Consider the following 50,745-nt stretch of genomic DNA (forward strand, 5'->3'; position numbering starts at 1 on the left):
CTTATTGTTTGATCTGGCTGTGAGACAGATTAGCAGCCCCAGGTGGAAAGTCATAATCTGCATTTAAATGGGCCGGTTATAAAAGGTAGGGAGCCCAGGAGCCCGCAGCATTATGCTGTGTCTTTAGGACTCCGTAATCTCTCTTTATTTTCTCCGCAGTCTGACCTGGGGGCACAGTTTCTAATTACCAGGTCACCCTGCTAATATTGTCATTTCCAGCCAGTGGGTGTGAAACCATAGCAACGCCACATTTGCTTTCAAGTTTCTAGAGGAATAAAATTTGCCTTTTAATCACAGAAAATGACTGGGTGTCTCCCGCCGCCCCAACTTACTCCTCACTAATGCAATTCACTATTGTTTTGGGTTTTTTTACAAAAAGATATTTCAGATGGGACCTTTTTGAAACTTCACCTTGTGGCTGTGGCCAAAGTCTTGGTCTGTGAGGTTGTAGGCTGTTTTGGGTGCCCAAACTTCCCTAAACATATGTGCTGGTCACCAAAGGAACTCCACGTTTTCTTCATAGTATGCTTTTTATCCTTAAAAAGTTGTGAGTGAGCTGGTAAAAGAGGGAGGAGAGGGTTTTGGACACAACTGAGTTCTAGGGATGTAACTCGTCATCGCGCCATAGGGATGTCCATGTAGACCTGGTTAGCTTGGCTCAGTCGGGAGGTGACCGCTGGGATGGTGGCTCCAACTCATGGATTCCACCTCCCAGCTTGGACGGCTTGGGAAAAGCCCATGGAGAATCAGGACGCAACAGGGCTGGTGTGGTGAGGATGTCCTATGCTCCGTGGCATCCCCTATGCATCTCTGGTAGTTTGGGACTTCAAAATCCACATCTCCCTCTCCCTCACCTGCATTGCAACTGCTGAATCAAAGCTGTGTTGACCCAGGTTTTTTGTCCTTTTGGAGCAGAAGGTAAAAATGTGACTGGGGTGGGTCCAGAGAGCTTCAAAATTTGGGGAGGTTGGTTTCCAGCTCCCAAGGGACAGGCTGGCAGCCCTGCGTGACACCTGGTGACAACCTGTCCCAATGTTGGGAGAAATTCTGGTCAGGTCTGGGCTGAAACTGCCCCTCAGACCTTCCTCCCAGCTCTGCACGATACGTTTACCGGGTTTCAAAAGCAGTTTCTAACTCTCAAAGTGAGTCAGACGTGAACTGGAATCACATTGTAAGGTGATTTTCCAGCTGACAGGAGTAGGTTAATTGTAAACTGTCTACTGAAGCTTTAAAACTCCTGTCCAGCCTTATTATTAGCAGTTTAAAATTTATGGAGTGAGACTTTGCTTGGTGATAGTTGGTTTCTGCCCAGACAACGTGTGCAATTAATCCCCACGCTGGGGGAAGGAAAATCAAATGTAAAGCTTTTGGTTGGTGGTTATTTTTTTCCCTCTCTCTGACACATCTCAGGGCGAGCAGGGGACCGGGGAGGGTGGCTGGGCGGAAGCCCTATCCTGCCCGTGCTGAGCTGGAGGACCACGTCTAAGTCGTCACGTTGAGCGACGAGGGTTTCATCCTTTCCACTAATGAGGCATGTCCCTTTGTATTGAAGGAAACTCCGGTCTGGGGACTGAAACTGTCCCCTAAAATGCTGGGAAAATAGACTGTGGATCTGAACTCCATAGGGTGCAGATCCCGATGGGGTTTTTAAGGAGGATGATGAAGGTGACGCCCAATCCAGGGGTTGGAGCTGACCTGCTGCAGGGCAGGGGACAGGGCCAGGTTGTCACTGTGCTGGTACCTCTGCAGCTCTGACTCCACGTGGGTGTCTTCTGCACGTGGCCATCTCAGGACGGCCACACGTTACTCAGCCTGTGGGTTTCCTCAAATCAGAGCTACGACCTTGTTAAAAATTTACTTGTTTCCAGGCTGAATAGCTGCATCTGTCTGGCTTGGGCAGCCCTTGGACCTGGTTATGCCTCTCTCTGTCGGGCTGAAGAGCTGTTATTGCATCTCCGCTCCCGGAGCGCTGCGGTTACAGCGCTCGTAAGCTGCACAGACTGAGCTCTCAGACTTTCTCCCCGTAAAATGTTTCAGTCACTAAAAACTGAGAGCAGCTCCCAGGCAGGTAATTAATTAGAAATGTGAATTTGGAGGCTTGTTTCCCTTCCCTTCGAATAGTTGCCGTTATTTCTTATTTCAAATGATTTTTATTGAGCCTCTTATAAACATGACTCTGTTTTAATGAAGAAATAACACCCCTCCCCACCCCAGCTCTACAAACAAGGTGTCTCAAAGCTCAAGCTACTCGCCATTGATGGCCTCAGCCTCTGCGTGCACATGTGTGCACGCACACAGAAGCACGCACACACACACATGCAGAATTAAACTGGCATTTCACAGCCGCAGGGTTGGCTGAGCAGCTCTGATCCAGGTCCCCACGCATGGGCCAAGCTCCTGTTGACTTCAATAGAGCTTTGCCTGGTTTATGAGCCTTCGGAGCGCAGCCCTGAGCAGGGGCTGCTTGTATAACGGCTGTTGCATGATTAGTATTTGTATTACAATAGCACTTCAGGACCCCAATTGCGGCTCAGCGCCCCATTAGAGTAGTCCTTGTACAAACATGTAGTAAAGCGGTGGGCTCTGACCCAAGGAGCTAACAATTGAGGTCTTTATGGCCCCTGAGACACCTTAGGATCAGTTATTTATATTGCAGTAGCACTTACGGCATGTCTGTGCCCACGCTGATGTGAGCGGCTGTGGTGTCTGTAGCCTGTTCCTGGGAATTTTGGGATCTGCAGGACAGGTGGGTGACACTGGGCTTTGCTGCTTGACCTGCACTCGGTAACAACCCGTTCCAGCTCTGGAGGGGTTAATTCTGCACTGGAGGTGGCTTTACCTTCCTCCCTGGGGAGGAAGGTTACTGGGGGAGGAGGAGGGGTCCTCTGGAGCCTTCTCCTCCACTCCCTCGCACGTTGTTAGCATGGTCTTGGGTGTGATGGGTGCTGTGTGACCACTTGCTCTGGCCACGTCCAGCCCTCTGCCCTGGCACCACGGGAGCTGGTCCTGCAAAGCCAAGGCACGTGGGTGCAGGAGCGGTCCTTGCTGGTGGGTGCAGCCCCTGGGTGACAGCGAGCAGCCAGGCTGGGGGTGGCAGAGGGGACAGCAGTGGCTTAGTGGCCTGCAGCATTGCACACTGCATCCTTGGCACCTGCTTCCCGAGCGATCCCACCTGCACCCCCAGCCACTGCCATCCTGATGGTGTGAGACAGCCTGAAAGGCAGGAGGCTTGTGCTAGAGATGTTTAAGGCTTTCCAGCTTTCCTTCAGTATCCTTTCCAATTCCTTGGACCCGTTTGTGCCTTGTGTCATTAAGCTCTCTGCTCTCTCCATCTTTTCCAGATGGTTTTATCTTTACGGCATTGAATCCAAGCACCTTAGTCAAATCTTGCTGATATCAGCCAAGAAAGCAGGGCTTGCATTTCGTCCCCCACCTTCCTAAGACATCTCTCCTGTGGAGGCAGCAATTCCCGGCCAGGGGTTGGGGAGTGCCAGCTGCTGAGTGTGGTCCGGGAGGGGCCTGACGCTGAGATGCTGGGGGGAACCCAGCTTGCGCTTTTCACTTTGACATATAAATCTCCACCTCATTTAACCACCTGACTCCTGGAACTGGCCCCTGAAAAAGGAAAAGAGAAACCCTAGCAAATCTCGGCTGACTCGCCGTGAGCCCGGCTCTGCTGTGATATATCGCTGTTCCATGTCCCAAACGCTACAGCTGGGCAGGAGCCGCGGCCGATCCCAGGATCCTGGCGCACAGCTGGCTGTGATCTTGCCTTCTCTCTTGGAGAAAGCTCCGGCTTTAATACGATGTCAACATGAACAGCTGGCTGAGGAAATGCAAATTGAAGCTACATTTCTGAGCAGCTGACACCGCTGCAGGCGGAGCTGTGTGTGGCTGTAGCTGGCCGGGCATAGAGCCCAGCCCAACGGGGCATTACAGGGACCCAGGCAGAGGAGAAGGGGTGTGCTGTGGGGCTCCCCAGGGCTGCTTTGAAACATTCCCCCCGTTCGTTTTGTTTTTTTGTTTGTGGGGTTTTTTTTTTATTTGCTTATTATTTTCTGACCCGATGAACAAAAAGCAAACTCCTTGCTAAGCCCCGGTACGGCACGGCAAAGGGGAAAGCAGCCAGGTGCACGGCTCGGCCTCGCTCTGCCCACCGCCACCCCAACCCTGTGGCTTTCTGCAGGAGCTGGGGGGGCTCCACCGATGCCCCCCCACCCTGCCCTGCCCGCAGCGCTGCCCGACCCGCCGCGCAGCATTGCAGCAGCCCTGGTGCACATCTGTCCCTGCGCCCGCTTTACCTGCTGCGGCTCAAACCTGCCCTGCAGCATTGTCAGAGTTCCCTTGTATTCATTCCCCCCGCCGCCCCTCCTCCTGCTCTGCTTTCCAGCACAAAGTCCCCTGAAGCTCTGCAGCTTTTCCAGCATTTTTCTCTCCCCTTTGGCCCCCTGTGCAGAAAGCAGCCCACCCCTCCACCCCCATCCCCCGTGGTGAGGGGCACAGCCTTGGTGGTGGGTGGGCTGGAAGCTTGGAGCTGCCCGGGACCGTGTCCAGCTTGGCTTTCGCGAACGGAGGCCAAGAGTTTTAAAGCCCACACCATAAGCAAACAGTGCAGAAATTATAGGTCCAGGGTTGGGTCATGAGCTTTGCTCTTTTGGTTTCTTCCAAGGAAGATATCCCTGGGATGCTTCCGGCTGGAAGGTGGAGCTGGCTCATGGAGCGGGAGAGAGAGGGAGGTGAGCATGGCTGTGTTGGGACAGAAATGTCACCACAGACCCCAAGAGCAGCTGGGGCTTGCTGTGGCTCATCACAGCACTGCCTGCTTGCGATCATCCCAGCTCTGCCCTGTGCCCACCCTCCGCTTCTTACTGGTGCCAACCTGGGGGATGTAGACCCTTGGAGTTTGCAGGCAGGCAAAGGCTGTCCCATTTTTGGGATGTTTGCTGTCCTGTCGCTGGGTACTAGCCCACCCCACCCCCATGAGCATCAGAAGGACATTAACTGGTTTATTGAAGTGCCTACAGCTGGCTGCCGCTCTCGGTGCCCTGCCGGTGGTGCCGTGCCGGTGGTGGGCCTGCCAAGCTCTTCCTGGGGCTCCTGGGGCTTCCTCACCATAACTCCGGTAGTTATATTTATTCTTCTTTCCAAAGGAGCAGCAAAGCCCAAACTTGCAGCGGGCAAAGTCTGATCAGGGCAGGGGAAACCTGCCACGTGCTGCAGAAAAATGGCTGGGACCAAAGCGTTCCCACCAGCCGTGGTGGCTGATTGCACAGGTAAATAGTGACACTGACCCTAACTAATGCACAAAGTAAATGAATCTCTTTCAGTTAATTGGCTTAAGTGTTACTTGTAGTGAGAGTAAATATTTTACAACGGTGCAGAGGCTTTGCATTGCAGTCGTGAGCTCCTTGTGCTCTGCGCTGGGGCTGCTGCGAGCAGCATCCCTGCCCCGAGGTGCTGAGCTTGGCTGCTCTGGGGAGCAGGTCTGGCTGCTGGGGTCAGAGATGGGCTTTTTGGCCAGGTAAAGAGTATGGAGAGAGTAAACTTGGTGATGTTTGATCAGATCAGTCTGACGAAGTTTATCAGCGTAGCCCCTGTTCTGTGCTGTGCCCCGTGGGAGCACCCTGAGGTGTCCTGTAGCCTGCTGGGCTCGTGGCGTGGGGCTGCCGCGTGGTACCTGCGTCTTCCACACAGCCTGGGTCAAGTTATGACATCCTGGGGGAAGTTTTCATATGTGCATAACTGTGCCCTTGGAGGGAATGGAGGGGAGGGGACTCACACAGGTTTGTGCCGTCACCAGTGACCTCTGCAAGGATGCCCGCAGCCGGTGCACACTTCTCAGTGTTGCAAACCAGCGGGGCAGAGGACTCAAATGCTTCTCAGTGTGAATGCTTCTCAGTGTTGCAAACCAGTGGGGCAGAGGATTGGCCAAGCTCAGCACAGAGGTGCCCCAGGGCAGGGGTATGGCAAGTGATGCTGCAGGTTAAGGTGGGGCAAGGTGGCAATGGGCTGGATTGCCTGGAGCACAGCGAGCTGCTCCCAAGGAGCAGCAGGGTTGGAAATCAGGCGGTTTTGGAGCAGTGGTTTATCTGGGATGGGATTGATAGGAAAAGTAATGCCAGGAGGTGGGGGTGGGCTGTGTCTTTCCTTGCTGAGGTGCCTGTGCTGCATCTCTGAGACAAACGGTGACATTGGTCTTTGAGGATGATACATGTCCCACTTGGCTGTTTAGGGGATTTCAGCTTTTTTGGCGAGAAATTTTATAAGAATGACCTGAAAGCTCAGACCCCCTTGGCAGCCCCTCTCTGCCCGCTCACCCCAAACCGGGACGGCTCAGAGCAGACAACCCCCCGGCGCCTGCGGCCAGAGCCAGCGTGGCTTGGGGACAGCCAGAGCTCATTTGTCACCTTTGGAGATCACCCCCAGAACAGCCAAGTCTGGTTTTTCCCATCTCCAAATCCCAGCGCTTCCCTACGCCCTGCCAAGGCTTCCCTCGCTCCGCTTACTCTCCGGCTGGCTCTGGGGACCTGCACTAGGGAAAGGGGAGGGACATACCCAGTCCCCCCCAGTGCAGCCAAAACCATCCTGGGGCTTCAGCTCATCCCCAGCTTTGCTCGAAGGCTGTTAATAAATCAGACACAGGTGGTCTGTTTAACTTTTGATACAATGTATATTTATTGCAAACAATAATATACAAAAAAAACCAACCAACAAACAAAAGGTAAGTTTCACAAAGAGAAGGATCTTGCAAACAAAACAAACAAAACAAAAACTTACCTAAAGACAAAATATGATTTAAATGACAGGTCTTTTAAGTTACAGAAATACTTTAAAAAGATCCGCTTTTATACAGAAATAGAAGGATGCCATATTATAAGAGTGCTTTAAGATTTTTCTTTCTTCTACTGAATCCCTAAAAAAAAAATGTTAACAAATATATCATTTTTTTAAATAAAAAAAGTTCGCTGTCTTTTTTAAAAAGCAATCCTTAACTGTTCAGCCACAGCTTCACCAATGTCAGTGTCCCCACGTCATGCCAGTTTGGGGGTGGAAGGCTAAAACGGGGCCGCCCCCGTGGCACAGCCGGGGCGATGGGTCTCGTCCTTGCACGAGCTCATGTGTCCCAGAGAGCTGAGGCAGAAAACAAGGCAAATGATTCAGTGATACGCTACATTTGCAATCTTTAGTTTGTACAAATTATTTTTTTTTCCAGTTTATCCTTAAGACAAAAGAAAAAAAAGGAAGGGCACAAGTTTGTACAAACCCAGGACACAGATTCCAAAAAGAATAATAATAATAATAAAAAAGAATTAAAGAGATAAATAAAGGACTGGTTACAGTTTAGACCATAATTTAACAGGCACGGTTACCTTCCAAATAATGCTCTGACAAATGCAATTGCTTTTGAAAGGACTTAAAATAGAAGGGAGGTTAAAAAAAAAAACAAAACAAAAACAAAATGAAAAAGAAAATTGTGATTTAAAACTGCTCTTCTCACAAAATAAATAATTTAAAGTATCTGTGATGTTCCGCAAGCAGAGAGGAGCCCCTGGATGGGTTTTGCATCAGGCCTGGGGCAGGGGGGGGGGGGCTGCACGGAGGGGGTCGAGCTCAGCCCCCCCCAGCCCAGGGACGGGCAGAGCTGGGGACAAGTGATTATCGCAGGGCTGCTTTAAGGCTTCGGGACAGCACTTTCTGCTGCGTGTGGGGGTTTGTTTGTGTGTGGGTTTATTTATTTTTTTTTGTAAAAAAACCAACAACCACCACCTTTCTCTTTCTTAAGGCTCAAGGTTTTAAAAAATAAAGTTAAAAATCTCCTCCTGGCTGGTTTTGCTATGAGTTAGAAAAATAAAGCCTCTCCCACGCTCATCCCCACACAATCTCAGCTTGCAGAGCTGACCATCGCCAAGCCTGACGCCGGCCACTTCACAGAGCTTTGTTCCCAGTTAAAAGCACGCCGTTTCGCTTTTTTTATTTTTAGAGAAAAAGACACTTATCTATACAAAAATACCTCTGCAAGAAAACCTAGGACTGCTCCACTAAGTGTCATTTTTTAGCTGATGGAAAAATAAGAGCATTTAAAAAAATTCTCTAAAAAATATGTATAAATCCCCTCAAATTGGTAACGAATCATACACAGTACATACTAAAAAATATTTAAAATAGAGAATATTCCTCACAGAGGACTCCGAGTTTTCTCTTTTCTCCCCGCCCCCCCCCCTTTTTTTATTTTTTTTTTTTTTAATTACTGCTAAAAAAAATCATTACAAAAGTCCAGAGAATAAGACAGCTGAGCTGGTTGGTTAGAAATCTCATCTCCACACCGCGCCCGGGAAGCAAAGTTAAAGTCCAGTCCTTGGCAAGTCTGTACCGAGTTCTGCCGGTTCTCTAGAGCGGTCTGGCCGCTTCCTGGAGGATGCTGTAGCTGTAGTGCAGAAGGCTCCAGGCGCTCTCTCCTCCCCGCTAGCTTGAAGTTTAGCGTATTTTTTTAATTATTATTTTAATTTCAAAGAAGGAAAAAGTCTGCAGAAGTTTTCCATTCTTCTTGCTTCTTTTTTTTTTTTTTTTTTTTTTTTTTTTTTAATTACTTCTTTTTCTTCTTTTTTTTCTTACTTTTTGTTTAATGGCTTTAGGGTCTGGTGAGCTGTGTGTAGACGGGCTGTTCCCAGTGCTGTGGGCTGTGGGTCTGGGGAATGGAGGGGACCCCAGAAGTGTCTGCAATGGGGGTGTACATGGGGCGCTGCGTGGGGTTCATGTAGGTGAAGGTGGAGTAGAGGCTGCTGCTCTGGCCGGCGGCGTGGCTGTAGTAGGAGCTGGAGTTCTGGTGGTCGGTGTAGTCGTACTGGGAGCGGGTGATGGTGGGGTAGGAGGAGCTGTAGTGCTGGAGGTTGAAGGAGCTGTAGTTGATCTGCTGCGGGGAGTGCTGCTGCTGCTCGCTGTAGTGGCTGGGGCTGAGCTGCTCCGTCTTGATGTGCGTCCTCTGCTGCGCCTGGCCCTGCTCACCGCTCAGCGCCGGCAGCCCATGCTGTGCCTGCGGCTGGGGCTGCGGCGGGGGCTGTGGCGGCTGTGGCTGCTGCTTCGACATCCAGACGTGGCCAGCCCCAGCGGGCGAGCCCGACGTGCTGCTGATGCCGTAGCTGCCCGTGTAGGTGACCTGGCCAGGCTGCCCGTGGGTGGCCGGGACCCCCGGGTGGCCGTTGGGGGGTAGGTATTGGTCAAACTCATTGACGTCAAAGGTCTCGATGTTGGAGATGACGTCGCTGCTGAGTTCGCCGATGTCCACATCTCGGAAGTCGATGTGGGGCGGCTGCCGGCCACCTTCTTGCAGAGGGCGACCCTCCCGCTTCAGGTCCTGCTTGCCCGGCTGCGCGTCCGTCTTGGGGGTGGTGGGGGGCGTGGGGGGGCCCTGCGATTGCCCTGCGGGAGGAAGGAAAGGGCACGGGCATGAAGGGGGTGTTGTGGCTGGGCACCCCTGTGCCCACAGCTCCCTGAGGTGGGGGGTGCTGCCGGACACGGTAAGGCCATTAATAGTTAACCCACGGTCTGTGGTTAGTTAACCCGGCTGGATAACAGCGCATTTGCTTTGGAAAGCGGTTGTGTAGGGTAACACAAACATCCTCAGGTGCGAGGAGCACAGATACGAGCCCCATCAGCACCGATGTATCGCGTGGGGTTAAATAATCCAACCTTCAGACCTCAGCTGCAAAAGTGGGGCTGTCTTCTGTTCCATTTTTTTTTTCCTGTTAAATACGGGTTTGCATTTCTCATGGACAGAGGGGGTGGAGGTGGCTGTAGGGGCTGGCACACAGGGGTGAGCATTGGTGTGCCCGTGCTGCAGGCAAGGCTTGTGGGCAGCTCTGCCCCTCCCGCGGTGCAGCCATCCCCTTCTCACCATGTTTCTGGGTCTCTCGCCTTCCCCACCGCCTCTTACCTCATCCCAATTTCCCCTGGTTTGGGATGCGACCCTCCTTAGGTAGCCGCGACTTACGCCCCTGCCCCACAGCACCCCCTGAACACCTACCCGAGTGCTCCCCGGGGGAGTGCACCTCGCTGATGCTGGAGGACGACTGCGGGGAGTCCGCCTGCAGCGCCTTGAAGATGGCGTTGGGGGAGATGTGGGTTTGCTCGGAGCCTTCCTCCTGCTCCGACTGCCCATTCTTCACCGACTTTCTCCGCCGCGGCTGATACTTGTAGTCGGGATGGTCCTTCTTGTGCTGCACCCGCAGCCGCTCGGCCTCCTCCACGAAGGGACGTTTCTCACTCTCGTTCAACAGCCTGGGGGGGACACGGATGGGGTGAGAGGTCAGTTGCAGCTTGGGGGGGCATTAGCAGCTCCCCCCCCCCCCATGGCATTAACAGTAGCCCAAACCTTTCCCCTGGATCCCCCCCGAACAGCAATGCAATCCCCCCAAATGTTGAACCCCCAATCTGGGGCACATGCCAGTTGTTGCCCCCCTCTTCCTCTCCCCCTGCCCCCCTAGATTGCATTGGTGGCCAAACAAGAGGTGCAAGAGGCACGGCAGGGTCTGGCCCTTGCCCTCCCCACTCTGTCTGTCCCTGCAAGGGCACCCGTCCGGTCCCCGGGGTGCTTTCGGCGAGGGCCCCGTCGCTGCCTGCCAGGGCAGCTTTGCTTACTGCTTTCTACTCCTGCCGCAAGAGCGGCCGCAAATTTAGGATTTCCAGCCCCCCCCCTCCTCCTCCCTTCTGCAGTCACAGAGTAAGAGGCGGCCAGGTGACTCACTTTCCTTCTGTTTTTCTCCCCTCCCTGCTTATTTTGGAAGTTGGAGGGCACCCAGCCATGCACCACTCATCGCAGCCACCCACCCACCCACCCAGGGCTTGGCACAGCATCCCCGGCGCTTGCCCTGCGCCCGGCTTCTCCCACCCCCTCCCCTCGCCCCGCATCGCCTCTCCTCCCGGGCCAAGCTGATGCAATCCAGAAAAACCATCATTTCCCCTGGACAAGAGCACGCACAAACAAACAATCGCCAAGGCAGGCCCTGCTCGCCCAGCTGTGGAGGCTGGCTGGGTGGCAGTGGGGGGTCCTGCCAGCCCCCTGCCCAGCCCCCTCCTGCCCAACGGGGCCAGCTTCCACCCCGAGCATTGCTCAAGGGAAAGAAACCACTTGCAAGATCAGAAGGCAGCCACAGGGAACCACTTTCCCAACTTTTTCCCTACTATTCTAGCTTCTTCTATGCCAAACAAGTTTGCCAGCACATGCAAAAGTTTTCAGGGAGTTTTCCAGCCTTGCAGCCATCCTCTCCTTCCTCCTCCACCTCCTCTGGCTGCTGGAGTGGACTTTGCAGGCTGCAGCCTGGTCCCCCAGCATCCCCCGTTGCCCCGCCACTGCCCGGTCTCAGCCTCCGCACTCACCTCCAAAGCTTGCCCAGGGTCTTGCTGAGCTCGGCATTGTGCAGATGCGGGTACTGGTCCGCCAGCTTCCTGCGGGCCGCCTGTGCCCACACCATGAAGGCGTTCATGGGTCTCTTCACGTGGGGCTTGTTTTTGCTGGATCCGTTCACCCGGACCGGCATGGGGACCAGGGTCCAGTCGTAGCCCTTGAGCACTTGGCTCACTGCCTCTCGGATGCACACCGGGAACTTGTCCTCGTCACTCTCCTTCTTCAGGTCTGGGTCACCCTTGGGGAAGGTATTTTCTTGGGGTCTGGTGTTCTCCGTGTCCGAGCCGGATCCAGAGGGGCAGGGGGACCCGGCCGAGTCATCCGACATGGTGGGGCTGGGGGCATCGGAGATACATTTGTCTTGTTCTTCTGTCATTTTCATGAAAGGGTCTAGGAGATTCATGCGAGACAGTGGCAGAGGGGGGAACAGGGGATGAAAAAATAATAATAATAAAAAAATCAGGTGGCTAAAGGGCAGGGAATGGTTAAAAATGTAAAACTAGGAGTGACCGGAGTCTCCACCAGTGTGAAGCCCAGCTACAGAGAGGAGGGAGAAAGCTGGAAAAAGTTTGCAAAAGTTTTTTATTATTATTGTTTTCCCCTACTCGTCTAAGTTAAAAAAAAAAAAAAAGACCCAAAACCCAACAAGGGTAGGAGGAGAAACTTTTGAAAGTTGCAGGAGAGAAAAGTCAGGGGGAAAAAAAAAAAAAAAAAAAGTACAAAAAAAATTAATAAAAAACCCAAAACCCCGGGGTGGCGGGAGGCCGGGGCTGGCTGGGCAGCGCGGGGCCGGGTGGTCGTCGGTGGGCAGCGCGGGGCCGGGTGGTCGTCGGTGGGCAGCGCGGGGCCGGGGCGGCCGTCGGTGGCAGCGTGGGGGCGGGCGCGCCCCGCCGGTCTCCAGCGCGGCTCTGCGGCCCGCGCCGCGGCGCGGGAATAAATACTCTGCGCGGCGATTTCGGCTCGGGCGCGCTCCGCCAATGGGCGGCCGGCCCCCGGGGGCTGGCGCGCACGCCATTGGCTGCGCCGCGCCGCGGGGCGGGGCCGGCGGGCGCGCAGTGCCGCTCAGCGCCGCGCAGGGGGCGGCGGCGAGAGGGTGGGAGGTGGCGCGGCGCCGCGCGGCCCTTTGCGCGGGTGCAGGGTCGCAGGCGCGGGACCTCCGCGCCCCTGGGCTGCGTTGCGCCCGCCGCGGTGTTTTCTGGTTTTTCAGCGGTTGTGCGGCCAGCACGGGGGACGACACACGCGCACGCTCTCCGCCGTCTTTCCGTGGGTTTTCCCGTCGGCGCGGAGCGGCGGCGGCGGAGCGCGGCGCCGGCCGGGGACTCCGCGGAGCGGAGCGCGGCGCGGCGGGACCCGCGGGCGGTGCGCGCTGCTGTCCAGAGGGGGCGCCAAAAGCCCAGGAACGGCGCGGCGGGGGCGGGTAGGGGGGTGGTGTCCGCGCCCGCTGCGCCCCCCGCCCCCGCTCAGCGCAGAGTCGGGGGGGGACACGGGGGGCGTGGAACCGAGAACACCCCTAAACCCACGGGGGTTGTGTCGGGGGAGCTGTCGCGCATCCCCCCGCGTCGCCCCCGCCCCGTGTAGCCCCCCCGCCGATATTGCTTCCATAACGTTATTCTAGCCCGGCGGGGCCGCCCCGTTGCTCCCCGGCCGGCCGGACTGCCCTGCTGCGGGGCGAGGGAGCGGGCTCTGCCGGCGGAGCCCGTGCGGGAGCTCCGCAAGGGGAAGGAGGCTGCCCCCGGCCCCCCCCCCAAAAAAAAAAAAAAAAGAAAAAGAAAAAAGAAAAGTTTTCCCGGGGTGACCAACTCTTGTCATCGAAACAAAACAGCGCGGGGGGGTCTCCAGGTTATCTCTAGAAAAATGCAAATATTTCTGTTCCCAGCGAAGCGGGCAGAATGTGCCTTCTTAGCTGCCAATCGCTTCCCCGTGCCCGTCAGAACGCAGCTTCGGGGTGCTGGCAGAGGGGAGCGGGTGCCGGGGTGGCCGGCAGAGCAGATGGCATCTCTCAAGGTTTCCAGGAGCGGGGGTCTCTGGTGAGGATGGGACCTGGGCGCCCCCGACCCGCGTCCCTCCCCCGACGGGGCTCCGCCAGCCCGGGTCTGGGGGCAGAGACCTCCACCGCCTCCCCCGGCACCGAACACGCAGGGCATAATTTTTCATTTCAACTCGAGCGTTAAAGTTGGTGCTTTATCGAAGCCGCTTTAATTTGCTGCTTTAATTTGCAGGCTTTGTCCTGGTGGACAAGCCTGGGGCAGCGGCCGCCTCTGTAGCCGGTCCCTGGTGTGGATCCCTTATCACGATTGTCACCGTGACCTTAATAAGTGGGTTTTAAAGGTATTGGAAATGGCACGTAAAAAAAAAGTTTGGGTTTTTTTTTTTTTTTTTTTTTTTAATAATGCAAAAGGCAGTGGGGGAAGGAGCTCTGAATAAATGCGTTTGAAAGCAATCACCCTGGTAGACCCTGCTTGTCCTTGCTATCTTTCCCTGAGATTTTTTTTTTTTTCCTTGCAAACTTTTGGAAACTAGTTTTCTTTGGGTGAGTTTAAAGGTAAGTGTCTGTCCTGCTTCCAGAGCCTTTGTCTGAAAGAACAGGGGAATGAGAGCAGAGGGTGGTTTTTCTTCAGGAGCATTTGGGGTTTCTCATGCCTGCGACACTGAAGACGGTTTTCACAGCGTTACATGCCTTTCACTTTGCTAAATATGCAGTAGCCCAAGAGAAGATGTGCTGAATTGTGTGTCGTTATTTGCAGTGAAAAAGGTAAAGCTATAGCAATGCTTTAGCTAAATGCTAAAGGACATAATTTTGAAATATTTTCCCTTGGCAATTTTAGCTCTAGGCTAGTGCGTGAGTGGAATTTAGCTCAACAAATCTCTTTTAATATATGTATTTGTTATAGGAACATCAAAGAAAACTCAGGCAGTAGATTGTTCTTATCTCAGCTGGAGCTGCTGTAGCAAAAATCTGAACAAATGTACCTGGAGGAGAAAAATATGGTGACAAAAGATTTTTCCATGGCTTTACTGCTGATTGGCAAAGATAAACAGAAAAACAATTTGGGAGGATAATTGATTTAATGAAAAGTGTAATAATTAGAACGCTTTTCATTCTGAAAGTCCATCTGCTGAAAGGGACTCTGCCTTTTCATTAGAAAAGAATCTGTTTTAAGAAAAGAAAGTGGTTTGACAAGTATGAACAATAAACAAAAGAGAAATGGAAATGAGCTTTCCAGTTATGTTATCACATGTAATTTTATGATTTCTGAATTATTATTTCTAATTCCTGTTCTATGGGCTATGTAGACAATATGGACAAGTTGATTAATCGCAGTTGTTTTGCAAGGCTAGAAGTTTCCTTTCAAGTGATGAGCTGTTGCTGCTTTTACGTCAGGATGGAAGTTTTCTTTTCTTTTTAAAGAATTAACATTGTTTTATCATAAGTGGCAAGCTCGGACCGTGGCAAAGATTTTCAGCAAGAAGCGCGTGGATTGTAGCCCTTGTTTGATGGGGTTTTCTGCCTTGTGCTAAACCAAATCACCGGTTTTTAAGAAACAATCTGTCCCGGGCTCTGAGCAGAGAGGGAAGGAGACAGGAGTCTTGGTAGCGAAGGGAATAGCACCCACCTGGGGTGTTTGGGGAGGTTTTTCTCTTAAACATTTAAAGTATGATATTGGTGCGCATCAGATCTGCGGTGCTGAAATCAGTTATATTTTACTGGTGTCTGGGGGGATGTGTGTGCGTGTGTATTCAGCTACCCCTTTGAGCTGGATTAAGTTTGCTCCTTCCTAAAGTTGTGTGCCTCTCCTCCCCGCTGCAGGGGGTCTTACACCCCCCCACCCCCCAAGGGATGGGTGTTGGATGGGTGCTGGCTTTGCTAGGGAGGCTGTGATGTCACCCCATCCCCTCTGACGTCACACAGGGCCAGCAGCACCTCTGTGCTCAAGTCCATCTCCCCCAGTCAGTGAGAAACCCAAGGAGAAGCTGGGGCTGCTTCCCCCTCCAGAGAAACGCTTTCCCTGCTCACATTTGCCATGGTGTGAAACGGGGGCAAACCTGCAAGGTTTGGCTTGTAGTGGAATTCTCAAAAAAAAAAAAGGCATTCCTGCACCAGATTGCTTAATTTTGATATCAAAACTGTTTTGATGGCATAAAACACGAACACCACATACGATAGTGCCTTTGGATTTTTCTGGGACCGTCTGCTCTAGTGGTTTTGGATGGCGGCTTTCGGCAGGCAGGTCCTGGGGGTGGTGCAGCGCAACTAATTGCAGCGTAATTATCGCTCCCTCCTATAAAAATCACTCCTTCCTCAACAATGACATTTTATTAAAAATGAGAATTAGGCTGCATCCCACCAAGCACCAAATAATTCCAGCAGCCAAACAGCCTTTGCGTGCTCTGGGTTTTTCCTCTCTAAGGAACGAGGGTTGTGAGCTAGGGGGGGGGGGGGCAGTCACCCCCTTGGCTGCGGCTCAATGTTTTTACGTGCAACACAAGATATTCATGTTTTAGTTTTCTTCCATCACCTTTTTCAAGTCGTGGTCAGGTCTCCAGGGCATGTATCTCCCATATTTCCGATCCAGGTGTTCCTGCGTTGAGCGACACGCATTTCTTTCCCATCTCAAAAGCTTTACGGATGCAGGAATGGAGCTTGCACCTGGGTTTCCAGTGTGACCTGCCCAAGGGCCATGGGATCAGCCATGGTCCCCAGGACATGAGGCTGGTGTCGAGCCCCTTCCAAGGGGACCCTTGATGCCACGGAGGAGTTGAGCTGGTCCAGAGGTGACCTCGCGTCGGGGCTGTTGGACACGCCTGCCCCGGCCTCCTGTGCAGGGTTTGCAGCCTCCGCCTTGCGCAAAGCTGTGGTCCTGTGGTCATATCTATTTATTTTTCAAAAGCCCGAGCATTTCTCAGGCACATTCTGACATGTCCTTATCAGAAGGTCATTGTACAGTAAAAAAAAAAAAAAAAAAAAAAAGAGAGGGAGGAAGAGTGGTAGGGGGTAGGGGGTTGGTGATGTACTGGGGGCAGAATTGTTATGCATTTTGTAAATTTAGCTAAGAATTCCTTGACACTGTATACTTACATCATTATTCTACTTAAAAAAAAACCCCACAACTATCTGTTTCTCCAGCTTGTCATGATAATATACCATCCTCAAAAGCTTGAGCTGGAGACAATAGGGTGTGTTGATTCAAGCTTGGCACGTGCTGACCTGGGAATGGGTGAGGAAGCTGAAGGATGGGCATTTCCCGCCCCCCCCCCCCCCCCCTCTTTTTCAGCGTGTAAGGTAACAGAGAGTCTGAAGACTCTGAGGCAAGTGCCTGGAAGATATTTGCTTTTACAGTGTTTTAATTCATGCCTAAAAATACTGTCTCGATGGACTCACTCTATAGAATAAAACGAAGGAAATTCAGAAGTTTCGGAAGAACCTCAGCGCTGCTGTAAAATGATTCTGATTATTTACAAGGGCTGAGCTGGGTGGCAGTGTTAATTTGACCCTGTCTGTCTGTTTTAGCTATTAAATAACTGCACACTCATTGTGGCTGGTGAAATAGCATCACTTTAAATAGCATTAAGATTTACCACTTAAAAAATAATCCTGGGAACATGAAGCGCCTGGGCGCCAGATCCTGCTGAGGTGCTCAGGGTTAGGCTGAGCCTGAGGGACGGCAGTAAAGTCATTGTCGTCTTTTGGATCAGAGAAAAGATTTCCCCCCCCCGGAAAAAAACTTTGAAAATGCTGAAAATATGAGAAGCTGAGAAAAGGAGGGAGAAAGATGGGGATTTTTAACTTTGCTACTAAGAAATACCAGTGCTGATGGGCAGCTCCCCAGTTTGCTGAGCTGCTTCCCCAAAGGAAAATCCAGTGACGGATTTATCCTCGCTCACATTTTGGAGTCCGGATCTCCGAGCTGAGCAGCGCCGGAGGAGTTGGAACACTCCCTGGCTCCGGCGCAGGCTCCACCATAGCAAATAGACATAACCTCGCCGTTCTCTGCTGCTCTTTCTCCCACAGCTGGAAACCACCGCGCATAACCTTGTACTTCACAAATGCTCTTTGCTGGAGATTAAAGCGATACGTTTTTGGGTTATTTATTTATTTATTTATTTGCTTGCAGTGTTTGGCTTGAAGCTCTGCAAACTTGAGTAAATGGAAAATTTATCAGGCTTGGTTAAAGTGGAATGGAAATACCCTCCCCAAAGTGCTGGGTGTTTCTCCTGGGAGAAAAAGAGGAGAATTATTATTATTAATTTATTTTTATTTTTTCGAGGTGCACCTTTAATGCGTGTGAATACTTTTGGCCTGATCAGTGATGTCTGTTGGTCTGCTGCTGGCTGCGGATTTGCCTTGTTTGCCAGCCCCGGCATCCCCCGGCCGTCCCTGCGGAGCGGTTGTCAGCCAGAGCTGGAAGCAGTTCTCCATCAGATGCTAAGATAAATCAATCTGGTTCGAATCACTCAAGGTAAACTGATCAAAGCCAAAAGTAAAGCTCCGGTAATGAGGACAAAAGACGTAGTTTTCATTCATAACAATACCGAGCTCTCCAGAAAAGGAAAAATGCCCTAAAGCAAACGCTGGCAACATGTGGTCAGCAGCATCTTCTACCCATTTTTTCCCGTTTTTTCTTATAAGTGCATGAGTGCCCCGCTGTCAGCATTGCCAGCACCGCACATGTCCCTGTGCCTGTGCAGGGACGTGCATGGCAACGTGAAAGCTCTTAGTGAGTTTAAAGAGAAGTAGGATTGCTTTAGAAGGTATAAAAGCTGCTTATAAATTAAAAAAAATAAAATATTTCTCCACCCAATTATAAACCCTGGTGGATTCTAGTTAATATACATATATATATATTGTTTTGTTTTGAACCATTAGTTCCTTACAACATGCTCCTATAGGCAGCAGTTTGGGTATAGTGTGGAAGCGAACTAACACGCTGTGCAAATCGTACATGATGTTTCATAGTCACATACAGATAAATAAATGGCTGTAATTTTAAACTGGCCCTATTATGTTTTCCAAGCAATAGTTCAAATTACACAGCCCAGCAACAGCTTACAAGAAATCCATCAGAATTGGAAGGGGGAATAAAACTGCCATTCTCTCTACCTGTTTGTGCAGCTCCTTGCTAATGCGGGGAGAGCCTGACTGTTTATTTGGAGAAGTAAAGTTGTGGAAATATACTTGGAGGGTGTAATGTGGACAGCACGTGTTTCTGGGAGCTACCTGAAGTCTGTGTCCTAATGGCTTGCAGATGTCCCTGGGTCACTGATTTCCTATGGGCCAATGAATGCGGCGATGCCCAACCCTCCCACTCTTCAAATTAAAAAAAAAAAGAAATTATATGTAAAAAAGAGGGATGGTGGATATGGTGGTGGTGGTGGGGGGGTGGGTGTGCAGGCATTTGACTTCTGGAACTTGTAAAATTGTTTGTTTGGGTTGTTTCCAGCTCCCATCCCACCGCTGCTCCTGAGTGATTTGGAAATTCTAGCTGCCAGGTCCATGTTCGGGTGGAACGATGATTTATTTGAAAAATAGAGAAATCTGCTATGGGATCACTTTTAGTTTGCTCAGGGTGGGGAGTTTATTTACACTGGGATTATTTATGTAAAAAACCTGCAGTTTTCTCTACTGAGTAATAAACAGGGATTTGTTTTAGTTATATGTATATATCTAAAGACAGACTCACGTATGCATGCACTCACATATACCGAAAATATGTATATCTGTGCCTTGCTGTTCCTCTTTTATGCCAAGTGCGTAGCTGTGTGCCGGAGCGCTATATAAATATTTTACTTTACATAGAACAAAAATCTTAAGACGTGTCTAAGAATTTAGATAAAAACTTGTTTGTGTTTTGTGTTGCATTTCTTCCTTGGGGCTGCTGGAAGCGGGGAGAGCCAAGGGTGTGCTCCGGGCCACCCCGGTCCCTCACCGCTCGGTGCCTGGCTTTGTGCACGTCCCTTCGGGGATGGGCACCCACTGCGGGGCATGCTGAGACAGGGTTTGCTCTGCTTAAATTTAGTCATATTTTTGCCCTGGTCTCTCCGCCATTGGATGTGGCTGTGTGTCTCCATCAGTTAGGGACAGGATGTGGCTGGGAAAGAGTGCTGAGTGTTTTCCTAGCTCCAAGGATGCTGCTGAGCATGGGACATCATTTTCCAGTTCCCCACAGATGCTGAGGGTGCTCCGTCCCAGGGAGAGAGGGACACATCACTGAGCAGCTCCCAGGCTCCTTTTTCCATGGGAAAAGCTTTTCAAGCCATTTTTAAGGTGACTGGTTTTGATGGTGGCGGCTGGACGGCATTGCTGGGCACCCAGGGACTCAGGGCTGGCACCATGCTCCTGGCAGACCAGCACCTCTGAGAGGTTCACGGTTGCTTCACCCATTTCATCCTTTTTTGGCCCGTCCAGGTGATTAAGAGAGTTTCGCGGGGTGGGTGTCCAAAGGGACTGGGGTAAAGACTGTGAGCTTTATTTAAAAGGCACCGAAATTAAAGGCTGATTTTAAATACCTGCCCTGGGGCTGGACCGAGGTCCAGGTCCCCATATGGACCCACCTTGGCTCTGGTGCTGGGCAGCCGAGACAGAGCTGCTGTTTGAATTTCTCTGTAAATCACTATTTGATCTGTAAACAGAACTAACTTTTTTTTTTAAAAAAATATTTATTTAACAATGAAATTTTGCAGCAGTCTACAAGTCTGATGAAGAGCAGCTGGGGGCACTGGGGGGTTCAGCCTGGAGAAAAGGAGGTTTGGAGGGGACCTGATGGCTGTGCAGCTGCCTGACAGGGGCTGGGGTGTGTGTGTCGGTCTCTTCTCCCAGATAACAAGGGACAGGACAAGAGGAAACAGCCCCAAGTTGCACCAGGGGAAGTTTAGTTTGGATTTCAGGAAAAATTTCTTCACCGCAAGGGTTGTCAAGCACTGGAAGAGGCTGCCCAGGGAAGTGGTGGAGTCGCCATCCCTGGAGGTATTTAACAGACGTGTAGCTGTGGCACTGGTGGACGCGGTTTAGTGGTGGGCTTGGCAGTGCTGGGTTAACGGCTGGACTCAATGATCTTAAAGGTCTTTTCCAACCCAAATGATTCTATGATTCTGTGATTTATTCCATTTTGCTTCATTTATGTACCAAAAAAGAAGGAACAGCTGTCGCAGGCATGGTGCGCTTACGGTTAAAAGAAAAACCAGCATCACACTCAGTGCGTTCAAAGCAATACAGCAAGGCGGAGTGTGATAGAAAAACAGAAATCGGAGGGCAGGGAGTACTGGTTTTTCTGCGTCTGCCTGTCTACCTGCCTCTCCTATCTGTGACAGATTAGAAATATGCACTGGCCATTTAGCTTGGCAAAAATCATACTTTTTTTGCATGAACATGAGAAAAAAAATCATCCTGCTGCTAAGTGGGAAAAGTTTATTCTGAGAATAACACCATCCAGCTCCCAGTTTTTTACCTAGAAATGTTTGCTATGTCTTAATAATAACACAGAAAGTCTCAGACTCCATGACAGAATATCATTATATTTTCTGGTTTTAGGAAAAAACCTATTATAAATATGTCTCCAAATGGTGTATATATACCTTGGCTTGCAGTTTAATTTGCTGTCAGTCTGAAACCACTCTTTATCGTAATCCTGGGTTCCTACTCATAACATACGAAATGATTTTTAACTTTGAAGAGAAGGATGAAAACAGGTGCTACCTTCACAAAAGACAGACAAAATGCCGCTTTCCCGTATCCCGTATCCTGGGCGAGGGAGCGGCAGCCTGCAGCTCTTTGGGAAACCCCAGTAAAAAAAAAAAAAAAAAAAAGACATCCCCAATTTTAATTTATTTTTATTTTTTATTTTAACATTTAATTCTGAAGCCTGCACTTGAGAATTTAGGGCTACAAATTCTACTTGCCACACTTATCCAAAATAAACTCTGGCTGAAGAATAATATTTTAGTGGAGTAAGTGAAACGGCCGCAAAAGTAGCATCATGGAAACGTACCTTCGTGTGGAGCATGACTGCCGGCTTAGTCCCGACTCGCTAAGCGCTGTCTTTTACAGCCACTTACGCTGGAGAGACTTTACTGGGAATTCAAGGGGATCCAGGGAGGGAGATGACTTTTAATGTGGTGTTTTTAAACACAGCCCAGGTGCTTGCAACCGACTGTTGTGATCCCCCACCCAGTCTGTCCTCAGGTAGTTAACATTCACCAAAATATTGATGGCAGTTACCTTTCCTGCCAGCTCTTATCTGAGTGGGCTTGAGTAGGACTTTGGCAGTGCCTGAAAGGAGGTATTGTTACCTTAGGGAAAAAAAAAAAAAAAAGAAAAAAAGAAAAGAAAAAGGGGAAAAAAAATAAGCAAAGAAAACTCAAAGAGCCAAGTTGAGAAACAAAGGAGGATTTTGGATCCGTGCTGGCCAGGACAGCACTGCTCTGCCAGTCCTGGGACGGGACTGTCCTCATGCCACCGGCCCCGGGGCCTGGCAGTGGGGAGTGTTTGCTCTTTATAAAACAGTTGGGTTGGCTTTTTTTTTCATCCTCCTGTTACTGAGGCTTCTTAGCGTCCCTTTTGTGTGCCTGAACTCAAACCAAACAAAGTATGAGCGTGTATGTGTGTGTCTCATCCTCCCTCACCAGCGCCCTGCATCCTCCTTTTGAACTCCTGCTCCAATTTCAGCCAAATTCGACAAAGAGGATGTTGAAGAGATCAGGTTTTTTTGGTAATTTGTGAAGATACAGTACAACATTGCTGAGAAGAAGAATGGCAATGTGAGCTTCCCCTGTACTAGACCTCAGAGAATCCACAGATGCTGAGGACTATCTGTAGGAAGGCAGGCACCTGTCTCCTGCTGCCCGTACAACTCCTCATGGGCTTTTTATTTAGCTACTTGTCTGTCACTTTTATCTTTTGGGTCCAGGTTTGGTGTCCAGACTGAATAATTTCCGAGATGCTCGTTCTCTGAGACAGTCTGAGCAACAGTCCCTGAGAAGGTGATGAATCTGAGGTCTCCAAAATTACCTGAAACTACACAGATAATGCCTACATTTTTTCTGTACTGCTGGGGTTGGAGAGATATATCTTGGGATAGGAGAAAAAAAAAATATCCCCTGAAGAAAATAAGATCCAGTCTTACTGGTCTGGCAGCATTCGTGGAAGAAAAAGCCAGGAGTACAACTGGGTGGCTGTGGAGTGTGTCCACACATGAGAGGGGACCTCTCTGCCTCGGTAAGGCTCTTAAGGCAAATCCCAGAAATTATTGGACTGTTTTAGGGGAATCTGGTGGATTGCGCTAAGGAAGCCCGTGCTGTGACCCATTCACTGCCTGCCTGGTGCTGCCACCCTCAACTGGGAGCTCTGCCAGGGCACTCAGTGCATCCCTCCCGTGCGGGCTGAGCCCTGGCAATCAGCACCTGGAGTTTGACCTTGCAGGATGCTGAGTGCTTTCAGCTGACTCTGTGGTGGGATTGTGACCACTCGGTGCTTTATAAGCCCTTTCTTTTGCAGGGGCTCATGATGGCCCCAGGAAGGCTTTTTAGCAGAGCATTCAAGGTCCTCGCCTCAGCTGAGAGAATGAGGCTGTTTGCTCCCACCACGTGCCATTTCTGCAATCAAGCTGTTCCCTGCCAGCCCCAGATGCTGATTAATTTTCAACATCTTGTGCCTGACTCGCCTGATCTGAGACCGTTGACTCACAAAACAGGAAAGGTCAGTTTGAGTAACATCTAACCCAAGGCACCAGGCTTCGCATCCAAAACAAACAGCTGTCGCAGGGATGCGGGCTCGCTGCAGCTGATTCCCATGTGAGGAGAGGGCAGGTCTGTGTCCTTTCTCACCGTGCTGGCATCCCAGGGCCATCCTCCCCTCCAACAGTGGGAGGGGAAAGGTGTGGAAACCCTCCTGGGTTGAAAAACCGGGAACATTTTTGCAGAGGGATTGTTTCAATTAATTAAAAAGGGGAGGGAGAGCAATGATTTGCACAAATCTAGGAGACGGAGAGCTTCATTGTTTGTAGCGTAAGATCCTGGCTTCTAATCTCCTTTGCACAAGGTGAGACAACAGCCTGTGGCTGTGGCTTGGGGAGCGTTTTGTGTCCCAGCACCCTGTGGGACAGCCAGGCTGATGGGCTCACAGGTCTGCAGAAAAGGGGGGACAGGATTCTCAGCACAGTGTCGGCTTTCCCCTGTGTTTTTCTGGCTTACAAAGAGCTTGGCCAAGGAGATCTACAGTGCTTTGCAAAATGACCATGCCCTTGCTTGCCCTGGGATGGCTTGTTTGGTGGAAAGATGTTGTTAGGGATAAGGGAGACCGGAGTGATGGAGGGATGCGGTGGTAGGTGTCAGCTGTGGAGTGAGTAATTTCGGAGAGCTACCTGCTCTGCGGAGGTCCCAGCTATGGTGGTCTGGGGCTCTGAGTTTCAATAAGCCACTGATAGCTCCCTGAAGCCCAATCAACCAGGTGGTTCCTTGCAGTCTCCAACTCATCGAAACAGAACGCTAATTATTAATGTAGCCCATCTACAAGATAGTGCGCTTATAAAATACTCTATACATGAATTATACCTATAGGGTATAAAATACCCTATATGTGAAACACGGGGTTTGGTTTGCATGGAATTTTAAAGGAACTGTTTTGTTGTGGAATCTCTGGACATGACGTAGTCACAGCAATCCTTCGCTTTAATGGCCTGACAGGATCCACGGGGTTGATGACCTGTGATGAATCTCCAAACTGTAGTGTGAGTGCGTCCTCCTCCTCTTGCCTTGTGCTTAGAGCTGCATCAGTTGAGCAGCCTTGGTCTGGCCGTGTTCCTGCGGGTAGCTTGGGTCTGTGTTACAGCAATGTTATAGGAAATGGATATTGGTGTTTTATGATTTAAGGGAGGCAGAGATACCAAACTCACCCCAAAGGTTTTTTTCCTGATCCAGCTGCTAATGCAGCAGCCTGGGAAGGACTGCGTATTGCAGAGCTACATTTGACCTGCTGCAGAATAGGGCTGGAGGAAAAAATACATCCACGTTCCTTAGCTTGGGAACTTGGCCTTGGCCTGATGAATAAGGAAGTAACCGAGTCACTGCCGTAATTGTGCGGTGTTTAGACGTGGAAAGGGATACGGCATTTCCACAGTAATTCCTGTTAGTGCTCCTCTGTCCCTCCCACCGCCTCCAGATTATATTTCTAAATGATCGGATGTTAGAGCAAAATCAGTAGCTGATTAGCCAGCCTGCTTGGCTGCAATCACACCTTTCAATATTAATTACCCACTCCTTGAATCTGATGGCGTTGAGCATCTGTGGTGAGGACTGCTCAGTGTTCGGTGCCGTTGGCTGAAGACGAGGATTCAAAGGGACAAAGTGCCGGCACTCGCCCAGCCAGCGGGAAATGAGGGCTTGTTTGCAAACATGATTGAGGAACACGACCAGCAATTCCAGTGGTCCCAGCCTGGAAGCGGCCGGTCTGATAACGCTGCCCTGGTTGAAGGTCACGGGGGAGGCTTTGCATTGCGAGGGAAGACAGAGAAACAAAACTGTCCCCTGAGGGGCTGGGGTTGCTGAGCTCGTGGAGCATTTGGCATCAGCAGAAATGCTGCTTGTCGGGGTGTTTTTCTAGGGGAGGCAGTGGGTTTTGCTGGTGCCGTTTGGCTCTGGGTGAAGGTGTTCCGCAGCTCAGGCCGAGCTCCTGGAAATCCGTTTGAAGTCCGGTTGGAAAGAAGTGCTCCAGTGGGTCCTCTCCAGGCTCCAGCCCTCCCTCCTTTTTTTGTAGGTTGAAGCAACATCTTTTTTTATCAATTTTGGTTCTTTTACTAAACAAACTCCAAAACTGGGCAATACAAGAAAGACTAGACGACCGTATTCACAAAGTTTCCCCCCAAAGCCCAACAAGATTGCTGTATGCAGACTTGAGCTAGCGTGGGTTGCGCCAAACTGATTTGGTGTCTGACCTCATCCTGCTTCTCCATGGTAAAATTTCTTCCATGGCAGAAGACCAAGAGCCAGCCCCGGGCTTGTGGCCACTGCAGGGGACAAACCTGGCTGGTGGTGCTCACGGTGAAGGTCCAGGACACTGATCTTTCTGCTTTTGTGCAGCCGGGAGCGGGGATTTGAGGTGAACGCTGGCAGGCTGGGGCTGGGGGCTGGCGTGGAGCTCAGGTGGTGCTGAGACCTGCACATGGCATGTTCCCATCGCGGGGTTCGGGCAGAGTTCGGTGCTGGGAGCTGCGGGAGACAATGCAAATCCCACCTACTCCTGCCAGCTGTGTGTTTCACCCCTGGTCTAACCGCTTGTCTGCATATCACAATGAGCCTCAAAGCTCCTGCATAAAATAACATTTTATTATTACTACTAATAATAAGTAGAGGTAATTTGTGATTCTTGAAACTAGCCCAAGCCACCGAATTCAGATCAAGATCTGACTTCAGCCTCCTGAATGTGGGGGTTTGGGCTCGTCCCTGTGCGTGTATGGGACCAGTTGTGAAATTTGGAGTTCAGCTCCCAAGTCCCTTCCTCCTGCCCCTGAGCTTTCAGAGCTGCGGTCTGGCTGCAGGCCAGTGCTTAACCATTACGAAAAACCTCTCTATTGAAGGGTGTGCCACCTGTCTCTCTCTCTCTTTAAAATTATGATCTTCAGGAGGGTGAATTGCATTAATGAGATCTGCCGGTAACTGCAGGGTGATCAGTAGGGTTGGCTTGCAGTGGCCGGGTTTGCTGCAGTGGAGAAAGCCATAGGGGCTGGTGAATGCGTGCGAACGGCACGGTGTGACCTTGTCGGTCTCTTATGGCCATTTTTGTGTGCTTTGTCTGCTGGAGAGTCCCAGCCTCTGCAGTGGCATTGGCACAGGCTGCAGGAATGTGGTGAGCGGCAAATGTAAGAGGTTATGGCTGGACTTTTCAGAAGAGCTGAGTGCTGGGTGTGACACAAGACCATGCTCCGGTGCTGGTGTGCCACTACTGCGCACCTGGCTCAAGATCGCTAGAAATAAATTGCTCCCGTCCTATAAATCCTGTTCCAAAGGTGGGGTGAAGGGTGGAGAAACCCTTACTCTGTTAGCAGAGTAGATGGGTGAAAGCTTTTCCCATTACTGGGGCATTCACAAAAGCTTTCTCTGGGTTAATTCTCTTCTGTCCAATGCATCTATGTGACACGTGCCCACAGGGCAGTCCTTTCTCAGTCACCATGTCCATAGGCTTCTCTTCCTCTCCCTGATCATCTTCTGTAACAGCTCCATCCTTTAGCAGCTCCTTCTTTTCCCAAATGGGCTTGAAACTGGCCAAAGGGTCGGCTTATCTAAATAACTTTTGAAGCTATCAGAATGACAGATCCATGGACACACAGAGGAAAACTCCACAACTTTTAGAAAAAAAGTAAAAATAAGAGGCTGAGGTTGCAGGTTTTTTTGTTGCGGCACCTTTCAGGTTGGGTAACCAGCACCTTTCTGGTCTCGTCTTGGGGTTTTTTTAAAGATCCAGCAAACAGAGCAAAGGTGTTACATGTTCAAGAGCTGCTGGGGAGCGGCTGTGTGCTAGCGGGGAGCGCAGTGCAGAATCTGCCTGGCCCGTTTACTGTACTATGGACTCCACGTGTGTACTGGGGTGTCAGTGCCAGCACCCCCTAGGAACCAGTTCGGTGGCAATGGTGCAACCATCAAGCATGAATCTCTCCTGCCTTCAACGGCAGAAATAAGCTACCACAGGAGAAAGCTGAAACAAGCTCTTGCAGTCATGCAGCAGGCCCATCCCAGAGGCAGCTCAGTGAGTTTTCCAACCTCCATCCTTACCCAAAACCCTGGCAGATCATGGATCATTCCTCTGCAGAAAGCAGACTCCACCATTGGCAAATGTGTGGTAGATGAGCTTTTGCAATACAGGAGGGTTTGTGTCATTCAAAACCAAATTATTTTTTTTTTTTTTAAAAAAAAGCCATGACCAACCCATTGGCGTTTTCATTAATAATTTTTAAAAGCTGTGAGCGTACAGCCTCTTCCTTGTTCCAACAAGCGTGGGTGGGAGAGGGTTTGCAGCCCAGCCTGCACACCCGGCGCAGAGGTGGGCGAATGAGTGCAGGCTGGCTCTGGCCGAGCATTGGCTGCGGTGCAGCTCTGCTTCCAGGGCTAAGGAGAAGCCAAGCCAGTGGGAATGCTCTCCGGCATCGTTTTCTGCCATTCACAGTAATTTTTATTTATATGTTTGCTTTTTCACATGCAGATGGGCAGCATCAATGGCTCAGAGCTGTGGTTTGCATCCCAGAGCCAAGCAAGTCGTCTTGTCCTGGCTCAGCCTTCAAATGAGCTGGCTTGCCCATGTCTACCTGGGCTGTTGCTATCTCTGCAAAGTGGGTAGTTCGTTCCACAAGCTTCCAGTAGTAGGTTGCTGGCTGTTTGCATCATAAACTAGTGTTTAAAGTGTGGTTACAGTCAGAAAAGAGCCAGAGAGCAACTGTAAATTTGACATCCTACAGGTTTTTTACTATTTATCCCTTGTCAATGGCTGTCCGTATCAAATTTGCTCCGTTTGAGTCATGGTGAGATTTCTCCCTCCCAAACTCAGCGTGGCAACTGGAAGCTGCTTCCACTTTTTGTTTTGCATGGCAAAAGGAAAGCATTGGAAGGCAAAGGCACATGCAACCATCATTGTTTTGAGTCACCAGGCTGCCAGGGCATGTGCTGGACCTGGCTTAAACCAGTGCCTGCTCAACCATGCCCTGTCTCAGTTTATGTGGACTGGGTGACCAGGACTCCTCTTCCAGTGGGTGTGGGTTTGGGCAGCTTCTGAGATGGCTACAGACTAGGTGGTAGGTGATCCGAAAGAAGACATAAACCCACATTGAGCTGGCAGCAGAGGTCTGCCCATCATGTTTCCAGAGAGAAGTGGCTTTTCCCCAGGAGCAATCCAGCTGGGAGGCTGGTGACCATCCCACAGCAGAGGGCTCTGCTGTGGGAGCTTTGGCTTGGAGCAATGGAGACTTGGACTCCACTCCACCATCAATGGATTTTATTGTCCTGTGGGGTTTTGCTCCAACACTTAATTCAGCAGCTCCATTCATTTTGATCGGTACGTACATATATACCTTGGCACTTGGCTGCCAGGACAGGCCAAATGGTATTACGCAGTCCCGGCCAAAAAGTACAAGGGCGAGGGAGGGAGGTTGCAGAAAAATTCCTCTCTTGCTCGGGTGAAGTTCCTAGAATCTGCGGGGAAGTACGGGGCAAGGGTTGGCACCGGCACGGCGGCCCTGCCAGCTTGGACAAGGGCTTGAGAAACTTCTCAGCTTGACTTCGAACTGCTCCGTAAAAAATTCAGGACAAACGTTGGAGGTAAACTGCTAAATCATGTCTTAAATCCCTTCCTCCGGGGTCAGATTCCACTCCCGGCTGCTTACCCGGCACATCTGGAGAGGGGATGCGAAAGTCTGAAATTCACTCTGAACACCCCTCCTTTCCCTTCCCACCTCCTCCCTGCCGACCTGAGGCCTCCTTGAGCGTGGGCAGGGGTGGGGGGAGGACACACACGGTGCTAATTACTGTCCAAAATGTGGGTGAGTTACCGCTGCTGAGCGCACAGGGCTGGTTTTGTGCACAGAGTTGGGTGTGGGCAATGCTCTTTCTTCACAAAGGTGAGACCTCAAGGGTTTGAAGTCAGAAAAAGCCCCAGCCCAGCTCCTCAGATCCTTCCTTAGTGTTTTCCCTTAAGATTTGTATTTTCTGAATTGGAAGGACTTGTACAGAGAAGATCCCTATGTGGGTGTTGGGTGGTGATGGGACTCTGTGGCTGAACTTGGTTTCCACTTGGAAGCAGTCAGGTTTGAAAAAGCTACTGTAAAGAAATGGGTTTGGCATTTGGTGATAATCAGGGCAAAATCAGCAGCAGAGGCGACAGATCTGGGGAAACCTTATCCATGGTGCAAGGTCAGATAGTTTTGGTGGGGTTTGTTTATGTAGTAGTGTGGATGTTTGGAACTGAGGGACATCCACACATCTTGTTTTCTGTTTGCTTTTAAGCTGGTACCCAGTCCTTATTTTCTATCTCTTTAGAAACTGGATTTTTTTGGCATCATTGCCTGTACTGCTCCACACACATAGCGATGCAATGAGATTCCCAAGGACCTGCCATCTAGTCTCTAGACAGAAAAAAAGAATTACAGATGCTGTGTTGCTCTGTGGGATGCAGCAGATGGGCAAAGCATTTTCTGCAGGTTTCTGTCTGTGACTGAACAGAAAGCGGTTCGTTATTATAGGTCTGCAAAAAATTAAAGCCGTCATTTTTCCTAGTCTGCCTGAAGTTCTGAAGTCACAAATTAATTTTTCTTTGGCTTAGGGCAAATTGTTGGCCTCCTGGGGCTCTGTTTGGATGGGCTACTGATGGGGACAGTAACCAAGTATGACAGGGCTGCATGTTGCATTTCCATCTTCTTTACAGAGCCTTGCTTTCTAAAAATTAGGTAAGATTTATGATTGCTTCTTTGATACACCAGCCAATAAGGAAAAGTGTCTTTAGCCCAACTTAAGAAACAATGAAAATATTTTTTTTTTTTAGTAGAGAAGTTTCACTTTATGTAGTATTTCTGTCCCAAAGAATGCAGGTGGAATGGCCTCACCCCCTCAGTCCTGGGGAGGATCAAGCCATGAAGTGAGGAAAGTTGGTTGTTTTTTTTTTTTCCTTGAAAACCTGCTGATCCCCCTCTCTCTCCCTTGGATAGAATATTTTTATGCCAAAGGTGGATGCCTCATTATTGAACAAATGTCAACAAGGTGTCCTCCAAAGAGCTGAAGTCCCGTTTTCCAAAGGGTGCCTGGTCAGGGTTGCATCGGTGGCTTGGGATTTCTGCTTGTGGGTCCCACGGCAAAGCAAAGTCATTTTGGAGCAACCTCAGGCTTGGATAACTTCACAGCCCATGTCTGATTGCAGACTCCCCGTTTGAAAATGGCTTCTCAAGTCTGAACTTCTATCCAAATTTTGAACAATATTTACATCATTTTTTTTTTTAATTAAAAAAACAGAGGTGATCTGATGTTTCCCATCCGTTTGGCCCCAGGTTGTTTGGCACTGGAAGAGGATGGGCCAAAACACCCAGAGAAGGACAATTCTCACAGCACCAGCTTTCCGGCCTGAGCGCCGGGAGGAAGTATGGAAATCTCCTGGGAAATTCTGTTCTCTTCTCATAGGATTCCTAGCCCAACTTTCCATTTAGTCCAAAGTTCTGTGGGAAAAATTATATATGTATCCTTATGTGGAAAAAAAATAATATGTACAGACGCTTGCATGTTGCCTTTACTGTGTTAATGGAACTGGCCAGTTTTCGAGTGCTGTGGGCAAGACCCGAGTTCACTACTGATGCCTTTTGTTCCAGTAGTGCTTTAAGATAAATGTTGCAAATATTTTTACGCAGTTTCTTGCCTTTTTTTTTTTTTTTTGTTGTTTTGCCTTTTTGTTCTGTGAGTCTTAATTTTAGGAGCTGCCATAAGAAAAAACTTCCTTTCTATCCTGCCTGTGTCCCAGGACTTTACCTGGCAGGGATGAAGAGCAGGCTATTGGAAGTAGGTGCATGGAAATTGGTGAATATTGTGCGGGTCTGGGTTGGTCTGTGCCTTTTGGTAAACAGCGAGGAACTGGCAGGGAGGAAGGGCAGCGGTGGGCGTACGGCTCTCCAAGCAAGTAACCCCCTGTTCCTCCAAGAAGTTCCCTCCCTTTAAACCTTCATCATCCTCCTGCCACTGCCAGGCTTTTCGTTTTGACTTTTCCTTCAAGACCTGCTGCAAAAAGCTGGAAATCCCGCTAGAAACGAGCAGGGAGAGGGAGCACAGCCGTGGGAAGAGGCTGCATGTGCAGAAGAGGGTGAGGAGGAGGATGGGGTGTGATGAAGGGTCAGTTGCTGGAACTGTTGGCTCGGGGAGGTGTCTCTGCTTCTCCCAGGATACTGTGTTAAACAAACTGATAGCCAGCCGGGCCCCTCCAAAAGCCTTTTGCTGAAACAGGGGCCATGCAGGTATTTGGGCACTTTGCAGACACTCCTCCCGGGGCTGTACCGCCACGGTCCTGGGGTCCCGATGGGGTCCTGAGCCTGTTTAAGTGTCCAAGGAGCTTTTGTTTGCTGTTACCCCTCCTATTACTGCTGCTCACCCCCTCATATGTGGGGGACCTTTTTCTCTGCCCTGGGGCTGTTTTGCAGGAGCTGGTGCCGGTGGGTTGGACAGTAAGGGGGGGCTGCTGGCTGTGGGGCTTTTTTGGAGTATTTTGCTCCCGAGGATGGCACCGAGGTGTTCCCCCATGTCGGGTCCCAGAGCTGCCCTGGATCCAGCTGCTGGGTCAAAGAGGGACCCCTTGTAGGAAGGCAAGTTCTCCCCAGTGCCACCCCATAAGGCCAGAGAGGCACCTTTGGCACTGTCCTTGACATCTTTTGTCACAGTGCCAATAAAAAGGGATCATGGAAAGTGTGGGAAAGTTGCCAGGGCTGGCTGAGCCTGCCCGTCCTCCCCCGGGCACTACCACCACCTGCTCGTGCTCCTGGCAGCTCCTCTCCCATGTTTGGTTTGAGTATGAAAGTCCATGTGAAGAACGAGAGGAATCCTGCTGGGTTGGGATCCAGGGACCAGCTGGGGCTGGGACGCTGGAGGTCCTCCTGCGCTGCCCAGGGCAGGAGCTTGTAGGACCACCCAGTGCAGGTGGGGCATGATGGCTGTTTTGGGATCATATCTTCAAAAGATCTGGTTTTCATTGCTCCCCTGAAGGGCAATAGGGCTGGTTGCTGGAAAATGGAAGCACCCTCTATTGTGTGCTACTGAAAAATATCTGCATTTATAAGCAGTCAGTGTGTTCCTGGTCCAGAACTGTTTGTCCATCTCATCAGGGTCTTAAAAGTGTTAGGCAGGAGTCCCAAATGACTGGCAAAACCTGTGAAGTCCAGGTGCAAGGCATCTTATTTTGCAGCTATTATGTTTTTAAATCAAAGTTCTTTCAGTATCTGTATCTGCCTGTGGTTAATGGGTTACAGATGCAAACTGGCACTTCCAGCTCCTGACCCGAGGTGCCCCGGCCAGGTCTCATGACTGAATCGAATGGGGCCAAGAAATATCAACAGGCTGGAAAAGCACCAGGCTCTCCACTCCGAGGATATTTTCTTTAAAGCTCCAGCTCCTGGAACCGTGTGAATCCCGATTTTTTCCTACCTGAAAGCTGGATTTTGGTGGAGGCGAGCCACTTCTCTATGTGAACATGAACTGTGTGAAAGCCAGATGCCTTTTCATTTCTTTACTTCCATTTAATGAAGGAATTAATTATATTCTAAAGTGACTGTTTGATGAAATCTGGGGTCAGCCTCCAGCACCAGCCTGAGCCCAGATCCTTGGGGCTGTTTGTGCATCCGCATCCCATGATGGGGCTTGAGGAGTTGCTAAAGGTGTTGAATCACCCGGAGCTGTGTCTTGCTGTGGGGTACAAGGCAAAATTCCTTCCCAAAGCACGTGTGGTGAATCTCCCGTGTTTTGAAGGTATTATCCCCAGCAGGCCGGCACGGCCAGGGCAGGGGTTGGCCTTCGTTGACATAGAACTGGTTCACGAGTGCTGAAACATGCTGGTGCGTGGTGGGGAGCACTTGGCTACATGAGCTAATTCTCATCATACCCTGCAAGACTTGGCTGTTTTCTCAGGCTCCTCTGGGAGTGGTGGATTAAGGGCCAGGGTGTGTTTGGTTTGGAGGGTGTAACTGTTTATGGACATGCGTTAGAATGGGATATTCGGAGATGCCGAAGTAAGCACAAGTCCTCTAGAAATCAGCTGGGGACCTGTGCTCCTAAGTCACTTCGTCCCTGGAAGAATCCCATATTTAGTGGATATGGCTGCTTGGGGATCAGGTTACCTCTTGGGAGGTAATTTTTATTTATTTTTGTCACAGATGTTGCTTTAAATACCCCCCCACTCCCGTCGCGTTCCCTGGTTTTTGTGAATGTGTCTGCAGCACAGCTGGGTGCTGCTAATAAATCTAAAATAAATGAATTACATTATTAAGAAAAAACACTTCATGGTAGACAGCTCCTGATGTGCTTTTGGGCATTTCCTTTTGGCTCAGGCTTCGCTCCCTTTCTCAGGGTGGAGCCTGAAGTTGCTGCTGTTTAATGGCAGTTTTACAGCGAGGGAGGCAAGGAGGGGCAGGGGATGCTGTGCAGGGTGCTGGGTACAGGGCACGGTTCAGGTGTCCCATGTCCTTGTTGCATCATCTCAGTGTAGTATGGCTTTGCAGAGAACAGGTTATGGAGAAGCAAAAGGTCGTCCATGGGGTTTAGCAGGAAGTAATGTGAAAACACAAGATTTTTTTTCCTCCTGGTTTTACCAAAGTCATTCCAGGATGGGGTCTGTTAGCTTTACAGCAAATGAAAGCAAGCCTGCATCCCTGTGCAAACTCACTCTTGTTTAATTAAGGTGGCCAAATGGGCATAAACTCCTGAGCCACTTGCTCTTTATGAGCAGCTGATTTCACTTTAGCTTAAGCCTGTTCCTACCCAGCTGATGTGAAGGAGCATCCCTGGAGCCAGTGGTACCAGGACACCCAGCACGGATCAAAGTCACAGGTGAATTTAGAAAGCTTAAATGGTTTTGTGTTTAGACCGGCAGTGAGCCGTCGGGTTTTGGGGCATGGCTTTGGGGACTGGGTCTAGCTGGAGCACTTGGTACCTGGCTGGCAGGGGCAGCGATCCCCCCTGCCCCTTGCCTTGGTCTCCCTTTGAGGAGTGTTCAGGCTCCCCCGTGCAAGCCTTTGCTCGTTCCTCTTGTAACTGCACCCACAAGGAAACCTTCAAAGGCTCTGTCCTATCAATTTTCCCCACCATATGTTCTCATTAAAAACTTTATTGTGCACTTTATCTTAGGATTATTTGCCATCAATTAATAAAACATGTTGCAAGCTTCAAATGAACATTCTCCCCTCCCCGCTTCCCTTGAACGAAGGAAAGGACAGAGAAATATGAAAAAAAAATTACCATGACAGATGGTGTTTTTTAACCTTTCTTTTGTCCAATCTGGAAAAAAAGAAGGTTCTCAGAATATTGACATGGGTTTTTAATTATGAGTTACATCACTTGAAGACCTAATATGAAGCTTAGTGAGCTCAGCAGACAGATTGTCAGCTCGAGAGACGTTCACGTGTTAAGGTACATGGATGCTGACACACAGGCGCGTGCCGGAGCAGGGCTGCGGGGTGATGGTGTGGGTGGCTGCAGGGTGACAGTGTGGGTGGCTGTGGGAGTGGGTCCCCCTCCTCCTCCAGGCACCAGGATGGGCAGGGAAAACTGCAAAAGCCACTCCTGGAAGCAAACATTTGGCGACTGCTGTGGCCAACAGCTCCCAAAGGCATGCGTTGTTGGCAGCCAAGATGTCCTGCCGTCCTTGGCAGTGGGTGCCTGGTCTTGTAGGTGACGGTGGGCTGTGAGGGAGTTTAAGAAAGTGGCATTTGGGTTTTTTTAAAAGAGTTCCTGAAAGGAGAGCACCTCCCTGCTGTGCTGCTTCACATGGGGAATATAAGGGGGAGGAAGGGTGATGCGGAGGGAGCCCGATGACCCCAAACTAAAGTGTGACCCTCCCTCCCCTTTCCCACTTGATGAGATCAGGAGCGTGGCTTTTCCCTCCTGTTATTTGCAATTTTGAACCAGCGACAGAAGCTGATTCCTGGGGCCAGCAGCGTTGGTGGTGGGGAGATGGGGTGGGAGGAAAAGCAAATACGTCTACCAGCAGTCCCCGTGGATGCTGCTGGGCTGGTACACCGTGTACCCTGCGGAGCATTTGCTTTGTGTCTGTGCCTACCAGGGGAAAATAAATATAAAAATAATGCGTACAGATGGGTTTCTTATATAAATAAATGTCTGGGGAGAGACCTGGCTGTGGGTAACCTGCTGGGAAAGGCCTGGTCAGATGGGAATTGTAGAGTTAAACACTCCAGTCTCACTTGGATGTGTCTGGGCTTTGATTTATACTCCTGATTGGATGTTTGCCTGGCCTGATCAGAGAGCTTGGGCAGCGGCTCGTGTTGACACTTGGTGTTTAGCTCTGGGTAAAGTTTAAACAGGACTTATCATGGCTCTGACACCTCGCGAAGGCTTCCCTGGTTTAATAGCATGCTTCATGCCATCTCTTGCGTAGACTTTTTACCGCGTTGCTATTCTAGATATTATAAAAAAAAAAAAAAAGGTAAACTTGCAAAATGAATTCATGGAATATCTTATTTGAGGCCTCTTCTAATTTTAAAATAACACCATTGCCCTTGAATCATGTGGCCGTTTCTCTACTGGATTACGCTGGTAGAATATAAAGGCAGGAGGAGTGATCTGAGGTCAATGAAGCTGATCCAGCCTTCCAGAAACCGTTAACTGCACTGCTCATATTGCTCACATTTGCCCCAGAAGCAGTGTTGGGCTCTGCTGGGACTAAAGCAGCCTCGCATGGGATGAAAGGCTCGTTTTGGGTCTCTAGTGTTGCAATGAGACTTCAGCTGGGGTGGGTCAAAATGGTAACTCTAATCTGTGACCATTGCATATTTTCCCCCCCAGACTGTAAAGGTTTTATCCTCTTTTGCTTTTGATGGGAATTGCTCAGATTAACAGCTGTCAGGTTTTTTTTTCTCTCTCCCTTGTTTCTCCCATTAGTAGCAGGATGCTCTGGGTACCTGCTCTGGGTGCAGCTTTGGGGGCTCAGATGGCCAAGGGCTGCCCCTAGCTCTGCTTGCACCCTCCTGCGCCGGCAAAAGGGGATGGGTGACTATATTTATCCCACTTACCCCAGCTGCTGTCCACCTAATTTCAAACTCAAGGGCCAGCAGAGAGGTGCATTGGCAGCAGAGTTTAACACAGCCATTCTCAGTCTGACGTGGGCTCTGGCTTTGGACAAAGCTCGTGCTAAGTAACATTGAACTAATTTAATTTTATGCTTTGTTTTTTATGAGTAACAATTAAGAAAAAAATCAGTGGAACGTAATTACAGCACCTTGAAGTGTAGCTTTACTGGGACAAAGGCTGAAATGAGGTTACAATATGACAGCCTTTTATCTCAGATCTGATAGGGGTGTTATTCATTGTATTAAAAGTTTGCCAAGAGAGGCTTCAGTGAAAATTAACCCGTGTTATCACAGTGAGTAATATCCTGGTTTTATCATGTGGAATAAATAAATAACATAGACTTTATGCTTTTGCTTAATGAGGTTACACTGAGTGCAGAGCGAGGAGACACTGTTAACTCCGATGCAAGAAAGCAGTGATTAAGGCAAGATGAAACTGGAACAGAAAGTGCCCCCAGTTTTCTTGCACAACGGCAGAGCTTGTATTACTATTAATTATATTATGCAATGGGAATAGGATGGAATTTGGCTCTATCTAGTAATAGACTGGGGTCAAAAACTCTTTGCAAACATTTCTGTGATGCTCCTGACACCGTTTTCTCACCTTCACCGGTCATGGTTGTTTGGCTTGGAGCCATCCTGCCAAAACAACCCATCTGGGCCAGCCTGGGGAGCCTTCTCCACTGGGTCTTGCTGCTGCCTTTCCCATCTGTATCAAAGCGATGTGGTGTATCAGCAGTGCTGATGGCAAAAATCGCAAATTGGGGTCATAGGGTCTCTCAAACTGGAAAGGACCCATGAGGATCATTGAATCCAGCCTGTGATAGCTGCGGTCTGCTTGGTCACAGCACATGGACCTGGCTTGCTTGAGCATGTACGATGGGCCAGGAATGCTGGACAAGCACTTTCCCCAAGGAACTGAACTTTTTGAACTGAATTGTCTTTAGGTCAATAGTTAAACTCCATGGAACATGTCTGTGATAGCAGTGGGAGCAGGGCTGGCAAAGTGGCTGAAGCCAAGGGAAGGAGAGGGCTAGTGTTTGGCTGGCTGCCGTGGCACGGTGCTCAGGGACATCCCAACTGATGGCATGTGCTGGTAGGGAAGGAGGGGATGCTCACTTGTGCTGCCAGCCCAGGTTTGGGAATCAGTTAGCCTGATTAAGAGAGCGTTGCTATGGGCAGAGAGATGAATAGCCCGATTCTGGACTTCATTAGCCAAGAGCTTGAAATTGTTTCATGTGAACAAAAGGATTGTCCGGGACGTTAATCCCTTGCACCTGTCTAGCTTTGCTCAACCTCGCTCTGCCTCAGCCAGGGTTGCATCAGCAGACACGACACTGCAGGCAAGAAGAAACCAGCCGCAGCAGAAGAATTAACCATGCTTTTCACTCAACACACTCGTGGGATGGAGAGCCGAGCCATGCCAGATGGGTTTGAACTCCTGAGCTGGCAGAGGAGAACCTCAGCACCTCCTGGGCACATCCAGCCTGTGGGTTGGAGTGGTCTGGAGGGGGGGGGGCGGGGGGATGGGGTGGCCGTGCCCCCGGGGATGCCTGTCCCATCGCCGCAGCTCTGCACACAGAAAGCACGGCAGAGCCTGGGCTCAGCACCGCTCCTGGCTCCAACTGCACCCTGGTTTCCCTTCCAAAAAGGAATGTTTTATTCCCCCTCCAAAATAATTGAAGAGCTTAAAAAAAGCAAGCAAACCGCTTGTCCCTTCGTGCCAATGGATGTTAATAATACCAGGAATACTGTTATCCTCTGGGCTATCATCATCTATAATACCTGCAGAAATCGCTTGGGTAGTTTTAATTATGTTTGTGCCTTTTCTTTCAGCTCTTGTTATCTCTTGGGTTCCTCAGGGCTGGGGGAAGGGTCACAGCATCGAAGTAACTTCTCTAAAGCGCCTTTGTTTTCCCTGCGCAGGTATTAAGTTGATGGCACAACAATCCCCAAGTACATTAGATTCGCTTTCCTGCCCACCCCTGCCTGAATGCAGAGCTTGTGCGTCCCCCGTGCACAGAGCGAGCCTGGCGTGGGCAGCCCGAGGAGCGGGCCCGCAGGAATGCAGGTGAACAGAGCCAAATTGTTCCAGCCGCGAGAAGAAGGGAAGAGAGAGGAAGAAGGAGAGAAAGGAAAAGCAAAGGAGAGAAGGAAGAGCTGGGAGGAGGGGAGTGGAAATAATCCTTGTCTGTGCGTGGTGGAATTTCTCTGGAGATATTTGCAGGGCAGTGTGGTTAAAAAAAAAAAAAAATCCTTAGAAAAATAATAAAACGTCCTGCCTTCCACACATACCCATGAGGGGAGGTTTTTGTCAGTGGCCTCCATGGGAAAGTGATGTTCGAGAGAACAATTGCTGGGCTGTTGTACCGCGCCTGCCTCTATGAATGAAGCTTAAGAAAAGGTGTCCTTGGACTCTTGCTAAAACCCATCATCTTCTCCATTCCCTGCGTGTGCCCGCTCGCTGCCGCTGCCTCCTGAAACAGGCCAACAACTTATAAACAAAGCAGTATAAAAGATGAGATGGGAGTGTGCTCAGCCTCATTTCCTTGCCGGCAGCCGCCAGTTAGCTGCTCGTCCCTGCTGCACTGTGGTGGGGTGCCAGGGCTGCGGCTCGGTGGTCCCTGCTCTCTGGGGAGCTCTGGCGTTGCAGAAAGCAAAGTTGAAGACAGAGGCAGGGGGAGGGGGGGCGGGGAAGCTGGTCCTGAACGGGGTCTTTGGGGCAACTTGTCCTTTGAGGTGGGCCAGGCAGTCCACGTGAGCAGCACAGGTGCTTTCTTGCTAAGGAGCAAATATCGGCCATGCCTCCGCCTGGCGTGCTTGCATGGCTTGCTGCAGCGTGCTCTGAGCTGCAAACTCACCGGTGAACAGGAGGGTTTCTGTAAGCACTGCAGGGACATGGTCCCTGTGACAGCCCCGTGTTGCTCCGGGGAGGCTGGACGTCCATGGTCTGCAGAGGAGCCCTGGGATCCCCACCACAGATGAAGAGGCTAAAAAGGAAAAGCATGACTTTGGAATGGCTTCGCATAAACCCTCGGGTGTGTAGGTATGTGTATGCCTCTGTGTGTGTGTGTATGTGTGTAAGTACAGCACGTGTGCCTTCCCGTTGTTCCTGGCCTGGCTGTATTATGTTCAGCCCATGCAAAGACTCTTAATACCTTTCTCCAACCTGGAATGGGAAGTAAATCAAGTTTTTCCTGCTGAGAGTTTAGCTTGTTCAAAGGATGAACTATAGGAGAGCATAGTTTGTCAGGAGACCATATAGCTGCATAGGGTTTCAGCAGCATTGCTGTTGGATCCTCTCTCTAAGCGTGTCTTCTGGAGCAGGACTGAGGAATGGAGCTGCAGGGGTCCAGGGGGAGGAATGGTGGTGGCAGAGTGTCACCTGGTGCCTTCCCATCCTTACTGAGCTTTCCTCTCCGGTGTGCTCTGTTTTGTTAAAGGGTTTGACTCATTTCCTGAAGTTCAGCAGGTATTCAGAAAAGATACAAGTAAAATAAAAGCTTTATTAATGACATAAAATACAGATTGGTGTCGTCGGTGTGCAGGTAAGCAGCAGAGTGTACTATAGACTGTGCAAGTGCAAAGCTTTTATGTAATATAAAGCAAAAAATTTATGGTGATTGTAGTTTGGGGCCTTGCATATGTTTTTGGCTAAGAAGAATTTAAGTTGCAATGAACATTTAGAACTTCAAGATTTTTTAAATATCTCCTTGTAGATTTTGAATATTTTTTCTTTTCTTCTGATATCTGTTACTTGGTGTTTACTCAGTGATGGTGCCTCTCAGTGCTGCACTTTGTGTTACTTATTTCTACAAAATAGTGAGGTTAAAGTTGTTAGAAATGTATGTCCTCATTAGCAGAATGGAGGGATGACCCTGGGCACCTAGGAAAGCCTGGCCTGGGGGTTAAACACAGGCTCAGGTTCAAAAAAAATATTTTCCATTTCTGCTTATGTCTTGTGCTCACGGCAGAATACGTCACATGTCCCTCTGCCTCAGTTTCCTATCTATTCAAGAAGAATTACGGTAATTATGGACACTCCCAGCAGTGGTGAGATAGGGGCGGTGGGCAGAGTCTGTGCGGTAAGCGTTGACGTGTTCACTTGGGCGGTAGCGATGGAGCTGCAGTTACTGAAGTGCCTCAGGGGATCGCACTGGATCTGCGCTGTGCTGAATCCAAAGGATCTGTTCTGAGCACCACAATGAACAGAAACTGGTAGTGAATGAATCAGAGGTGGAGGGAAAAAACAATTTCCTTTGAGTTTGTCATTGGTAGGTGTTGGGGGGAAAGTCTCCCGTTGGTTTTGTTAAAAAAAGAGAAAGAAGCAGATGTAAAGGATGCTTCTCACACCGGATCTGCTAAAATACCGCATGCAGCGCTAAGCTGAGAAATCATCTGTCATCACACTCCCATACCTAAAATCTACGCAGGCCATAAGCTCTTCAGGGCAGGAGCACCTTACCCCTTTGGTGCTACTTGCTGGGTGCAGTGCACCACAACTGTGTAGCTGGTCACACCTCGAGAAGCAGCAATGCCATCTCAGCGCAGCATCGCTGCGTAAGGCAGCTGCCGCTTGCGCCCAGGGGGAGCGTTGCAGGGGTGGGGGATAACGCCTCCCCACTGGCAACCAGATGTTGGCAGGAGTTTATTTTTCCCTCTATACAACAGTGGGCATCCCTTACCTGATACCTGGCGAGTGGGTTTCGTTCTCACAACGGCCGATAAAGTTAAAACAACCTTTTTCTGTTTTATAGGGAAGAAACCAAATCAGAGGAGCAGCTGTGGGACTTGTGCAGCCCCCTGTGAAAAATGGGAGAGACCACGGAAAGGAGAAAAGCCACCGGGTTCCACTCCAGCCCCTAGTTTTTCCCTTTATAGCTGGAGGGATGAAGAACAGGCACGAACAGCACAGATAAGCGGCCGAGAGCCCTGCTGCCCTGTTCAGCCTTGCTGCACCCCTGGCAGCTCCTCTGGCCGAAGCAGGTTGGACCCATGTCTGGCACGTGGGGTGGGTGCAATGTGGACCTGAGGCTGATGCTGGCTCGTTGCCATTTTCTGTTGGCCAATAACTCCAATATTATTCTTCTGTAGCGTATTTATTTACTTCCCCCCACCCCTGCCCCATTGGAGAACAGGCAGCACTGTGAGAGAGTTGAGGGACTTGCTGCAGAGTGGGTTGGGTGACAAGGGGAGCCCGACTGGCAGAAGCCCGAGGCTGTCATAAAAGAAACTGAAACAGGAGTGTTAACGCTTTAGTTGAGTTATGGAGAAATGGGTTTACTGTTTGAGAAGAAATTGCGAGAGTAATACATCTGGGAGCATGCTGCGTCCCTTCAGAAGCTTGGGAGCAAGTGGAGGCTGGAAGGATGCTTGGGAGCACTGGGGGTGTGTGTGCAGAGAGATGCAGAACTGCAGATAATTTCAGCTGGAAAGGACCTCTGCAGGTCTCCAGTCCAACCCCACTCAGAGCGGGGCCACCCATGTTGGGCTGCTTAGGGCATGTGCAGTTGAGGTCTGAGTATCTATGAGGATGGAGATCCCACCACCTCTGTGGTCATCAGGACGGTATCTGACCACCCTGATGGTGAAAACAATTTGTCCTAATGCTTGTGACCACTGTCTCCTGTCCTGTCCAAGAGCAGCCTGGCTCTATCTTCTCTGTACCCTCGAATCAGACAGTTGAAGACAGCAATAACTCACCCTCTTTCTAAGGCCAATCAAACCCAGTTCTCTCAGCTTGTCCCCTCCTCTCTTGATGTCTTCTACTGGACTCAAGCCAGTGTGTCCATGCCTGCCTAGTACAGGTGTCGCCCAAGACTGGGCAAGGTACTGCAGGTGTTGCAGACAGTGAACTGGCTTGGGTGGGCTGCACGGGGCTCTGTCCTCCTCTCTGTTTCACAGCTCCAGTTCTTCCAGACACTAAATGACATGCTGGCAATGGCAGCCCTTGTGTGTACTTGAATCTATGATGCTTGACATTGTTGCATCATGTCACATGGAGGAGGAAAGGAGATGTCCTCTAGTTTAGGTTTCTCAATCCACATGATCCTTCAGCTGGTGCCTACCTGCACCACATGGACTTGGAGTGTTTGGTTTTGGTGTTCTGGTCTAGTTCCTGATGCCTTTAGGAGAACATCTTCAGCCAGCGTGGTCCTCTGCTGGCACGAGTCAGGTTAACTCCACTCAAGTCAAAAGCTCCTAGAACAACAGTCTGCTGGGAATTATGAATAAATGCAAATAGTGTTTGTTTGATTTACTTTTCAGGTCTGGCCAGGAAACCTTCAAGTAGCAGCACTTTCCCTTTTAAGCAGGTAAGTGCTTTTTTAAAACATACACGGGAATGTCTGTGCTTCTCTGTTTATCACTATAAATCTTTCTGTGCCTGAGCTTTTAAATAACCATTTGCACAGTAACTTCATGCTCCTGAAATTCATGAATGTGAGGAGCTGATGGACCGAGCGGCTGCCGTACATGGTGGGACACCTACTCCAAATGGGAGAGGGGGAGAGAAACCACGTGGGGAAGCGGGTGATGGGGAGAAGAGGAGAATGGGGCTGGAGGAGACCTGGACAAGCAGTAGATGATGGTTGAATCTCTGGTCCAGGCTGGGGGGCTGATCCCCGGTGCTGATGCATGGGAGGTGGGGATATTGGTTCACGGGAGATTTATTCCATCTGGGGAATCTGAGCTGTTGGGGTGAATGCGAACGTAAGGAACTTCTCTGGGAAAAGATGGCGAATGACCAAATCAGCTGAGATTTTTGGCTGAACTGTTTTGTTCTAAAATTCTATAATTTTTTTAAAAAGTTGGTTTTTTTTTTTTGTTTAGTATTCATTTTTTCAACATTTTTCCATAAAAGGCAGGAACTCTTTCAGGGGAGGGGGAGAAGTAATCCAACCTCCAATTTTCTGTCCCAAACCAGTTTTGACCAGCCATACCAACAATGTAATCATCAGAGTTTTTTTACCCCCCCTTCCTTAGCAAACAGCAAGCCAAGTATCATTTAAAAAAAAAAATCACCAATAAAAAAACATAGCAGCCTTTTGCCATCCATGGCTGGTGTATTTTTCCTTTGGAAGTTGGCCACCCCAAGCACACACAGGGCTCTGTGTGAGCCTCCCTCACCCTCCGAGAGAGCAGAGGAGAAAAACTCCCTGTGACTTGGATGGGTTCCTTATGGGGGGAGGTGGGCTGGCGGGGAGGGGGGCGAGCGCGAGGCAGCATTTTGAACTAAGTTCCTTTTTCTATTTTATTTAGATTAGGTTCTGCTCAGCAGGGTGATTTCTTAATTAGAGCAGCCCAGTCTTGCAGGCCTGTCGCTCCAGACCCCTGCTCTGCCTTCTTAAGTTTCACGAGGGAAGTTGTCGTGCCTGATTTCCTGAGCTCTAATATTCGAGCAGTGTGCGGTGATTTCAATGGGAGGAAAAGACATGTAATTTAATCGTCTTTATTAGATTTTGGGCGAAGGAGGGGGCAAAGCAGTAGGAACCGTGTCCTCTGCTTGTCTCTTGACTTTCTCTTCTGCTTCTAGTGGCCAGAGATGAGATTTCAGGGGAGAAGCAGCAGAAAATCAGTGATCCTAAAAGACCATGTAGTGATGGACTTTTTGTCCTGAGGTTACGAGGTTTTCCTGAGCTGTAGCTGTTATCTCAGTCTCAGGCAGATCCATGACCCTGCATGGGTCTACCATGGGGTTATTAATGGCAAGCTGTGATTAAAACTTTGATTTTTAATCCTCTTGGTTACGTGAAAGGGAATTCTGTCCCTCCAAAGGGTGTTGCTGGAGTGGGGTGAGAGGCTGGTGGAACGGGTTCAAGCAGAGTAAATGGGGGAGCAAAATGTGGAATTTTGTGAATTTCAGGTGTCTTCTGGGAATCCGAGGTAGGCAGGCAGCGTGTTCCCGGGGGGAGCCTACCTCTGCCGGGAACGTGGTATTGCCATTGTGCCACGGGCACAGCTCTGTGCAGCTCTCTCTTCCAGATAGCAGGTGAGAGCTTCCCCCAGCCCCCTTGGGCCAAGGCAGGGAAAAGTTTTAAGAACAAAAATGGGGGGATTTTTTTGAAACTAGAGGTGGTGAGGAAAAAAAAGGCTTCATTCCATGGTAGTGGCTCAGGGGGTTGATTCTTCCTGTCATCCTTGCTAGGCAGAGGCGATGTGGGACGGCAGCAGGGATGTGCTGAGGGGCACTGGGACCTCTGTGTTAAGGTGGATGGTGGAGGAAGAAATATGCCTGCGCCAAGACCTGTTCGTGCTGACTGCCTGCACATACACACCATATATGCCCAGCCTTTACTTAATGTAAATCAACGCTAATCCATTGATACCAGTGAGGCTGGGCTATTTTAGCCACCGAGAGCCTAGCCTTCCGTATCATATGCACTCAGCTGTGACTTCGTAGCTTAAAAAATATTAAGCAATGCTCAGCGGGGAGCAAGGGGTGTCACATTCACATTTAATTCAAATGAAATAAAATTCTGGATTTTTTAATAAATCCATTTTATGGCTGGAACAATAGCGAAAGAAGACCTGGAGACACCGTATTCTCTCCCTCTTACCACATGGGTTTGAGTTATTATTTTTCTAGCTGGCCTTATGAAAGGCTGCCGTGGAGGATGGGAGAGGTTTATAACTCAGTAATGGGCTTCTCGCCTCAAAGTAGTTCCAGTCGCTCTCAGCTGGGTTTGAATGGGATGGTTTTGATTACCTGCCATCAGCGTGCGAGAGCCCATTGTGATTGTGGGCAGCACCTTTGCAGTGGGCAGCAAACGGGTGTGGGGTGCTGCGGGTGCAAATGGGGTGATGCTGAGCCATGGAGGAGCTGAAGCACAGGTGGCTGCTCGCACCCTCCTGGTACAGGTGGTGCTTGGGGAGAAAAACATCTCCTGCATTATCCGAGTTTGGCAGTAACTTTAAAAAAAGCCCCCTTGTTTGGCTGAGGGGGTCACTTTGCATTTGAAGAAGGACCTGCATCACTGCAGCTGTGACTGTATCAGGATGGTGTGTTTAAAGTGTTGCATTTGGTGGGTTGCATGGTCTTAATCATGGGTTTTAGCAGCTATTTATCTGCCTTTGCTGTATCTCCCCACATGCAGCTGCTCTGTGGGCAGCAGTGCTGCGGTGGAGCTGGCTCCCTCGTTTATTCAAGGAGGAAGAATTACTTGGAAAGCTGCTTCTTTGGGGACGGTGATGTGAGTCAGTAAACCACTGCATTGTCGCCTGTGGCACAGCAAGGATGGTGGCTCCAGGGGGTGGGGTATGGTGAGCAGTGGAGGGTGAGGTTTGTTGTGATGCTGGTGCAACGGGAGAGTCACTTGCCAGATTTAGGGAGTATTGTTAGGTCTTGGGGAAGACCTTGTGTAAATGCTGTGTGGGATGTGCTTGTCTGAGGACATATTCACAGTCCTTCCCCCGGCTCCCCCGGCATGGGAGCCAGCACAAAGCTGCCCTGTGGAGCAGGGATGCTTTTCTACAAGGTGTTGCTTGAAAAGCCCATGATACGCTGTCCCCAGGCAGGCAGGCTGTGAAAGCAGCTGCAGGTGCCAGGGAAAACTTCTGGTAGTACATCCTACCTGTGTGTGTGCATCATGGAGGGACCAAAAAAAACCCCACTACTGCTGGTAAAATAAGTTCCTTCAGTTGTAAGCTGTGTTTTCGGGGGAGGCTGGAGCAGCTTGGTGCTTGGAAAGCAGCATGCCTCATGAGAGAGAGAAAGAAATTACAAATTAAAACCAGAAAGCCCTTTTCCCTCCATCTCCTGATGCCTTGATTCAAGGTATGCATAATCATAATCATTATTTTTAAGGGCAGCCCCCCTCCACCTCCCAGGGTCTATGTTATCTCTAGAACCACCCTCTGACTTTTTATTGCAAAAAAAAGTCAGAGGACACTGGAGAGAAACTGTATCTGCTGGGAGGGAGGCAGCTTCAACCCCTCCTCCTCCTCCCTGAGACCATCCGAGCTGCAGGGGTAGGAAAGGAAGAGGAGGGAGTGATGAAGGTCACCTTCCGCTGCCCCGGGAAGGTAACGAACCCCACGCAAAGGCCCAGGTCGAGCTCTCCAGAGTCATTATCGCAACAGGCTGCGAAAGGTTAGGGAGGAAAGAGCTTTTCGGAAGTCTTTGCCCACTAATTGATTGCGAAGAGCGGAAGGAAGGATGTATCGAAAAAAGCAAAAGCCCCTGCGCTGTTTGTGACCCCCTCCCCCCTTCCCGAAACGTGCCCAGCCAGGAGGCAGCAGGTTGTAGTTTTGACTGTAACAAAGAAGAAGGGAAATCAGATTCAACAGGAGCAGGGTCTCCTTTCAGTCTAATGGCAGATGTGGAAAATGTTTTCCAGCATCATTAGAAAGGATGAAAAGCCCTAAAGGCTGGCTGGTGCCCTGTCCCTGCCTGGTGAAGAGCGCAGGGGGGACGGCTGCACCAGCTGCCCTGGCTGCTGCCTGCAGCTCTTGGCACGTAGCACAGCATGCCTCCTGCTCGCCTTGCCTTGCCCACTGGCACCTATGCCAGTGTGCTCCAGCCCCTCCGAGCCACACGTGGTGGTCCTTTAGGGTAAAAGCTGCCCCAGCATGAGTAGATGCTCATGTAATGCACGGACCAGGGGGCTGCTCTGATAAAACCCCATTTGAGAAGGTAAGTGATGGTTTTAGCGTGAGTGGGTGGGAGTTGTGCCCACAACATTTGCAGCTAGGTTTGCAGCTAGCCTGGAGCTGGGATGAAGCACTGAAATGCCAGTTTGAGTCACCCTCAGCCCATGCACAGACAAAATGCGCTGCAGCCACAGCACAGGGGCTGAGTTCTCAGTACCCATCTATGGGCTGAAATACGAGGGGATTAGTACAGAGCTTTTCTAAGAATTCTCCTTCCCTGCAGTGCATCAGCCCATATGTTTCTGCAGCCTTGAGACCAGCCCATGGACAAGGTCTCAAGATGTTTGCCAGGGAAAACCAAAGTACTAGGTGTTCCGCGGAGTCCCTGGGGTGGTCTGCCTTGCATGGACTGGACAGAGGCTGAAGAGGAGATTTCTCCTTCTGGTTTAGCCTTAGAGAAGCTGCTCAGCAATATGCACTGGAGGGGACTGTTTGAGAAGGAAGTCCTTGCAATGATTGGGGCTTTCTGGCCATAGGTGAGATGGTGCCCAGAAATGAAAGGCAGCTGCAGAATTTGCCTCCTCCCAAGACTGGATGAAACCAGAGCGCTTTAAGACAACACAGCGCAAGAATCAATCCGCTCAAGTGGCACCAAAGGGTTGTGTAAGTATGTTGAGTATCTCCTGCAACAACATTGGGTCAGTATCTACACCAGGAAGTCTAATTTCCTACTTCCTAATCAAGTTCTTTGAAAAGAAAACAGACAATAAATGCCATCCTATAACCGCTACCTCTTCTAAACCTTTCCGTCTGCCTTCCAGACCCAGGAGAAAATGCAGTGAAAGAGATGAGCCAGGCTTCTGGGGAGCGACCTCTTTGTCAATGCTAATGAGTGAATCCTGGTGCAGCCTCAGGACAGTAACTATCATCATTGTTATGCTGGTAAGGAAGGAAAAAAAAAAAAAAAAAGGGAAGATTTTTAAAGCTGACAGGATTTGCCCAAGTCACCTGGATAAAATTGGGAACACTCCCTGACCGATCAGGAACAGACTGAGACTGGAAACCAGTTGCCTTGATGCCTTGCTCTAACCACTAGACGACCCACCCTGTATGAGCAAACGGAATAAAATTTGAAAGAAAACAAAAATCTGACTTGAAAAATGTGTTCCGCATAGAACCAGAATGTTCAGCGGAGAAAAAAGGATGCAGTCCAAAGTTTTACTTCCAGGCAAACATTTCAAAATGGACTTATAATGTACCCTTTCATTTAGACTTTATATGAAGGTTTTACTTGAACTTGTAATGAAGATGGAAAAATCCGAGGTTACCATGGCTACTGGCACTTTGCCTAATACACTCAAATCTTTTTCCCCTAATAAAATAGATTTCAGACCCCCCCCTATAAAAAGGGAAGAGTTAAAGACCCTATAAACAACTGTAGGACTAAGAATACTATTCCATGTAAAGCAGGTTCTGAACATCACGGCAAGGTAATTATGTTAATCCTTTTTTTCTCCTCACCAATTAGGCCCCCAAAAACCAGAGTCCAGCTCTAGATGGTTCTCCTGCTGGTAACTAGGAAAATACCAGGAATGAGAAAATTGAGGAGTGGCGAACGAAGTGCCTGGTACTCTTTCTGGGATGTTCTCCTGTTGGTTGGAAATGTAGGAAGAAACCTGGTTATTTTCATGGCTCTTGCGGTCTGCAGCTCCATCCCAGCTGTGACGGACCCTCTTGGGAGGTATTTCAGTTGTGCTGGGTTCTGCTCAGCACTCATGCTAGCAAAATTCAAGACAGCTCAGGCTCCCCGGTGCTGTACAGCAGTTGCTGCTGGTGAGATGATGCCTATTTGACCTAAATCAAGGACTGGACTTGAGATCTTGTTTGGTTAGCATACACATTTTTTATGGTTTGGGTCTTGGCTGGGGGACAGAGCTTGATGCACACCTTGGATATAGGAGGCAGAAAACAGCTGGGAAGAGGTAGAAGAGGCAGCTTGTAGCCATCTCCTCCTGACTATTTGCAGCTCCCTGGCTGAGCCAGGAGAGTTGGATCCAGCAATGCTGTTCTTCAGCTTGGGCTGCTGCTTCTTCCTGGTGTCCCTTCAGGTACATGTTCTTTGTTGGCAGGAGCAGAGGCTCTGGCCATTCCCTTGTCCTTTGCAGAGCAGGTCTCTTCTTTCCCTGATGAATTCTGATGGGCTTTTGTAGCTTTTGCTGTTGCAATTTCCCCTGGAGATCTTGGTGGGAGCTGATTTGGGCCATGCAGGAAGGTGGCTGGGCTTTGAGGTCTTCTCAGAGGAGACTGAGGATGCTGAAGTTTCAGGGATGTGGATGGCCAGTGTGTGCACATAGCTATCACTGGGGCTGGTTGAAAAATGGTTGTGACATTTATGTGGGTAGGAGACAGGCACAGGCTGTGGAGATGAATGATAAAACCCTGTGGAGTTGTCCTGGCCCTGTCCCTGACAGGGAGGTGGAAGGAACCGCTGATGCTCTTGTTCTCTTTAGGCTTTCGGGGGATCCTTTTAATGCAGCAGCTCTTTGGCTTTTGAAAGTGGTGGCTGTCCGCCAGCCCGATTTATTTTAAACATGTGTTTCTGATTTGAAAATGTCCAGATCTTGAAATCTTTAATCTTCTCACACCTAGGGATTTTTTTTGTTTTGTTTTTGTAAAAGGCTGAACCACGTGCACAGGTTAAAAAGCAATACAGACTATTTAAAAAAAAAAACAAAAAACAAAAAGAGAAACAGTAAAAAATAATAAAAAAACCCCAGCTGGCAGTCTTGTATTATCAAAGCAAGATGCAGCATGGTGATTCAGTGATGCCAACAAATAAGGCTTTTGTTTGTCTCACCACCGTAATCACCAATGAAACTCCCTGAACTTAGTGCTGAAAAAGATCCTAATGGATCCCTCTCAGCTGAAAAAACCCCCGAAGTATTTGTAAGGCTGAAGCAGGTTGTCTTCCCTTATGTTTAAATCCAGTCCAGTTCTGGTGTAAAACTGGAAGGGTTGGGTCTCCCAGCTGCTGAAGGCTCAGCAGGGCAGGAAGGCTTTCCTCCTTGACCTGGGATTTGGGAAGGTCGCTTGATCTTCCCTGCCTCTGCCATGGAGGCGGAGAGGGGAGGAGGTCAGGTCAGCCCGGGGAAACCTCTCCTGGGGAGGGGACAGGAAGGACTCGGACATGAATCACAGGGAGGACTTCAAAGGAGGTTCCTCCCCTCCCAGCACAGGAGGAACAGCTTGGGATGAGCCCTGCTCCACGCCGAGAGTCCCCAGGACGTTTTGCATTAGTAGCATATGATGGAAATCAAAACTGACAGATTTAAAATGTGCAAGGGGAAAAAACTTTTTTATAGCAACCTACAATTAACGTGCGGCTCAAAGGGGCTATATATACAAACGTCTAACCAAAGACACTTGCTGCAGAAGGATGTTTTTTTCTGGCATATGGCTTATTTAAGATCTAAACAAGTGATTAAACTTTTAGCTCTGCAGAAATGCTCATCACTTGCCAAACTGTTCTGGGAGTGCTACTGCTGGCCTCTGCAGCCTCCCTCCTGCTGCATTTTCATGCTCGTTTACGCGCTGCTCCTTGCACTGCTATAGCCTCTGGTGCAAAGGTCTGGGCAGAACAGAGTTTAATTCAAAGCGTGTCTGATAGATGGTGTCAACAGCTGCCTTGCGTTCTCTCCTCCACCATCCAGAAACATCCCTCTGGCCCCTGAGCACATCGCACTGTTCTGCTGCTGCCTGTACGGTTGGTATGGATTGATGCTGAGAGAGGATAAGTGTGAGGTGCTGTGTACCTTTGGCGGTACAGCTCTGCAGCCCATGTGGACACAGCAGCCAGCATCTTCCTGTACATCTCCTGGGGATGGTGGGAGGAGAGAGCCATGTCCGTGTTCCCTCCATGATACACACATGGATTGGGGATGCTGCTTCTTCCTCCTTCCC

The 50,745-nt window shown here is 49.9% G+C and overlaps 1 protein-coding gene and 1 long non-coding RNA gene across 3 annotated transcripts; one reads left to right on the forward strand and one right to left on the reverse strand.

Annotated features, from left to right (window-relative positions):
- Nucleotides 1-7,699: 7,699 nt before the first annotated feature.
- SOX9 (SRY-box transcription factor 9) lies at nt 7,700-12,241 on the reverse strand. Its single transcript, XM_056362738.1, has 3 exons — nt 11,374-12,241; nt 10,022-10,275; nt 7,700-9,417 (listed from the first exon to the last, which is right to left on the reverse strand). The coding sequence occupies exons 1-3, from the start codon at nt 11,802-11,804 to the stop codon at nt 8,630-8,632; spliced, it is 1,473 nt and encodes a 490-aa protein (XP_056218713.1). The 5' UTR covers nt 11,805-12,241; the 3' UTR covers nt 7,700-8,629.
- Nucleotides 12,242-17,666: 5,425 nt separating this feature from the next.
- LOC130160337 (uncharacterized) lies at nt 17,667-49,331 on the forward strand. Of its 2 annotated transcripts, none has more exons than XR_008825988.1 (7): nt 17,667-17,859; nt 38,122-39,241; nt 40,953-41,206; nt 42,463-42,509; nt 47,322-47,448; nt 47,607-47,727; nt 48,314-49,331. It is a non-coding gene; the product is annotated as an uncharacterized LOC130160337 (long non-coding RNA). The 2 variants fall into 2 exon arrangements; XR_008825986.1 differs by lacking the exon at nt 17,667-17,859 and adding an exon at nt 33,673-33,940.
- Nucleotides 49,332-50,745: the final 1,414 nt, after the last annotated feature.

Source organism: Falco biarmicus, chromosome 1 (genome assembly GCF_023638135.1).
Source record: "Falco biarmicus isolate bFalBia1 chromosome 1, bFalBia1.pri, whole genome shotgun sequence".
In the NCBI taxonomy this organism is placed as follows: domain Eukaryota; kingdom Metazoa; phylum Chordata; class Aves; order Falconiformes; family Falconidae; genus Falco; species Falco biarmicus.

Excerpts from the sequence above, each read along its gene's own strand:
- SOX9 (XM_056362738.1), bottom strand. The coding sequence starts at position 11,804 with ATGAATCTCCTAGACCCTTTCATGAAAATGACAGAAGAACAAGACAAA. Across the intron at positions 10,276-11,373 it reads ACCCTGGGCAAGCTTTGGAG|GCTGTTGAACGAGAGTGAGA; the intron begins GTGAGTGCGGAG and ends TGTCCCCCCCAG. Across the intron at positions 9,418-10,021 it reads CTCCCCCGGGGAGCACTCGG|GGCAATCGCAGGGCCCCCCC; the intron begins GTAGGTGTTCAG and ends TTCCTCCCGCAG.